The sequence below is a fragment of the Mauremys reevesii genome, linkage group 24, assembly GCF_016161935.1.
Source record: "Mauremys reevesii isolate NIE-2019 linkage group 24, ASM1616193v1, whole genome shotgun sequence".
Classification (NCBI taxonomy): Eukaryota; Metazoa; Chordata; order Testudines; family Geoemydidae; genus Mauremys; species Mauremys reevesii.
In genome coordinates, this window is record NC_052646.1 from 18,256,161 (window position 1) to 18,310,947 (window position 54,787).

Genomic DNA, 54,787 nt, shown 5'->3' on the forward strand with positions numbered 1-54,787 from the left:
GGGGACAGGCTTTGGGACCCAGGTGCAGGGGACTCTGGGATACCTCCCCTCAATGCAGCGCTCCAGCATTTCCAAGGCCTAGTTGATTCCGCCCTGAGTCCAGGCCAGAGCAGGGATTTGCACCCAGGTTTCCCGCGTCGCGGGTCCGGCCCTGGGCCGACCCCTTCCCCCTTCCCTCCACACTGTGATCCCCCTGCACTGGATGGGCTGGAGACGCCCAGCCTGAGCCCATGGCGCGAGGGGGCTATTTGCGCCAGACCTCGCAATATTCCGTGCCTGGGGCCTCTGAAGGCTCCCCCCCTTTGCGCTGCAGCTTGGAGAATTCGACGGAGGCGTAGTGCAGCTCTTCCGGCTTCCCGGGGCCTAGTGGGGCCTGTGCTGCTGCAGTCCCGTCCTGGATGCCTTTGGTCCGGCGGGCGGCTGGAGTCTTGTGATGCTGAATGAGAAGCAAGGCAGAGACACCAGGCAGAGACTTGCATCCACCCTGATTGCATGGGCTTCCCCAGGCATCGTTTCCCCTACCCTCAGTGCAAATGTTTTTCCGGCATTGGGCGTGCACTAGCAAGAGGCGTGGGATTGGTGTGTTTCACACTCTGCACGCATAAGCCAATCCCATACCAGAACCAGCTCGGTTAATGCATTCACTGCCTCACCTGCACAGGCCACACATTAGCAACATGTGTGTGGGTATGTTCATTTCATGCACTAAGAATGCAGGATTTCATCGCCTGCATCTCATCGCAGAACAGGTTCAGGAAAGGTATTTTCTGCATTTCATGCACCGAGCACTTGGGGCAGCACTGGTTAAGTTAATGCATTATCTGCATTGCCTGCACTGGCCATACATTAGCAATATGCAAGGGGTTGTGTACATTGTATGCACTGTGAATGCATGATTTGATCCCATGCATGTTGTAGTTCCATAGACGATGCTGATGCGTTCATTGCATTTTCTGCAGGGTGCATATATTTGGAACAGACAAGGTGCACCCTGCATGCATTATCTGAGCATATGTCCCTAATACCATAGCAAGCAGCAGCAGAAATGTATTTCTTGCCCAGCTGGTGCATTTGGGAGATGCCACTGGGATTGGCAGCATTGCAGCCCCAATCTAGTCCCGTGCACTTTGTGAGTGCACATGAATGCATTCGCTGCACATCCTCTCCTCTGAGCAAGACCCGAGGGATGAGGTGCATTTTCTGCCTGCAGGAGCCGATCCCACACAGTTCAGGGAGCCCAAGCTGGTGGCAGGGGTGCATTTATTGCACCGGGCACACGTGGGGGGTCATGTGCCCTGGTGAATGCCTGGCTTATATTCATGCATTGGTTATAGGGGTGGGAAGGAGAAGAAGTGGAGGGGGCAGAGACGGGTCGGGTTGGAAGGGCAGGTGGGCTTGGTCCCCCATTCCCCCCAGGTACATACCATGGGGATGCTGGTGACGGTACTGTAGATCACGCTGGCCTCGTTGGCTGTCTCCCCGACCTCGGGGCTGGGGGACGCCGGCGCCCGGCCCCGCAGTCTGCAGGGAAACGTATCAGGACAGATGCATGAGCCTGGGAGGAGGGGCGTAGACTAGCCCATGGGGAGGGAGAAAGGGGGGACACCGGTGTGGGAGGCTAGAGTGCAGGGGACTGGGATAGGTCAGGAGGGAGATCTTACTGGGGGCGGGAGGGGCAGTTGGGGGTCAGTGCGGGAGGACTCAGACTTACTTGATCACATAGAGCCCAAGAAGGAGTAAGCCAATGAGGACCACCAGCCCACAGACCATCCCGATGATCACCCGCTTGACAGTCTCCTCTGAACCTGCAAAAACACAGAGCATGGGGCATGGCTGGAAGAGAACCCAGGAATCCTGGCTCCCAGCCTCACCCATTCCCTTCCCAGAGATGGGGATAGACTCTAGGAGACAAAGGTCTGCAGGGGGCAGAGTTCAAAGTGCAGGGTGGCGTAGCTCCCATGAGGGTTGGAGCCAAGGGAGAAGTTCCGGAGGCCCCTGTCCCCACTCCCAGTCCAGGTCAGGGCAGAATCACAGAATCTCAGGGTTGGAAGGGACCTCAAGAGGTATCTAGTCCAACCCCATGCTCAAAGCAGGACCAATCCCCAACGAAATCATCCCAGCCAGGGCTTTGTCAAGCCTGACCTTAAAAACCTCTAAGAAAGGAGATTCCACCACCTCCCTAGGGAACCCATTCCAGTGCTTCATCACCCTCCTAGTGAAAAACCTAAGCCTCCCCCACTGCAACTTGAGACCATTACTCCTTGTTCTGTCATCTGGTACCATTGAGAACAGTCTAGATCCATCCTCTTTGGAACCCCCTTTCAGGTAGTTGAAAGCAGCTATCAAATCAGCCCTTACTCTTCTCTTCTGCAGGGTAAACAATCTCAGTTCCCTAAGCCTCTCTTCCTAAGTCATGTGCTCCAGCCCCCTAATCATTTTTGTTCCCCTCCCCTGAGCTCTTTCCAATTTTCCACATCCTTCTTGTAGTATGGAGCCCAAAACTGGATACAGGACTCCAGATAAGGCCTCACCAACATCGAATAGAGGGGAACGATCACATCTTTCAATTTACTTATACAACCCAAAATGCCGTTAGCCTTCCTGGCAACAAGGAAACACTGTTGACTCATATCCAGCTTCTCATCCACTGTAACCCCTAGGTCCTTTTCTGCAGAACTGCTGCCTAGCCATTTAGTCCCTAGTCTATAGCAGTGAATGGGATTCTTCAATTGTCCTTGTTGAACCTCATCAGGTTTCTTTTCGCCAAATCCTCTAATTTTTCTAGGTCCCTCTGTATCCTATCCCTACCCTCCAGCATATCTACCACACCTCCTAGTTTAGTGTCATCTGCAAACTTGCTGAGGGTGCAGTCCACACCATCCTCCAGACCACTAATGAAGATATTGAACAAAACCAGCCCCAGGACCAACCAGGGCTGCCGAGAGGATTCAGGGGGCCTGGGGTCTTCAGTGGCAGGGAGCCCCCCGCTGAAATGCTGCTGAAGACCCGAAACTTTGGCGGCGGGTCCCAGGGCAGAAGGACCCCCCCACCACCGAATTGCCGACGACAATCCGGAGCGGAAGATGCTTCGGGGACCCGGGTTGTGTGAGAGCTTTCTGGGGCCCCCGGAGCGAGTGAAGGACACTGCTGCAGAGCCCCCAAAAAATTCTCGTGGGGGCCCCTGTGGGGCCCGGGGCAAATTGCTCCTCTGTCCCCCCCTCCGGGCAGCTCTGGGACAGACGTTTGGGGCACTCCGCTTGATAGCGGCTGCCAACTAGACATGGAGCCGTTGATCACTACCCGTTGAGCCCGACCATCTAGCCAGCTTTCTATCCACCTTATAGTCCAATCGTCCAGCCCATACTTCTTTAACTTGCCGGCAAGAATACTGTGGGAGACCGTATCAAAAGCTTTGCTAAAGTGAAGGAATAACTCGTCCACTGCTTTCCCCTCATCCACAGACCCAGTTATCTCCTCATAGAAGGCAATTAGGTTAGTCAGGCATTACTTGCCCTTGGTGAATCCATGCTGACTGTTCCTGATCATTTTCCTCTCCTCTAAGTGCTTCAAAATTGGTTCCTTGAGGACCTGCTCCATGGTTTTTCCAGGGACTGAGGTGAGGCTGATGGGTCTGTAGTTGCCCAGATCCTCCTTCTTCCCTTTTTTACAGATGGGCACTACATTAGCCTTTTTCCAGTCATCCAGGACCTCTCCCGATGGGCATAAGTTTTCCAAGATAATGGCCAATGGCTCTGCAATCTCATCGGCCAACTCCTTTAACACCCTCAGATGCAGCGCATCTGGCCCCATGGACTTATGCTCGTTCAGCTTTTCTAAATAGTCCCAAACCACTTCTTTCTCCACAGAGGGCTGGTCACCTCCTCCCCATACTGTGCTGGCCAGTGCAGCTGTCTGGGAGTCACCCTTGTTCGTGAAGACAGAGGCAAAAGAGCATTTAGCACATGAGCTTTTTCCACATCCGCTGTCACTAGGTTGCTCCCCCATTCAGTAAGGGGCCCACACTTTCCTTGACTTTCTTCTTGTTGCTAACATAGCTGAAGAAACCCTTCTTGTTACTCTTAACATCTCTTGTAGCTTCAACTCCAAGTGTGATTTGGCCTTCCTGATTTCACTCCTGCAGCCTGAGCAATATTTTTATACTCCTCTCTGGTCATTTGTCCAATCTTCCACTTCTTGTGAGCTTCTTTTTTGCGTTTAAGATCAGCAAGGATTTCACTGTTAAGCCAAGCTGGTCGCCTGCCGTATATATTATTCTTTCTACACATCGGGATGGTTTGTTCCTGCAACCTCAATAAGGATTCTTTAAAATACAGCCAGCAATCCTGGACTCCTTTCCCCTTCGTGTTATTCTTTCAGGGGATCCTGCCAATCAGTTCCCTGAGGGAGTCAAAGTCTGCTTTTCTGAAGTCCAGGGTCCATATTCTGCTGCTATCCTTTCTTCCTTGTGTCAGGATCCTGAACCCGACCATCTCATGGTCACTGCCTCCCAGGTTCCCATCTGCTTTTGCTTCCCATACTAAGGCCAGGTCTACACTAAGACTTTAATTCGAATTTAGCAGCATTAATTCGAATTAACCGTGCACCCGTCCACACCAGGAAGCCATTTAATTCGACATAGAGGGCTCTTTAGTTCGAATTCTGTACTCCTCCCGACGAGGAGTAGCGCTAAATTCGACATGGCTATGTCGAATTAGGCTAGGTGTGGATGCAAATCGAACTTAGTAGCTCCGGGAGCTATCCCACAGTGCACCACTCTGTTGACGCTCTGGACAGCAGTCCGAGCTTCGATGTTCTGACCAGCCACACAGTAAAAGCCCCGGGAAAATTTGAATTCCTTTTCCTGTCTGGACAGTTTGAATCTCATTTCGTGGTTGGACATTGAGGCGAGCTCAGCAGCACCGGCAGCAATGCAGAGCTCTCCAGCAGAGGAGTTCATGTAATCTCTGAATAGAAAGAGGGACCCAGCATAGACTGACCGGGAAGTCTTGGATCTGATCGGTGTGTGGGGCAAGGAGTCTGTGCTTTCGGAGCTGCGCTCCAAAAAACGGAATGCAAAGACCTACGAGAAGGTCTCCAAAGCCGTGAGAGACAGAGTATACAGGCGGGATGCAACGCAGCGCCGCGTGAAAATCAAGGACCCCAGACAAGGCTACCAAAAAATCAAAGCGGCAAACGGATGCTACGGAACCTGCCACCACTGCCCCACCAGTGACTGTGGACTCTGACGATGGGACAGTGTCAACGGACAGTTCCTCGGTGATGTTCACGGACGGGGAAGATGAGGAAGGGTTTGTGGAGGACGAGGCAGGCGACAGCGCTTACAACGCTGGTTTCCCCGACAGCCAGGATCTCTTCATCACCGTCACAGAGATCCCCTACCAACCCTCCCCGGCCGTTAACCCGGACCCTGAATCAGGGGAAGGAGCAGTCGGTAAGTGCTTTAAACATGTAAACTTTTATTCTTAATATAACAGGAATCTGAAGTATGTGAAAAGGAGGTCTCTCTAGATATGGGGATAGAACAGTAATCCTCCTGGGAGATCTCCACGAAGCTCTCCTGGAGGTAATCGAAAAGCCTCTGCAGGAGGTTCCTGGGGACACTCATGGAGGGAGGGGGGTCTGAGGACGCAAGGTATCCCACAGTTCCTGCAGTCTCCGAAAAGCATTTGCATTCTTGGCTGAGCTCCCAATACCTGTATGGTCAAACACATTGTCCGTGGCGGTTCAGGGTATAGCTCGTCAATGTACAACCACCCCCCCACCCCCAGAAGGAAAAGGAAAAAAAAAGTCTCTTGACTCTTTTAAATGTCACCCTATGTGTACTGAGTGCTGCTGGTAGACGTGATGCTGCAGCACTGTACTGTAGCATCCTCCCCCCCCCCCTTATGGGTGGCTGACGGTGCAATATGACTGATATCTGTTGTCATCATCATCATCATCAGCCTTGCTGTAGATGTTGTAGTGCAATATGACTGGTACCCGTCCTCGTCATCAGCCCATAAATAGATGGCCTGCTAACCATCTTCATCATAGCAACAGGGGGCTGAGCTCCATCAGCCCCCGCCCTTCCTGTGTAAAGAAAAGATTCTGTACTGCCTGGACTGTCATAGCAGCAGGATGCTGTTTTCCTCTCCCACACACTGCTTAATGTCCTGTCTGGACAATCATAGCAGCCGGAGGCTGCCTTCCCCTTATTTCATTTCAGTAACAAGTCACTGTTTCTTATTCCTGCATTCTGTATTACTTCAGCACACAAATCAGGGGACACTGCAACGGTAGCCCGGGAAGGCTGGGGGAGGAGGGAAGCAACAGGTGGGGTTGTTGCAGGAGCACCCCCTGTGAATGCCATGCAGCTCATCATTCCTGAATAATCTGAAACGGAGCAGCTGTGCTCTCTGGTTCTCTGAAACACTGGATCTCTACTACACTAGCCCCATATTCTATGCAGGAATTATTCTATTTTTAAATACCATAAAGGAGGGATTGACTCGGGGAGTCATTCCCAGATTTGTCTTTTGCATCCCTGGCTGATGTCAGCCAGGGGCACCTATGACAGCAGCAGAAGGTATAATGCAATACGACTGGTAACCATCATCACCTTGCCAATTTACAATGGCATGGTAGATGGTACAGTATGGCTGATAACCACCTCTGCTGTCATGCAAAAGCAAATGAATGCTGCTGTGTAGTGCTGCTGAATCACCTCTGTCCGCGGCATCTAGTACACATACGGTGACAGTGACAAAAGGCAAAACATGCTCCATGGTTGCCACGCTATGGCGTCTGCCAGGGCAATCCAGGGAAAACGGGCTCGAAATGATTGTCTGGCGTTGCTTTCCCGGAGGAAGGAATGACTGACTACATTTACCCAGAACCACCCGCGACAATGAAATTTGCACCATCAGGCATGGGATCTCAACCCAGAAGTGCAAGGGTCAGGGGACACTGCGATGGGGTGGAACAGGGGCAGAGTTTATGCTTTCAGGATTGCCTGCTGCAGGAGTGTGGACGAGATAGGTGCTGTGCATGGAGTTGTTCACAGACACAGACTAGACTGTGTTCATTGTTCGCAAAAATGTATCTTTGCAAGGAATTCACTCCCTTTCTCCCATCACACAGCTTCGACTGTCTCCAGACCTGCCACAGCATCCCCCTCACAGAGGCTGGCAAAGATTAGGCGGTGAAAGAAAAAGACATGGGACGAGATGATCGCTGAAGTTATGGGGTGCTCCCGAGCCGAGGCGTCCCAGAACCTCTCTCAGTACCAGCGCTCACACAGCGAACGGGAGAAGAGGTGGCGTGAGGAAGACAAGCAGGCGACTCAAACGCTGCTTGGACTAATGAGGGAGCAAACGGACATGCTCCGGCGCCTTGTGGATGTTCTGCAGGACCGCAGCCAGGAGGACAGAGCCCCCCCACAGTGTATCTGCAACTGCCCTCTCCCGCCACAAAGTCCCATACCTCCCGTCACCCAATGTAACCAGAAGGAGTGGCGCCAGGGGCCGTGAAAACTGTCACTGCACCCCAGCAGAGTGCTCAAGTACCCAAAAGCTCTCATACCCTAATTTTTGAGAATTCCTTCCATTCCTGACTCACCCAGGCCCCAATCCTGGTTTCATCCCCTTTGCTGTTAATTACTTTGCAGTTAATTACTGTTTCCGTCATGCTTTTTTACACAACACTGTGTTTGAAGGGGTGGGTGGGTGGGTGGGGAAGGGGGTAGGGTATTGCATAGGACAGTCACCTTTAGCAGGGTACCGAGACGGGGGCAGGATCAGCAGCAGGTCACACACACAGTGCACTCAGTAGGCACCCTGGTCGGTATGGGAGGTGGTTTGCAGGTTCTGTGTGGGTGGGGGGGTACGTGACTTTGTAGCGGGCGAGGGGGGTTACAGATCTCATGCAACGGTCCCTGTCCTGGACCACAGAGCCACGCAGCAGAGGAATCTGTATCCGTCCTCCCCCGCCGCAAGGCCACATAGCCCCCGCACACAGAGTCCCAAAAAGGAGGGATGGCAGGCTCAGTTGAAACAACCAGTCCGGCACTGCGGACCGCTGTGGGAGCAGGAGCCTGTCATTCCTCGAGTTTAGAGGCGGTCTTTACATCACCGCACACCCTACCCAGCACAGTCTGCGTCCCAGTTTCTACCCTTTAACGCAAAGTCATCAATAAAGAAACCTTTGTAAAGTCACAGTGGAACATGTGTTTTATTTTTAAACGTGTGTTGGAAGTGGGGGAAGCGGGGTGGACGGGGCATGTAACTGCAGAGGATAGTCAACAGTAACTTGGTAAAGAAACAGGGGCAGGTTCAGCTTCTCTGTAAAGAAACTGAACAGTCACAGGTCACGCTGCTCGCTGGTACTTGAAGAGTTCCTTGTCACTGTGCAAGGCGCCTGCACAGAGCTTCACGAGCCAGGGCATTAGCGGGTAGGCTGGATCCCCGAGGATCACTATAGGCATCTGCACATCCCCAAGAGTTATTTTGTGGTCCGGGAAAAAACTACCTTCCTGCAGGCGTCTAAACAGACTAGAGTTCCTGAAAACACGCGCGTCATGAACCTTGTCCGGCCACCCGACGTTCATGTTGGTAAAACGTCCCCCATGGTCCACCAGTGCTCGCAGCACCATTGAAAAGTAGCCCGATTTCTCAGCAGCTGACTGTGGAAGAGGTGGACGATAAAGTGCGAGGAGTTGACAACGGCCATAACTGCAGCGGGCTCCATGCTTGCAGTGCTGTGGTGCCCGCGATGTCACTGAGCAGAAAATGCACGAACAGATTGCCCGCAGGTGCTTTCGGGGAGGGCGTGATTGACGGTTCAATGATGACAGTTACCCATAACCACCCTCGACACATTTTTCCCCCAGCAGGCATTGGGGGGAAATCCCAGAATTCCAATGGGCAGCGGGGACTGCGGGAACTGTGGGATAGCTTCCCACAGTGCACCACTTTCAAAGTCGACGCTGGCCCCGTTACTGTGGACTCACACAGTCGAATTAGTGTATTTAGTGTGGATACATAAATTCGACTTCATAAGGTCAATTCCACAAATTCGACTTAAGTTGATTCAAAATAGTCTTGTAGTGTAGACATACCCTAATTCTTCCCGGTTTGTGAGCAGCAGGTCTAGAAGAGCTTTGCCCCTAGTTGGTTCCTCCAGCACTTGCACCAGGAAATTGTGCCCTACACTTTTCTGACAGTCTCATCCCCCTGGGCCCACGAGCTGAACTGCAGGGGCCCCTGTGAGCCGTTACCAGCCAGGGGCTCCCCATCCACCTGCCGCTGGAGCTGGGGGAGGGGGGGGAGTGCAGGGAGCAGCTGCAGCTGATGCTGGGCCCCTGGCATTGGCAGGACGAGTTCAGCTCTGTCCCCAGCCGGGGGCTGTCTGGGGAGAGCAGGAGACACAGTGACAATAGTCAGAGAGAGAAATCCAGTGGCAGGGAGTCCCATGGGTTAACCCCACTCACACTCAACAAGCAGCTGGAACATCCTCTGGGCAGAGCTCTCCTCTCTCTGTGCCCAGCACCCGTACAGCCCCCCGTCCTCAGGTATCACGTTGGGCAGCTCCAGCCACAGCTGATTCTCCCCCATGGGGCGGGCACCCTCGACGGCTCGGCCCCCCCATCACCCAGCTCAGCGCAGCGGGGGGCTGCTGGCAACAGAACAGAGGAATCACAGGGAGTCGCCCTCCCGGGCCGTGAGCTGTGACCTGTTTACCACCAGGGTGCTGGGATTTGGGAACAGGAATAACAGAAGCCACTCGCACACTGAGACAGCCAGTCCCTGCCCTGGGGCCAGATTGGGTACAGAACCTATTAGAGGGGAAAGTCCCCGTGTCCCACTCCCCACCCCCTAGCAGTACATCGGAATAGCTGGGGGTTGGTCCTGTTAGCTTTGGAGATGGTGATTTGCAGAGTCCTCACTGGAGCTGAAATACCCATGGAAACATATTAGCTTGGAGAGAGCCCCCCACTGACTCCCTGATCCGCAGCCCAGCACTCCCCAATGACCCCTTGCCACACTGCAGCACGGCGCCCCTAGCGTGGAATTCTTGGCCCAGCATCGATACTCCCCAGCGTCGCCTCTACTGAGATTCGGCAGCTCCAGGAGCCCGGCCCCTCCCTGGCCAGGGCTCAGGGACTCGTTCCCCTTGGCCCAGCTCAGGGTGGCCTCAGTTCTGCTCCCAGCCTCACAGCTCAGACTCAGGGAGTCGCCCTCCTGGGTCTCCAGAGACACAAGGTCACGCTCAGCCTTCAATGGGGCCAGCATTGGAGGAGATGAGCAGGCAGGTTACACCCCCTCAGAGATTCTCTGCCAAGGAACCGAGATTCAGCCACCTCTGGGGTGGGAAACGGGGGCTGTTTACACGAGGAGCCCTCGCAGTGTGGAGACGTAGCAGCTCTAGGGTCGGAGCACAATCTTGGTGACTTTCCATGGCAGCAGGTCTCCGTCACAGCGATCGCTCCCTAACCCATCTCCTCCCCGCTGCCCAGCGCCCCCTACTGCCACCCCGGGGTCTGGAGACAGAGGGAACCGAGTTCGTCCCCTCACCACCCTCCCCACAGTCCTGAGGCTGTCTCGGGCTCTCCCCTCTGGGCACGGACCAGCCTGGCACGGCTGAGCCTGGTGCCTGGCCCTGAGCGTGGGCAGAGCGTGACTAGGAGGCGCTCACTGATTCCCAGGGCTTGCAGTGCGGCCTCTCACCGGGGCGTCCGTTGCTGGTCTGGTTACATGTCGTGTTGGGGGGCCTGGTTGGGTCTGTAACACAAACCACACAGGGGAGATCAGGGGGAGCTGGACAGCACCGGGGGGGGTGTCGCTAGTGATCCCTGAGCCTAGACATGGCCCCTCGCTGTGAGCTCAGCTGGGGGACGGGAAAATCCCTCGAGTGACACAAGGCCCGTGGGTGGGGAAGGGAAGCGACAGACCCGACTGAGTCCCACCAGAAGGCGCCCGACGTAACCCAGGGGACGGGTTAGGGCCGCGCCGGGGAACCAGAACTGGGGGAAATGGAAACCCAAGGGACCAAAACTGGTTGGTCAAAAAATGGCCTAATTGGCAGAGTCACTAACAAGGGTCCGGGCTGCTTCAGCCTGGGTACTTGAGCGAGCGTCACCAGCGCCACTGTCTGCCGGGCGCCCGGGCATTCAGCGTCCTGCTCCCCAAATGTGTCCTCCCCAGGGCGGCACAGAGCCAGGGGTCTAAATAACCCCACTCCCACCCCCACCCCAGACCCTGCCACCATCAGGGACATCCTACACCCCCGTCATGGGTCCTTTGCCTTCCCCCCTCAGTTCATCTCTCCCCAGCCCTCTCCTTTTGCCCACAGGCTTGGCCGGCCAAGCCTGGATATTTTGCAGGCCGGCTGCACCCAGAGGGGCTTCTGAAATCAACACCCAGAACAGCCGGATGCTGGTACCATCTGGCCAGGCCTGGCAGGGTCCATCCACGCTGCCCTCAAAGCCCCGCGGCGCCGAGTCTCAGAGTCTGGGTCCGTTGGGTCGGGCTCGCAGGGCTCGGGGTGCAGGTCTCTGATTGCAGCGCGGACGTTTCATCCGAGGTCTGTGCAGAGGTTTGGGGTTGTGCTGGGGCCTGGGCTCAGACACAGGCAGGGTACTGGGGGCCAGATTCCTTCTAAATCTCCCTCCGGCTGAAGGGAACAAGGGCCGTCCTTACACTGATGCCTGATTTGATCCTTCACCTCGCAAAGGCGGCAGCTGATTTTCCCTCTGCCCTGGATCTGCAGCACGAGGGTCACAGGCCATTGAACGGGGGTTTGCCCTGGGGCAGGGCAGGCCGAGGTCTCTGGACATGGAGCAACAGCCCGGAGGGATCTCAGGGGGAACTGGGGTGGCTGGTATGAGGGGGGGAATCCCAGCAAGGGGGTACTAGAATGGGGTGGTAGATCCCAGCACAGGAGAATACTAGGGCCAGGGCAGATTGGGGATAGAGGGGGGAGCCATAGCAAGGGGGGCAGGAAGGGGTGAAGATCCCAAGGGAGAAGGGGCTGCACGGTGTGGAAAGCAGGGGCCGGGAGTAGAATTGGCTGAGGTTGCATAGGAGGGGGGGGAGATCCCTGCACAGGGCTGAGTTGGGGGAGGGGCGGGGGGGCAGGGCGGGGGGGCCTGGGGGGGGGGATCCCCGAGGGGGCGGGGGGCCGGCGTGGAGGGGCTGGGGGGGTCACTCACAGCCGACGTGGAGCCGGATGGTTCTGCGGGTGGAAGGTCCCTGTGGTGGCCTGTAGGTGACGCTGCAGACGAGCTCTTTGCCGTGGTCCCCCAGGCCGGGCGTGAAGCTGAGCGCGGAGCTGTGGGCCCAGGTGCCGTTCGCCAGCTGGGCTGAGACGTTCCGGGCTGTGTCGTTGAACGGCCCCATCCAGGTGACTCGGGCAGGGGGCCCGGAGCAGCGCCCAGGGGCCGTGCAGGTCACAGTCACCGGCTCCCCGGCCAGCAGCATCCCTGGCAGCCCCCGCGCTGGCGAGATCTGGATCTCTGGCTCCTCCGTCAGCCCTGAGACACGGGGAGAGGGGAGAGAATCGCTTAGGGAGATGAGATGTTTCCCCTTTAGGGGTGTGGCCCCAATCCGGCCTCACGACAGTTACCGGCTGGCTCAAGGGGGCTGATGAGCGGTGTCATAAATATAGAGGGAAGAGTAGCAACTCTCTGTGTGCAGTAGCATCAAATCCCTCATTGGCAGCTGTACTAAATCGCCTTCCCTGTAAGGGATTAATCAGCTCAAATAACCTAGTTGGCACCTGACCAGAAGGACCAATGAGGAAAGAAGAAACTTTCAAATCTGTGGATATCGGGGGAGGATTTGTTTGTTGCTCTCTTTGTTGTTCCCTGTGTGGACGGAGGGAGAGACCGAGCAGGTACAACATCTCCTGAAAATATATTTGGAAGAATAGATCTAAAACTACAGATATTGGAAGTAGGCAAGGAAAGGCGCTAGGTTATCTTGTGTTTTAGCTTGTGAGTTTTCCTGTGCTACAGATGTAGTTTGATTCCTGTTTTTTGTAACTGTGAAGCTGAGCCAGAGGGGAATCCTCTGTGTTTGAAATCTTTTATTTACCCTGTGAAGTTACCTTCCAAACTGATTTTAGCAGGTGTGATTCTTTTTTTACACATTTTAAGAGTCTGGTCTGTGCTCACATTGCTAACCAACTGGTTGATACATTATTCTCCAACCTCCACAGGAAAGGGGGTGAAGGGGCTTGGGGGATATTTTGGGAGGAGAGGGATTCCAAGTTACCTTTCCCTGCATTTTTCTATAACTCACTTGGTGGTGGCAGCAATAGCGTCCAAGAAGAGGAGAAGGGATTTGTGCCTTGGGGAAGGTTTAACCTCAGCTGGTAGAATATAAGCTTAGGGGGTCTTTCATGCAGGTCCCCATATCTGTACCCCAGAGTTCAGAGTGGGGGGGACCCTCACAAGCGGTGACTGCGGCTGCTCTTACCTGCAGGGCCGGCTCTAGGTTTTTTGCCGCCCCAAGCAAAAAAATTTTTGGCTGCCCCCCTGCCCCCAGACATGAGCCCCCCCCACCATTGCCCCCACTCACACCCCCTGTTGCCCTAGCACTGGGCTCCCCCCCCAAATGTGGGATCCGCTACCAGCACACTGCAGCCGAGCCCTGGCCCAGCTGCGACTCTGTCCCCATGCGGGTGGAGCTGCTGGGTGGCACGGAGCGGGAGTACTTCCAGGTGGCGGCGCGGCTACGGAGTGGCGCAAAGAACACGGCCCCCTCCCTGGGCTTCGCAGCGCTGCTGGTGGGCGAGGTGGATCAGTTCGTGCTCACCGCCCTCACCCCCGACATGCTGGCGGCCGAGGACCTGGAGAGCCCCCTGGACCTGCTGCTCTTCAGCCTCACGGTGCCCTAGCCCAGTCCCAGCAGGAGGGAAGGCGAGGATCTCATGCTGCGGGGCTACCTGCTCAGCACCGACGAGCCCAGCCAGCCGCTCATCTCCTCACACGCTCCGGGAGCCCCTCGCCGCCATCGCACCCCGGGCTCGGCTCCAGGGGAACCCGCTTCCCTCCCTCCCGGCTCCTCACATACACTGGGAAGGGCTGCCCAGAGGATTCAGGGGGCCTGGGGCAAAGCAATTTTGGGGGCCCCTTCCATAAAAAAAAGTTGCAATACTATAGTAACATGTATTTGGAAATGTAAAAAATAACTAGTGAAAATTAATTTGTAATAATTTGAAAATACACCAAATACATGATTTAAAAACATGAACTGCTTTACTGGTCTGTCTACATTGGCAGTTACACAATGGGCGGTTGCTGGGTGAGGGTGATGGTTGGTGCCAATGGGCTGTCACTGCCTGGAGGTGGTGCTGCTGTTGCTCAGGGCTGGGTGGGGAGCTGGGCTCTGGGGGGTGCGCGGCTCACAGGGGCTGGGCTCAGGACTGTGGGGAGATGGGGTCGGAGGTTGTCTGTCTCAGAGGGGCTGGGCTCAGAGCTGGGGGTCTGGGGTGGAGGGGGATGGGGTCGGGGGGTGCCCAGCTCAACGGGGCTGGGCTTGGAGATGAGGGTCAGGGCTGTGGGGGATGGGGTCGCGGGTGCCCAGCTCAGAGGGACTGGGCTCAGAGCTGGGGGTCTGGGCTGTGGGGGGAATGGGGTTGGGGTGCCCAGCTCAGAGGGACTGGGCTCAGTGCTGGGGGTCTGGGGTGGAGGGGATGGGGTCGGGGGTGCCCAGCTCAACGGGACTCGGCTTGAGATGAGGGTCAGGGCTGTGGGGAATGGGGTCAGGGGTGCCCAGGTCAGAGGGGCTGGGCTGCTGGGGGGTCAGGGCTGGGTGGGGAGGATGGGTTTGGGGGTGCACACCTCAGAGGGGCTGGGCTTGGAGCTGGGGGTCAGGGATGGGCCTGGGGGGTAATGGGGTCGGGGGGTGCCTGACAACCACCTCCTGAGACCCCCAATCCAACCCCCTTCCTGGCCCCTGACTGCCCCCACAGAACCTCCGCCCCCTTACAGCCCCCTGAGTGTCCCCGGGTCTCCCTGGCCCTTAGCCAACCCCCCGGCCCCGGCTGCTCACCCCCGGCTCACCGCGCACCTCGATAAGCGGCCCTGCACAGCGCTGCAGCCGCATGGCACCGGGGGGGGGGCTGAGCTCTTCCCGGCTCAGAGCCGCGTGGTCAGGGGAGGAGACGCACGGCCCGGAGCTGGCAGCCCCGCCCCCCCCCACGCGGCTCAGAGCGGGGCGGGGCTCAGCCCCCCCGGAGCCAGGCGGCTGCAGCGCTGTTTAGGACCCGGGCGCGAACAAGCGGCGGAGGAGCGGCCCGTCTTCTGCAGCCAGGCGGGGCCACGCTACCAGTCAGGGGCCATCCCTCCCCCGCAAGCGGAGTCGGGAGCGCGGCCCTGCCCCGGCTGCAGAGAACAGGCCACTCCTCGGCTCGCAGCTGGTGGGATGAGCTCGGGTCCCAGCCTTTTGCCACCCCCTACATTTTGCCGCCCTAGGCACCAGCTTGTTTAGCTGGTGCCTAGAGCCGCCCCTGCTTACCTGGCACGGAGATCGTGAGCGCAGGGTCAGAGCCATCGGAATTGGAGTGGTAAGTGTGTTCACACAGGCCTTTCTCGAAGGTAAAGAAATATCTCCCTGCATCCGTCCGTCGGGCGTCACTGATTTGCATGGAGCACTCGCCGCACGCTGGATCCCCCGTCAGCCGGAACCGGCCCTGGGTATCCTGCGACACCCCCAGGTTGGTGTCACTGCTGGCCACAGGAGTATCCTTGCCCACAGTAGCAGGCTCCTTGTACCACCGTCCGTAGAGCTGGGCCGAGGGATTGTCGGTGTCGTAGGAGGCTGGGTACGTGAAGGTGCAGGGGACGAGAACGCAGAGACCCTCCTGCACCGACACCGACTGTGGCACCCTCAGGGTAAATCCAGGTGGCTGGGACAGGGACCCTGCAGGGGATGAGGAGGGATCAAAGTGGGACCCATAGAGAGCAGAGACCCCTCCAAACTCCCCCCACAGCTCTGCCGGTGCCCCTCACTCCTGACCAACAGCCCCATGCGAGCCCAGCCCTGGGTCCTCAACCAATTCTCACTCCATTTACTTTCCATCCCTCCCTACATCGAGTCCCCTGCCCCCGCTCCCTGTCACTCAGCGCCCCCTAGCACCACACTGGGTCACTGCGCTCCCCTCCCCCTCTGGCCAGTCTCCCTTCCAAGTTCTGGGACAGACCTGTCCCCGCTTAGCACAGGTTCTGCCCTTCCCCCTGCCCTGGGGCTGCAGGTGCTGCTTACTTACCCCTCCAGAGCAGGGCGAGGATCAGGACCCTCAGCGTGGCAGGACCCCCTGCTCTCCATGGGGGGCCCTGAGGCGGGACCTCCCTTTCCCCAGCGTCCTGCTGTGGCATCGGGACTCTGCCCATGGCTGGTGCATCCGGCTGGTACAAACCTAGAGACAGATGTGGGGTGAGAAGTGTGAGAGCAGAGGCTGTTTGGGGGGCGCAGATCTGCCTGAGGAACCATCAGTGCTGATGGAACCTGAGGAACCATCTGCCTGAGGAACCTGCAGGGGGCTGATCTGGGGCTGCTGGCAGCGCAGGGACCTCCCACCACACAGAAAACCCCAAATCATCAGATGGTCCTGAGAGATTATGAGCTAAAAAAATCCTTAAATTGGTGAAAAAAACCTGAGATTTTCTTTAAGAATCATGAGAGCGGCCAGAAAAACCCAAGCTGGTGACAGAAGGTCGGAAGGCAGCGCTGCTCAGTGCCTGCTTTGCTTTAGTCTTCCCACAAAATACAACATGTGAGTGGAAAACCAGCGAAGTTACCACGGACAACAAAGGGGAAGGGCTGCAGATCGGGATCAGTAAAGAACACGTCAGGGATGTTCCGGCCAATTGGAATGAATTCAGATCAGTGGGGCAGGACGCTGTTTAACCCAGGGGGGCTGAAGGAATTAGTGGAAGAAATCTTGGAGCCACTGGCAATAATATTTGCAAACTCATGGATGCCAGGAGAGGTCCCAGAAGATGGGGGAAGGGCTAACAGAGGGGCCATCTTTAAAAGGGGAAAAGGGAGGAGCTGGGAAACTACAGACCAATCAGCCTGACCTCGACACCTGGAAAACTACTAGAGCAATGTATAAAACCTTCAATTTGTGAGGCCGAAGGGGTTATCACCAGCATGGATTTACAAAGAACAAATGCTGCCAAACCAGCTTGGTTTCCTTCTTTGATGAGGTAACTGAACTAAGAACTTTGCCATTACTGTATGTAATTGATTCCATTTAACCAATTCTAGCTCTCATCTCTACCTTTTTCCTTTTATGAATAAACCTTTAGGTTTTAGATTCTAAAGGATTGGCAACAGCGTGATTTGTGAGTAAGATCTGATGTGTATATTGACCTGGGGCTTGATTCTTTGGGATAGAGAGAACCTTTTTCTTTTATTGGGGAGTTGGTTTTCATAACCATTCATTCCCCAGGATGAGTGGCTCTGGTGGTGATACTGGGAGACTGGAGTGTCTAAGGAAATTGCTTGTGTTGGTCACTGGGGTAAAACCAAAGTCCTCTTTGTCTCGCTGGTTTGGTTTGCCTTAGAGATGGAAAAACCCAAGCCTTGGGCTGTAACTGCCCTGTTTAAGCAATTGGTCTTGAATTGGCACTCTCAGTTGAGTCCCACCAGAACCGCATCGTCACAAGGTGATCCCAGCAGTTGAAGGCCAATAAGCCTAACTTCAGTGATGGGCAAACTGGTTGAAATTATAGTAAAGTGAAAGTATAGCAAAGAGCAGAATGATCAGATGCAGAGATTTGTTGGGGAAGACTCAATATGGTTTTTGTAAAGGGAAATCATGGGTCGCTAAACTACTAGAATTTTTTGACGGAATCAACAGAATGTGGACAAGGGTGACCCAGTCGATGTCCTTAGATTTTCAGAAATTCTTGGACAAGGTTCCTCCCCAAAATTCTCTTAAGCAAAGTGAGCTGTCATGGGATAAGTGGGAAGGGATCAGTAACTGGTTAAAAGCTAAGAAACCAAGGATGGGAATAAAAGGCTAATTTTCACAGTGGAGAGAGGTGAATAGTGGTGTTCCCCAGGGGTCTGTACTGGGACCAGGGCTGTTCAACATGTTCATAAACGATCTGGAAAAAGGGGTAAACAGGGAGGTGGCAAAATTTGCGGATGATACAAAACTATTCAAGAGAGTTAAGTTTAAAGCTGACTGCGATGAGCTACAAAGGGATCTTACAAAACTGGGTGACTGGGCAACAAAATGGCAGATGAAATTCAATGTTAATAAATGAAAAGTAATGCACATTGAGAAACATAATCCCAACTATACATACAAAGTGATGTGGTATAAATTAGCTGTTACCACTCAATTAAGAGATCTGGGAGTCACCATGGATAGTTCTCTGAAAACATCCACTCAATGTTCAGCGGCTGTCAAAAAACCTAACAGAATGTTGGGTATCGTTAAGAAAAGGATAGATAACAAGACATAAAATATCATATTGTCTCTATATAAATCCATGGTACGTGCACATCTTGAATACTGTGTGAAGTTCTGTGGCCCTATCCCAAATTGGAATTGCTAAAAAAGTTCAGAAAAGGGCAACAAAACTGATTAGGGGATGGAACAGCTTCCGTATGAGGAGAGATTACTAAGATTGGGACTGTTCAGCTTGGAAAAGAGACGACTAAGGGGGGATATGATAGGGGTCTATAAAATCATGACTGGTGTGGAGACAGTAAATAAGGGAGTGTTATTTACTCCTTCCCATAACACAAGAACTAGGAGTTCCCCAATGAAATTAATAGGTGGCAGGTTTAAAAAAAATGTAAGGAAGTATTTCTTCACACACAGTCAACCTGTGGAACTCTTTGCCAGAGGATGTTGTGAAGGCCAAAACTATAACAGGGTTCAAAAAGAACTGGATAAATTCATAGAGGGTAGGTCAATCAATGGATTATTAACCACGATCTACAGTGATAGTGTCTATAGCGTCTTTTTGCCAGAAGCTGGGAATGGGCGACAGGGGACGGGACACTTGATGATTCCCTGTTCTGTCCATCCCCCTGGGACACCTGGCACTGGCCACTGTCAGAAGACAGGATACTGAGCTAGATTGTCCTTTGGTCTGACCCAGTCTGGTCATTCTTATGGAGAAATGTGAACTTGGTGGAACTACCATTAAGTGGATACAGAACTGGTTAAACAACCACAAACAATGAGTAACTGTTAATGGAACGATGTGGGATTGGAGGGAGGTCCCAAGTGGGGCTCCACAGGGATTATTTCTAGGTCCCATGTTGTTTAACATCTTTATCAATGACGTGGATGTAGGACTAGGGAGCAGACTGATCAAATCTGCAGATGACACAAAGCTGGGAGGAGTTGCCAACACTTTGGAAGATGGAGCTAAAATTCAGAGGAATCTTGATAAATTGGAGAATTGGGCTGTAGCTGACACAATAAAATTCATCAAGGACAAACGGAAGATGCTCCACGTAGGGAACAAAAACCAAATGCACAAATACAAGATGGGGAAGAACTTGCTTGGCAGCAGCACTGCTGAGAAGGAGCTGGGAGTTGTGGCGGATCACAACTTCGACAGGGGTCAGCAATGTGATGCTGTTGCAAAAAAAAAACCCAAACAAATGCAATGTCAGGTTGCATGAACAGAGGCAGAGCATGCAAGTCAGGAGAGGTGACAGTACTGCTCTATGCCTCAGCTGGAGGACTGTGTCCAGTTTTGGTCACCAATGTATAGAAAGGATGTAGAGAAATTGGAAAGGATTCAGAGGCGAGGGATCAAAGGGCTGGAATGGAAGCCCTAGGGGCACAGCCTGGAGGAACTGGGTATGACTAGTTTGGAAAAGAGATTGGTGGGGTGAGAGGGGACATTATCACAGTTTTCAAGTAGAGGACAAGCTACCATAGAGAAGCTGGAGAAAAGTTGTTCTCTCTCACCCCAGAGAGCAGGACGAGAGCAGTTGGACAATGGAGCAGATGCCCAGGGAGGTGGTGGAAGTGCCTTCACTGGAGGGTTTCGAGAGGGGGCTGGACAGTATCTGTCTGGGATGGGTTAGACCCAACAAATCCTACATCTTGGCAGGGGTTGGACTAGGTGACCCCTGTGGTCCCTTCTCACCCTGTGGGTCTGTGATTCTAGGATTCTCTAAAAAATCCCAAGATTGAATGTGAACATGAAAACCCCAACCCCTCCCTGAAATTCACTGATAAATCCTGAGGTTTGCTTTAAAAATCCTGAGATTGGCCAAATATTGTGAGATTTGCTCACAGAATCCTGACTTTGGCTTTTAAAATCCACATATTTGTGCTTTGTCTCCCTGCACCCGGTTCTTTGCAGCCCTTTGCCTCATCCACCCCACCTGGGTGCTTGTGCAGTGTGCTCGGCGGGTGTTAGCCTGGATCCCCCACGGCCCATGCACCAGCCCAGAGCATGGTGGGACGGGTCCTGCTAACCAGGGCTGTAGGGGCAGGGGCCGGGCCCGTGATATCCAGCCTCCATCCCCATCCCTGGGTCGGGACCCTGCTCGGCCTTGAGGGGCATCGGCAGAGCTGTGGGGGCAGGGAGCCCAGGGCTGGGATAGCAAGAGGCTGCAGGTGGGGATTGAGGGGCACCCCAGTCTCCACAGACCATCCAGCTCCCTCCCCCCTATTTCCACTCACACCTAGACCTGCAGAGGGGGGCTCAGCACCTGGCTCTCCGACCCTGCAGCCTTGGTTCCTGACTCAGAGTCTGGGGAAGCGGAAAGCACAGGAATGTGAAAGCAGAAGTGGGTGTGGACGGGAGGGGTTTGGGGGGAGATGCTGTCTCAGAAACCCAGCACCAGCATCCTGCCGACTTCCCCTCCTTCTGGCTGGCCCTAACCACGGCTTCCCTGCAACAGAGGCAGGCTGCATATTGCTTGTGGGGCTGGAAATAGAACCTAGGAGTCCAGGCTCTGAGCCCTGCTAACCCTCACTCTCCTCCCAGAGTTGGGATAGAGCCCAGGAGCCCTGACTCCCTGCCTCCACCCTCCACTGTAACCCACTAGACCCTGCTCCCCTCCCAGAGCCAGGGACAGGAAAGGAGACCTGACTCTGAGACCCTCTACACCCCACTCTGGTCCCACAGTTCTGGATGGACCCAGGAGTCCTGGCTCTCAGCCCCACTGTTATGACCATTCCCCTCCCAGAGTCGGGAATAGAACCCAGGAGTCCTGGCTACCTGCCCCCCATCCCAGATCTATCCCTTTATTACTGGTTTTCCCCATCACACAATAATATTTGAAGACTAGAAGCTCACACCTCTTATCTTATTGTACATGCAGCACATGCTAATCACTCACCCCGAGCTGAGATGCGTCTGCCTCTGGGGCGAGGCGCTGGGAACAGCGCACTGGAACAGCAGATGTCTGGTTAGGACGGCTAGTGAATCCCGACTCCAATGGGAAGAACCGGGTCCGTGAGGAGACCTGCCTGGGACTGAGCAGGCGTGAGTGTCAGGGCGAGGGCTGTGGAGAGATGTGAGATTTCAAGACAGGAAAAGGAAGTCAGGGCGTGAATCTGGCCCTAGAGCGTCTTGCAGAAGCCGGTTCCAGTGGCTGCAGATCTCGGTGCCATCGACGCAAGCGGGAGATTGTCCCAGATACAAGCAGCCCCCACGGACAGCCGGCTTCTGACCCCACCGCGTGGGGGTGCGTACTGGCTGGGGGGACTGGCTGGGAGGGTAATGGGGCACAGGGCCCTTCCCCTCTATACGGCGCTGGCTCCAATCTGCCCCAGGGTGAGTTTGACACTCTGTATCTAAGGGAAACAACCTACACCCCCATTTTTATCATTAGAAAATGACTGTGTGTATCCAATGCAAAGTTTGTCATTTCGGGGTGTCTTCAGAAGGCTTGTGAGGCACTGAGCATTGCTCCCTCCAGCCAGGCCCATCTCCTTCTATAGATGGAGAGAGACTGACTGGGCTTCTGGTTTCCCTGGCCTTCTTATAAGGCCCTGGTGCTCAGTTTGGGGCGTGGCCCCAGCTGCAGCCACTTCCCCAATCAGCCCAGCCTAAAGCCCCTTCCCAGGGCTGTTTTCAACCGCTTCAGGGCAGGAGCAGGGGTCCACCCTGCTACATACCCTAAAATAATAGTCAGTGTATGTATCTATCCAGTGTATGTGTGTGCGCACTGTCTATATGTACTCTCTCTCTCTGTATATATATGTGTGTGTATATGAGTGTGTATGTGTGTGTGCGCATGTATGTACGGTACAGAGCCATTTACGCATGACCCGTTTACGCGCGAATCCACTTAACACGCGGTAGCGCCATGCCTCCCCGTGCTACCTATGTAACACGCGAGACTCATTAACACGCGGTACAGGAACTTGCTATGTAGCGCTACAGATTTGCTCACTAACTCACTGAGATAGAAATCGACAGGAAGTGCGGAGCAGAATCGTGTTGTATGTTTTTCCCCGTGTTCGTAAAGACGTATCACGCACGCTTAGTCATTGTCACGCTACAGGGCAGAGGGCAAGCGTCAGCGTTCCTACAGTGGAGAAGAAAAGCTGCTGCAATACATCAAGCAAATAGCGGAGAAACACAGGCCAAAGTTTCAAAAGACACTGGGATTGCCGAATCTGCTCTCCGAGGATGGAAAAACAATGAATATAAACTGAACGGCTTTGTACAAAATATCGATTCTGCCGCGGGGCTTAAGTGAAAACGTGTGCACTATTCAGCAAAACCCACGAGAGAGAAAACCATGCGCACGTGGTTTGCTCAGGAAAGGCTGAAAGGAATGCCCCTAAGGTGGGCCAACTCTTCAAGCCCAAGCGACCAAATTTGGAAATTTAACAGGGGATGAATCATTCCAAGCCAGCAAGGGGTTTATAAGTCGTTTTAAAAAGCGTCATGGCACAGCGCAGGTATCGATTTCTTTTGGCACGTGCCAAAAAGTGACTTTTATTCCTATTTGCAAGTTTACAGTTTCTGTGATTCTCTGACATGTCTAGAAACCAAGGTTTCTTCTGTGCTTGGACCAATCTTAGCACATAGTAGGTGCTACTGTAACACAAAGACAAACACAATCAATTCAGCATTTCTCAAAGACTAAACACTTGCTTTCACACTAAGATCTGGCTTTGTGGTAACTGCATTGGCTTGCAGGGATCAGTAACTAGCATCACCTGGTCTGCTCTGTTCTCACAGGGGGTCTCAAACTTCATCACACCATAACCCCCTTCTGACAACAAACATTACTACATGACCCCAGGAGGGGGGATCGAAGTCTGAGCCCACCGGAGCCCAGGCAGTGAGTCTCGGGCTTTGGTCCCCGGGTACAGCAAGTCTAAGCCAGCCTTGGTGACCCCATTAAAATGGGGTCGTGACCCACTTTGAGGTCCTGATCCACAGTTTGAGAGCCACTGCTCTAGAGGGTATCGTACTGCGCTCGACACCGGGGTATCTGAACGCCTTCTGGTCATCACAGAGCAAATGAAGTAATCCAGGGCTGGCCTTAGCCATGGGCGAACGGGGCTGTAACGGGTTGGGTCACAGAGACCCCCTTGGGACTGTCACCTGATGTGCTGACACTACCTCAGATCCCATTGTCCCTGCCAGCTTGGGACTGCAGAAACCTTCCTTGTTGAGCCAGACATGCCAGCCTGCTGCAACCCAGACCCAGGGTCTGAAACACACCCGCAAGCCGCAGACTTAAATGAAAATGACTTAGCACATGCTCCGGTCTCCAGCACCCAGACACCCGGCTCCCAATGGGATCCAAACCCCAAATAAATCTGTTTTACTCTGTATAAAGCTTATCAAGGGGAAACTCATGAATTGTCCACCCTCTCTAACACTGATAGAGAGAGATGCACAGCTGTTTGCTCCCCAGGTATAAATCATTAACTCTGGGTTAATTAATAAACAAAAGTGGTTTTATTAAGTATCAAAAACAGGATTTAAGTGGTTTCAAGTAATAACAGACACAACAAAGTAAGTCACCAAGCAAAATAAAACAAAACACGGAAATCTAAGCCTAATACATCAAGAAACTGAATACAGGTAAATCTCAGCCTCTGAGATGTTCCAATAAGCTTCTTTCGCAGACTAGACTCCTTCCTAGTCTGGGCCCAATTCTCTACCCTGGTTCAATTCTTGTTAGCTCCAGCTCAGTTGGTACGTAGGGATTTCTTCATGACCAGCAGCCCCCTTTGTTCTGTTCCGCCCCCTTTTATATCTTTGGCACAAGGAGGGAATCGTTGTCTCTCCTTCCTTCCCACCCCTCCTTCTAACTGGAGAGGCACCAGGTTAAAGATGGATTCCAGGTCAGGTGACATGACCACATGTCCCGTGAGCCCCCCCTCCATTCCTCCAGGACTGGCCTGCACGTATGCACTGGAGACTTGCAGGTAAACAGAGCCATCCACAGTCAATTGTCCTAGCTAATGGGAGACATTAAGATTCCAAGCCACCATTAGTGGCCCACACGTTGCATAATTACAATAGGACCTCAGAGTTATGCTCCATATTCCTAGATACAGGTACAAGAATGATACATTCATACAACTAGGAGGACCACAATCAGTAGATTATAAGCTTTGTAATGATCCCTTACAAGAGACCTTTTGCATAAAGCATATTTCAGTTACGTTATATTCACACTCATACACATCTTTTTATAAAGCATGATGGAGTGCAATGTCAAAGGGGCGCCTCCGCAGCAGGAGTGCCCCTCCCCCCGCTGGCTTCTGCAGCCCCGTGGCTCCTGCCCCCTGCCTTGGAGCCACCCTGGCCAGCTGCTCCTGGGAGCTTCCTGTCTGCTGTAAGGAGCAGGGGGAGGGGCTCTGATGTCAGCCTGTTCCCTGTCCTCCCAATGTGCCCCATCTCCGCAGAGCAGGTGGGGTGGGGGACAGGGCTCACCCAGAGTGGGACGGCGCTGCTGTGTCTCAAGGAGCTTTCCTTCAGCCTGCAAAGAGCTGCTCTCTTAAAGGGGCAGCATGCGGTCTCGCACACATTCCCCCAGCTCACACACTCCCCTAGCTCACACACACTGTCTCTTTCACACTCACTCCACCCAACACATACTTATCTTGCTGTTGTTACTTGTTACTTCCTGCAATGCACATATATGCTCTGTAATTTTATTCTTTCAAAGTGCCGTTAGTTGAGTTTTTTGACTAGTCTCTGCATTTCATAATTTTATTTCTCTCTTATGCTCACACTAAATTCTTTGAGTAGTGAGTTCTAAACTGCCTAACCTGTCCGGGCTGGAGTAATTAGCATTATTACTGTTAGTATCATATTGTGCTTTGCCATTCATTATGTAAAGTGGCACAATCAAATAATAGCATCCTCCTAGAATGGAACTGTAGCTTTTACTCACTTTAGTAATTCCAGTTTCAAAAACATTAGCTAAACACAGAACTATAGACACTGCGCAGATGAAAGTCGCTTATTTTCAAATTGTATTTTTAGTTATAGCTGTAAATTAACTTAATATTTGCATAAAAATAACTACAGTTCCAACTGTGATACCAATAGCAATGATGGAGTCAAATTTTAGTGAGTCATATACATGATTGTGGTCGGTAAACATAAATGCAAAAATAATTAGAAACATTAATTCCCTTTCTTAATAAAAGAGAAAAAAAACCTCAATCACATATGTTAAAATTATGTTTAGTGAAAAACAATTGACTAAAATAGAGGAGACAATGGCAGTAACACACTGTCTCTTAGAGAAAGTAAGACGATATTTATTTTTATTTATCTCTACTAAAGATTGTGTGTGAAGTCTCATAGGTATGTTTCTGATAGCTGCATTAAAGCTTCAGAACTGATACCTCATGGCTTGGGATTGGGAATATCTTGCTGTATTAGCTTCTGATTCTTCTAAATTTACATATAAACTTCAAACGTGTCTTTAATTGGCATTTGTACATATTTTTTCTTTCTTTATATAACAGCTAGATACAGTGCTCCTGTCAGCTAATCCCTATGTTATTATCTGCAAAGCCCCGAGAGTTTTCAGGTGCCTGAGTAGTCCCTGGAATCATGGCTAAAGTTTCCTCCCCCCACCCCAAATCTGAACTGGTGCCCGCCTGGGTGAGCCAGGAGTGGCCAGGGGCTGCAGGAGGCCGTGGGCTCTGGCGAGATGCAGCCCACGTGTGAGAGCGCGAAGCCTTGAGCCACATGCCGAGCACCAGGCACCACAAGCCCCAGCAGCAGCGCAGGAGGGTGGCAACACCCCATGTGCCAGGCCCCCCTGACTTCTGCGCTGCTGCTGGCGGTGGCGCTGCCTTCAGAGCTGGGTGCCCGGCCAGCACCCGCCAGTATCAGGCCGCCCTGCCAGGGCTTAATTTGAGCCACAGCTGAGCTCTGGCATCTCTTTCAATACAAATTAAACACCGTGGGAGGCAACAGGGCCCATCGGCCTCACCGGGGGTGGCAGTGCCCCCAGCTGAGGTCTCATTCTCCATTTCCTCAGTCTTGTGAGATTCCAGTTCCTTGTCGGCTCTTCGGTGGCTGAGGAACGGCCCGATCTACACGCCAGACTCGGGCACCATGGATTCCCTGACCCCCGGCCTGTCCTTCCTTCTGCTTCCACGAGTGCAGCAGGGTGTCCTGAGAGAGAGAGATTATGGGGTATGTAAGTGACTGGCAGTCGAGATAGAGAGATAGATGGGTGGGTGGGTGGGTGAGTAGGTAGCTAGGCCTGGTGATAGGTGGGTACATAGGTGGGTGGGTAAGTAGTTAGTTAGTTGGTGTCAAATATAAAGGGAATGGTAATAACCTTATGTATGCAGTAACATAAATCCCTCCTGGCCAGAGGTACAGAATCACTTACCTGTAAGGGGTTAATCAGTTCAATTAACCTAGTTGGCACCTGACCAGAAGGACCAACAGGAAAAGAAGATACTTTCAAAACTGGGAAGGGGGGAGGTTTTGTTTGTGCTTTTTCTGTTGTTCTTTCTCGGGGCAGAGAGAGGGACCAGGCAGAAAAATAAACTCTCCTAAAGCCCGACCTGGAATAAGCATCTAAAATTACAAAAATAGCAAGGAAATGCATTAGATTGTCTTTTGTTGTTAGCTTGTGAATTTTCCCAATGCCAAGAGATAATTTTTATTCCTGTTTTGTAACTGGAATGCAGAGTCAGAGCGGAATCCTCTGTGTTTTGAATCTTTTTATTTACCCTGTAAAGTTATCATCCATCCTGATTTTACAGAGGTGCTTCTTGTACTTGTTTTCTTGAGAATACAATTCTTCTTTTAAGAACCTGATTTTCAGTGTCCTTAATAAACAGGGATTTGGTCTGTGCTCATTGGTTTAACCAATTGGTTGGTACATTATTCTCAAGTATCCCCAGGAAAGTGGGTGAAGAGGCTTGGGGGGATATCTTGGGGGGGGGAAAGGGCTCCAAGTGAAACCTCCCTGAATGTTTGTTTAAATCACTTGGTGGTGGCAGAAATACCGTCCAAGGACAAGGAAAGGAATTTGTGACTTGGGCAAGTTTTTAACCTAAACAGGTAGAATATAAGATTAGGGGGTCTTTCACGTGGATCACCACATCTGTACCCCAGAGTTCAGAGTGGGGAGGGAAAGCTGACAGTTGGATAGACAGATAGGAGGTAGGTGAGTGCGCAGGTGGGTAAATCAGTGGGTGGTTGGGTCAGTGCATTGGTAGCTAGTGGGGGTAGTAGGAAGGTGGATGGGTCAATGGTTACATAGGTAGAAAGGTGGGAATGTAGGGGGGTGGGATGGTAGGTGAATTGTTGAGTAAGATGGTAAGTTTGTAGGAAGGTAGCTAGGTGGGGTGGTATATGGGTAGATGGATGGGTCAGTGGTTTGGTAGCTAGGCAGGCTGGTAAGTTGGTAGATTGGTGGATCAGTGGGTTGGTAGCTAGGTGGGTACATAGGTGGGTAGATCAGTAAGTGGGTCAGTAGCTGAGTTACCGTCTTTAATAGAGCAGGGTGAGGTAATAGGCCAGGAAGAATCCAGTCGCCACGAAGACGAGTTTGCAGCTGATTTCGATAAATGCCCGAGTGAGGCCACCTGTGGGAGCTGGAAGAAGCCGAGAGTCTGGGATAGATCCCTGCAACCCCTGCCCCGAGCCAGCCAGCCCCCGCCCTGGGGCCGGATACAAGCCAGCGCCCCCTAGAGGGGAAATTCCCAGCCCCCTGAGACAGCCAGTCCCTCCTCTGGAGCTGGTCCCTGCTGCTTGAGGAAGCCAATCCCCCACCCTCGGGCCAAGTCAGAGCCGGCGCCCCCTGGAGGGGAAGGTCTCTCACCTGTTTCCGGTGGGTTCAGCAGTAAAATATGAAACCCGTGGGGGTTGGAGCCAAGGCAAAAGATCTGGTGGCCTCCGTTCCCACTCCCCATCCAGCTCAGGGTGCTGATGGCCTCGTCCCCCTGGGCCCAGGAGCTGACCTGCAGGCCCCCCCGTGAGCTGTTCCCAGCCAGGGGCTCCCCGTCCACCTGCCACTGGAGCTGGGGTGGGGGCTGAGAGCGCAGGGAGCAGCTGCAGCTGATGTTGGGCCCCTGGCGCTGGCAGGACGAGTTCAGCCCGGTCCCCGGCCGGGGGCTTTCTGGGGAGAGCAGGAGACACAGCAACAACAGTCAGAGAGAGAAACCCAGGGAGTCCTCTGGGTTAACCCCACTCAAACCCACTGGCAGGGAGTCCTGTGGGTTAACCTCACTCAGACTTGACAAGCAGCTGGAACGTCCCCTGGGCAGAGCTCTCCTCTCTCTGGGCCCAGCACCTGTACAGACCCCCATCCTCGGCCGTCACATTGGGCAGCTCCAGCTGCAGATGATTCTCCCCCACGGGACGGGTACCCTCGACGGCTCGGCTCCCCCTCACCCAGCCCAGCACAGCAGTGGGGCTGCTGGTGATGGAGAAGAGGAACCACAGGGAGTCGCCCTCCCTGGCCATGAGCTGTGAACCTCTCCTCACTCCCCCCAGCACAGCACCCCCCCAACTCTCCACCCCACACCCTGCAGCCCAGCACCCCTACTGACCCACCAAATTGATCCCTGCAGCATAGCACCACCTAGAACCTTACGCTGCACGTGCACACGCAGGACCCAGCTGGCCGACCCGTAGGAATTCTTCGCCCAGCACCGATACTCCCCAGCGTCCCCTCTGCTGAGATTTGGCAGCTCCAGGTGCCCAGCCCCTCCCTGGCCAGAGCTCAGGGACTCGTTCCCCTTGGCCCAGCTCAGGGTGGCCTCGGCTCTGCTCCCAGCCTCACAGCTCAGGCTCAGGGAGTCTCCCTCCTGGGTCTCCAGAGACACAACGTCGCCCTCAGCTCCCCACGCATCCGGCACTGGAAGAGAAGAATGGGCAGGTTAGGCCCCCGCAGAGATTCCTGCCCCCACAACAAGGCACCGAGATCCAGCCACCTCTTGGGTGGGGTATGGGGGATGGCTATACAGGCACGACTCACCCAATAGCCAGCTCTGGGGTGGGTGCACAATCTTGGTGCCTTTCCATGGCAGCAGGTCTCTTTCGCACAGATTGGGCCCTAACCTATCTCCTCCCCACTGCCCAGCCCCCCCTAGTGCCACCCCGCAGGCTGGAGACAGAGGGCACCGGGCCCGCTCCCCCCACCACCCTCCTCACTGCCCTGCGGCTTCCTCGGACTCTCCCCTCCGGGCACAGAGCAGACTGGCCATGGGCAACATATGAACCACCAGCTCAGGGAGGCTGGCCCCAGGCCCCACCCCTTCTGCCCAAGGCCCCACCCCACTGGAGCCCACAACCCCACCCCACCATGGCTGCTGATCCCCCTGACCCAGGCCAGGGCCACCAGAGCACCCCAGCCCCAGAGCACTGGGCAAGAAGGGGGTGCGGCACTCACCTCCTGGAGTCCCAGGCCACAGGCCGGTCCCCTGTACCTCTAGCCCCAGCCCCAGCGCTGCCATGGCGGAACAGCAGGGGCAGTGAGCAGGAGAGGACCTGGGGGCAGAGCATGGGTGGGGCCATGTAGGGCTATTTGGGGCAGCTCAGCCTCCCCTGGCCTGCGATACCCGTTGCCCATGAGCCTGGCCCGGCTGAGCCTGGGGCCTGGCCCTGAGCGTGGGCAGAGCGTGACTAGGAGGCGCTCGCTGATTCCCGGGGCTCGCAGCGCGGCCTCTCACCGGGGCGTCCGTTCCTGGTCAGGGTCCCGGTGATTCTGGGGGGCCCGGGCGGGTCTGTAACACAAACCAGACAGGGGGAATCAGGGGGGCTGGACAGCAACCGGGGGAGGGGGGCGCTAGTGATCCCTGAGCCTAGACATGGCCCCTCGCTGTGAGCTCAGCTGGGGGATGGGAAAGTCCCTGAAGTGACACAAGACCCGTGGGGGGGAAGGGAAGCGACAGACCCGACTGAGCCCCACCCAAGGGGTGCCCAATGGAACCCAGGGGCCGGGTTAGGGCCGAGCCGGGGAACCAGAACTGTGGGAAATGGAAACCCAAGGGACCAAAACCAGGGGGGTCAAAACTCAGCCTAATTGGGGCAGGCACTAACAAGGGGCCGGCCCACATCAGACTGGGTACTTGAGCAAGTGTGACCAGCACCACTGTCTGCCGGGCGCCTGGGCATTCAGCATCCTGCTCCCCAAACGTGTCCAGCCCAGGGCGGGACAGAGCCAGGGGTCTAAATAACCCCACTCCCACCCCACCCCAGACCCAGCCACCACCAGGGACATCAGACACCCCCGTCATGGGTCCTTTGCCTTCCCCCCTCAGTTCATCTCTCCCCAGCCCTCTCCTTTTGCCCCTGGGGCTTGGCTTGTCAGGCCTGGGTATTTTGCAGGCCGGCTGCACCCAGAGGGGCGGCTGAAAGCAACACCCAGAACAGCCGGACGCTGATACCGTCTGGCCAGGCCTGGCAGGGTCCGTCCATGCTGCCCTCAAAGCCCCGCGGCGCCGAAGCTCAGAGCCTGGGTCCATTGGGTCGGGCTAGCAGGGCTCAGGCTGCGGGTCTCTGATTGCAGCGCGGACGTTTCCTCCGAGGTCTGTGTAGACGTTCGGGGTCGGGCTGGGGCCTGGGCTCAGACACGGGCAGGGGACTGTGGGGCGGGTTCCTTCTCAATCTCCCACCAACTGAGGGAAGAAGAGCCGTCCTTACACTGATGCCTGATTTGATCCTTCACCTCGCAAAGGCGGCTGCTGATTTCCCCTCTGCCCTGGATCTGCAGCGCGAGGGTCACAGGCCATTTAATGGGGGTTTGCCCTGGGGCAGGGTGGGCCGAGGTCTCTGGGCACCGAGCCTGGAGCGTGGTTAGTGCCGGACAGTGACTGGGTCCCGTTAACCCTCTGCCCCATATAGAGCATCCACCGATCCCAGCAGAAAGAGGAGGGGGTGGAGGAGACACAGTGGGACAGATTGGGGGAATCTCAGGGGGAACTGGGGTTGCTGGTGTGAAAGGGGGAATCCCAGCAAGGGGGGATACGAATGTGGGGGTGGATCCCAGCATAGGTCGATTCTGAGGGCGGATCCCAGCATAGGTCGATTCTGGGGGCAGGGCAGATTGGGGGTAGAGAGGATCCCAGAAGAGAAGGGCTTGGGGATCTGGGGGTGAGGATGCGGGGAGCCATAGCCAAGGGGGCAGGAAGGGGTGAAGATCCCAAGGGAGAAGGGCTGCACGGTGTGGAGGGAAGGGGCCTGGAGTAGAATTGGCTGAGGGTGCCTGGTGGGGGGTGGGGATCCCAGCACAGGGCTGATTGGGGGAGGGGCTGGAGGGCAGGGCTGGGAGCCCAGGGGGGGGGATCCCAGAGGGGGCTGGGGGCTAGCATGGAGGAGCTGGGGTGGGTCACTCACTGGTGACGTGGAGCCGGACGGTTCTGCGGGTGGAAGGTCCCCGTGGTGGCCTGTAGGTGACGCTGCAGACGAGCTCTTTGCCGTGGTCCCCCGGGCCGGGCGTGAAGCTCAGCGTGGAGCTGTGGGCCCAGGTGCCGTTCGCCAGCTGGGCTGAGACGTTCCGGGCTGTGTCGTTGTAGGGCCCCGTCCAGGTGACACGGGGAGGGGGCCCGGAGCAGCGCCCAGGGGCCGTGCAGGTCACAGTCACCGGCTCCCCAGCCAGCAGCATCCCTGGCAGCCCCCGAGCTGGCGAGATCTGGATCTCTGGCTCCTCTGTCAGCCCTGAGACACGGGGAGAGGGGAGAGAATCGTTCAGGGAGATGAGACGTTTGCCCTTTAGCAGTGCGACCCCGATCCGGCCCCAGGGCGGGGACTGGCTGTCTCAGGGGGGCTGCTGAGTTGTGTCATAAATATAGAGGGAAGAGTAACAACTCTCTGTGTGCAGTAGCATCAAATCCCTTGTTGGCAGCTGTACTAAATCACCTTCCCTGTAAGGGATTAATCAGCTCAGATAACCTAGTTGGCACCTGACCAGAAGGACCAACGAGGAAAGAAGAAACTTTCAAATATGGGGGAAGGGGGGAGGATTTGTTTGTGACTCTCTTTGTTTTTCCCTCTCTGGATGGAGGGAAGAGACCAAGAAGGTAGAACATCTCCTGGAAGTATACCTGGAAGAATAGATCTAAAACCTCAGACATTGGAAGTAGGCGAGGAAAGGTGCTAGGTTATCTTCTGTTTTAGCTTGTGAATTTTCCTAGGCTACAGATGTAGTTTGATTCCTGTTTTTGTAACTGTGAAGCTGAGCCAGAGGGGAATCCTCTGTGTTTGAAATCTTTTATTTACCCTGTGAAGTTACCTTCCACACTGATTTTGCAGGTGTGATTTTATTTCTCTCTCTCTATATATAAAATTCTTCTTTTAAGAACATGATTGATTTTCAGTGTCCTGAAGACAGGTCTGTGCTCACATTGCTAACCAATTTTTTGGTACATTATTCTCAAGCCTCCACAGGAAAGGGGGTGAAGAGGCTTGGGGGGATATTTTGGGGGGACAGGGATTCCAAGTGACCCTTCCCTGCATTTTTCTATAAATCACGTGTTGGTGGCAGCAATAGCGTCCAAGGACAAGGGAAGGAATTTGTGCCTTGGGGAAGGTTTAACCGAAGCTGGTAGAATATAAGCTTAAGGGGTCTTTCAGGCAGGTCCCCACATCTGTACCCCAGAGTTCAGCGTGGGGGGAACCCTCACCAGCGGTGACTGCGGCTGCTCTTACCTGGCACGGAGATCGTGAGCGCAGGGTCAGTGCCATCGAAATTGGAGCGGTAAGTGTGTTCAAACAGGCCTTTCGCGATATAAAAGAAATATCTCCCCACATCCGTCCGTCGGGCATCACTGATTTGCAGGGAGCAGTCGCCGCGCGCTGGATCCCCCGTCAGCCGGAACCGGCCCTGGGTCTCCTGGGACAACCTCACGGCGGGGACATTGCTGGCCACGGGAGGATCCTGGCCCACAGTAGCAGGCTCCTTGTACCACAATCCGTAGAGCTGGGCTGAGGGATTGTCGGTGTCGTACGGGGCTGGGTACGTGAAGTTGCAGGGGATGAGAATGCAGAGACCCTCCTGCACCGACACCGACTGCGGCACCGTCAGGGTAAATCCGGGCGGTTGGGACAGGGACCCTGCAGGGGACGGGGAGGGATCGAAGTGGGGCCCATAGAGAGCAGAGACCCCCCCCGAGCTCCCCCCAGACAGGGCCGGCTCCAGGCACCAGCCTGCCAAGCCCGGGAGGGGGCGGCACTCGGGGTTCGTTTCGATTTGGCCAGGCAGCGCTGGGGGCAGGCGGGAATAAGGAGGCGGGGTGCCCTGCTGGGGGGCGGGGCTTGGGCGACGTGAACTCCGGGGGGGGGGGGACTTGGGCGGGGTGGCGCTCACGGGGGCGGGAACTTGGGCGGGGCGACGCGACGCTCAGGGGGCGGGGGCTTGGGCGGGGCGACGCTCAGGGGCGGGGCTTGTGTGACGCTCGGGGGCGGGGCCTTGGGTGTCATGACGCTCGGAGGGGGGCGGCGCTCCTTGGTTTTGCTTGGGGCGCCAAATATGTTAGAGCCGCCCCTGCCCCCACAGCTCTGCCGGTGCCCCTCACTCCCGACCTGCAGCCCCCTGCGAGCCCAGCCCTGGGTCCCTGACCAAATCTCACTCCATTTAGTTTCCATCCCTCCCTACATCGACCCCCCCTGCCCCCACTCCCTGTCACTCAGCGCCCCCGAGCACCACACGGGGGCACTGGGCTCCCCTCCCCCTCTTGTCCAAGTCCTTGGACAGACCTGGCCCTGCTTAGCGCCGGTTCTGCCCTTCCCCCTAATCTGGGAGCTCCCGTTCCCCGGCATCCTCCTGAGGCATCAGGGCTCTGCCCATGGCTGGGGCGTTGGGCTGGGACAGACCTAGAGACAAACGGGGATGAGAAGTGTGAGAGCAGAGGCTGTTTGGGGGGCGCAGATCTGCCTGGGGAACCATCAGTGCTGCTGGGCCCTGCAGGGGGCTGATCTGGGGCTGCTGGAAGCGCAGCGACCTCCCACCCACACAGCAAACCCCAAATCACTGGACGGTCCTGAGAGTCCAGTAAGCCCTAACTTCAGCTCAACTCCCCCTCGAGATCTATCAATGCCCCTCACTCCCGACCTGCAGCCCCATCTGAGCCCAGCCCTGGGTCCTTGACCAATTCTTACTCTGTTTACTTTCCATCCCTCCCTACATCGAGCCCCCTGCCCACACTACCTGTCACTCGGCGCCCCCTAGCACCACACTGGGGCACTGGGCTCCTCTCCCCCTCTGGCCAGTCTCCCTTTCATGTTCTCGGACAGACCTGGCCCTGCTTAGCACAGGTTCTGCCCTTCCCCCTGCCCTGGGGCTGCAGGTGCTGCTTACTTACCCCTCCAGAGCAGGGCGAGGATCAGGACCCTCAGCGTGGCAGGACCCCCTGCTCTCCAGCGGGAGCCCTGAGGCGGGAGCTCCCTTTCCCCAGCGTCCTGCTGTGGCATCGGGACTCTGCCCATGGCTGGGGCATCCGGCTGGGACAGACCTAGAGACAGACGGGGGGTGAGAAGTGTGAGAGCAGAGGCTGTTTGGGGGGTGCAGATCTGCCTGGGGAACCATCAGTGCTGCTGGGCTCTGCAGGGGGCTGATCTGGGGCTGCTGGAAGCGCAGCGACCTCCCACCCACACAGAAATCCCCAAATCACCAGATGGTCCTGAGAGATCATGAGCTAAAAAAATCCTTAAATTGGTGAAAAAAACCTGAGATTTTCTTTAAGAATCATGAGAGCGGCCAGAAAAACCCAAGCTGGTGACAGAAGGTCGGAAGGCAGCGCTGCTCAGTGCCTGCTTTGCTTCAGTCTTCCCACACAAAACAACATGTGAGCGGGAAACCAGCGAAGTTACCACGGACAACAAAGAGGAAGGGTTGCAGATCGGGATCAGTAAAGAACACGTCAGAAATGTTCTGGCCAATTTGAATGAATTCAGATCAGTGGGGCGGGAAGCTGTTCAACCCAGGGGGGCTGAAGGAATTAGTGGAAGAAATCTTGGAGCCACTGGCAATAATATTTGCAAACTCCTGGATGCCAGGAGAGGTCCCAGAAGATGGGGGAAGGGCTAACAGAGGAGCCATCTTAAAAAGGGGAAACGGGAGGAGCTGGGAAACTACAGAACAATCAGCCTGACCTCGACACCTGGAAAGCTACTAGAGCAATGTATAAAACCTTCAATTTGTGAGGCCGAAGGGGTGATCACCAGCATGGATTTACCAAGAACAAATGCTGCCAAACCAGCTTGGTTTCCTTCTTTGATGAGGTAACTGAACTAAGAACTTTGCCATTACTGTATGTAATTAATTCCATTTAACCAATTCTAGCTCTCATCTCTACCTTTTTCCTTTTATGAATAAACCTTTAGGTTTTAGATTCTAAAGGATTGGCAATAGCGTGATTTGTGGGTAAGATCTGATGTGTATATTGACCTGGGGCTTGATTCTTTGGGATTGAGAGAACCTTTTTCTTTTATTGGGGTGTTGGTTTTCATAACCATTCATTCCCCAGGATGAGTGGCTCTGGTGGTGATACTGGGAGACTGGAGTGTCTAAGGAAATTGCTTGTGTTGGTCACTGGGGTAAAACCAAAGTCCTCTTTGTCTCGCTGGTTTGGTTTGCCTTAGAGATGGAAAAACCCCAGCCTTGGGCTGTAACTGCCGTGTTTAAGCAATTGGTCTTGAATTGGCACTCTCAGTTGGGTCCCATTAGAACCGCATCGTCACAAGGTGATCCCAGCAGTTGAAGGCCAATAAGCCTAACTTCAGTGACGGGCAAACTGGTTGAAATTATAGTAAAGTGAAAGTATAGCAAAGAGCAGAATGATCAGATGCAGAGATTTGTTGGGGAAGACTCAATATGGTTTTTCTAAAGGGAAATCTTGGGTCGCCAAACTACTAGAATTTTTGACGGAATCAACAGCATGTGGACAAGGGTGACCCAGTCGATGTCCTTAGATTTTCAGAAAGTCTTGGACAAGGTTCCTCCCCAAAATACTCTGAAGCCAAGTGAGCTGTCATGGGATAAATGGGAAGGGATCAGTAACTGGTTAAAAGCTAAGAAACCAAGGATGGGAATAAAAGGCTAATTTTCACAGTGGAGAGAGGTGAATAGTGGTGTCCCCAGGGGTCTGTACTGGGACCAGGGCTGTTCAACATGTTCATAAACGATCTGGAAAAAGGGGTAAACAAGGAGGTGGAAAAATTTGCGGATGATACAAAACTACTCAAGATCGTTAAGTTCAAAGCTGACTGCGATGAGCTACAAAGGGATGTTACAAAACTGGGTGACTAGGCAACAAAATGGCAGATGAAATTCAATGTTAATAAATGAAAAGTAATGCACATTGAGAAACATACTCCCAACTATACATATAAAGTGATGGGGTATAAATTAGCTGTTACCATTCAAGGAAGAGATCTGGGAGTCACCATGGATAGTTCTCTGAAAACATCCACTCAATGTTCAGCGGCCATCAAAAACAGAACGTTGGGAATCATTAAGAAAAGGAAAGATAATAAGACATAAAATATCATATTGCCTCTATATAAATCCATGGTACGTGCACATCTTGAATACTCTGTGCAGTTCTGTGGCCCTATCCCAAATTGGAATTGCTAAAAAAGTTCAGTAAAGGGCAACAAAACTGATTAGGGGATGGAACAGCTTCCGTATGAGGAGAGATTACTAAGATTGGGACTGTTCAGCTTGGAAAAGAGACGACTAAGGGGGGATATGATAGGGGTCTATAAAATCATGACTGGTGTGGAGACAGTAAATAAGGGAGTGTTATTTACTCCTTCCCATAACACAAGAACTAGGAGTTCCCCAATGAAATTAATAGGTGGCAGGTTTAAAAAAAATGTAAGGAAGTATTTCTTCACACACAGTCAACCTGTGGAACTCTTTGCCAGAGGATGTTGTGAAGGCCAAAACTATAACAGGGTTCAAAAAGAACTGGATAAATTCATAGAGGGTAGGTCAATCAATGGATTATTAACCACGATCTACAGTGATAGTGTCTATAGCGTCTTTTTGCCAGAAGCTGGGAATGGGCGACAGGGGACGGGACACTTGATGATTCCCTGTTCTGTCCATCCCCCTGGGACACCTGGCAGTGGCCACTGTCAGAAGACAGGATACTGAGCTAGATTGTCCTTTGGTCTGACCCAGTCTGGCTGTTCATATGGAGAAATGTGGACTTGGTGGAACTACCATTGAGTGGATACAGAACTGGTTAAACAACCGCAAACAATGAGTAACTGTTAATGGAACGATGTGGGATTGGAGGGAGGTCCAAAGTGGGGCTCCACAGGGATTTGTTCTAGGTCCCATGTTGTTTAACATCTTTATCAATGACATGGATGTAGGACTAGGGAGCAGACTGATCAAATCTGCAGATGTCACAAAGCTGGGAGGAGTTGCCAACACTTTGGAAGATGGAGCTAAAATTCAGAGGAATCTTGATAAATTGGAGAATTGGGCTGTAGCTGACACAGTGAAATTCATCAAGGACAAACGGAAGATGCTCCACGTAGGGAACAAAAACCAAATGCACAAATACAAGATGGGGAAGAACTGGCTTGGCAGCAGCACTGCTGAGAAGGAGCTGGGAGTTGTGGCGGATCACAACCTCGACAGGAGTCAGCAATGTGATGCTGTTGCAAAAAAACCCCCAAACAAATGCAATGTCAGGTTGCATGAACAGAGGCAGAGCATGCAAGTCAGGAGAGGTGACAGTACCGCTCTATGCCTCAGCTGGAGGACTGTGTCCAGTTTTGGTCACCAATGTATAGAAAGGATGTAGAGAAACTGGAAAGGATTCAGAGGCGAGGTATCAAAGGGATGGAATGGAAGCCCAAGGGGCACAGCCTGAAGGAACTGGGTATGACTAGTTTGGAAAAGAGATTGGTGGGGTGAGAGGGGACATTATCACAGTTTTCAAGTACAGGACAAGCTACCATAGAGAAGCTGGAGAAAAGTTGTTCTCTCTCACCCCAGAGAGCAGGATGAGAGCAGTTGGACAATGGAGCAGATGCCCAGGTAGGTGGTGGAAGTGCCTTCACTGGAGGGTTTCGAGAGGGGGCTGGACAGTATCTGTCTGAGATGGGTTAGACCCAACAAATCCTACATCTTGGCAGGGGTTGGACTAGGTGACCCCTGTGGTCCCTTCTCACCCTGTGGGTCTGTGATTCTAGGATTCGCTAAAAAATCCCAAGATTGAATGTGAACATGACAACCCCAACCCCTCCCTGAAATTCACTGAGAAATCCTCAGGTTTGCTTTAAAAATCCTGAGATTGGCCAAATATTGTGAGATTTGCTCTCAGAATCCTGACTTTGGCTTTTAAAATCCACATATTTGTGTTTTGTCTCCCTCCACCTGGTTCTTTGCAGCCCTTTGCCTCATCCACCCCACCTGGGTGCTGGTGCAGTGAGCTCGGCGGGTGTCAGCCTGGATCCACCATGGCCCATGCACCAGCCCAGAGCATGGTGGGACGGGCCCTGCTAACCAGGGCTGTAGGGGCAGGGGCCGGGCCCGTGAGATCCAGCCTCCATCCCCATCCCTGGTTCGGGACCCTGCTCGGCCTTGAGGGGCATCGGCAGAGCTATGGGGGCAGGGAGCCCAGGGCTGGGATAGCAAGAGGCTGAAGGTGGGGATTGAGGAGCACCCCAGTCTCCACAGACCATCCAGCTCCCTCCCGCCTAGTTCCACTCCCCTCTAGACCTGCAGAGGGGGGCTCAGCACCTGGCTCTCTGACCCTGCAGCCTGGGTTCCTGAGTCAGAGTCTGGGGAAGTGGCAAGCACAGGAATGTGAAAGCAGAAGTGGGTGCGGACGGGAGGGGGTTGGGGGGAGATGCTGTCTCAGAAACCCAGCACCAGCATCCTGCCAACTTCCCCTCCTTCTGGCTGGCCCTAACCACGGCTTCCCTGCAACAGAGGCAGGCTCCATATTGCTTGTGGGGCTGGAAATAGAACCCAGGAGTCCGGGCTCTGAGCCCTGCTAACCCTCACTCTCCTCCCAGAGTTGGGATAGAGCCCAGGAGTCCTGACTCCCTGCCTCCACCCTCCACTGTAACCCACTAGACCCTGCTCCCCTCCCAGAGCCAGGGACAGGAAAGGAGACCTGACTCTGAGACCCTCTACACCCCACTCCGGTCCCAGAGCACTGGATAGACCCAGTAGTCCTGGATCCCAGCCCCACTGTTATGACCATTCCCCTCCCAGAGTCGGGAATAGAACCCAGGAGTCCTGGCTACCTGCCCCCCATCCCAGATCTATCCCTTTATTACTGGTTTTCCCCATCACACAATAATATTTGAAGACTAGCAGCTCACACCTCGTATCGTATTGTACATGCATTAAATGCTAATCACTCACCCCGAGCTGAGATGCAGCCGCCTCTGGGGCGGGGCGGCTGGGAACAGCCACACAGCGACACTGCCCAGGGGTTGCTCACCCGGAGCTGAGATGCGTCTGCCTCTGGGGCGAGGCGCTGGGAACAGCGCACTGGAACAGCAGATGTCTGGTTAGGATGGCTAGTGAATCCCGACTCCAATGGGAAGAACCGTGTGCGTGAGGAGACCTGCCTGGGACTGAGCAGGCGTGAGTGTCAGGGCGAGGGCTGTGGAGAGATGTGAGATTTCAAGACAGGAAAGGGAAGTCAGGGCGTGAATCTGGCCCTAGAGCGTCTTGCAGAAGCCGGTTCCAGTGGCTGCAGATCTCGGTGCCATCGACGCAAGCGGGAGATTTTCCCAGATACAAGCAGCTCCCACGGACAGCCGGCTTCTGACTCCACCGCGTGGGGGTGCGTACTGGCTGGAGGGACTGGCTGGGAGGGTAATGGGGCACAGGGCCCTTCCCCTCTATAGGGCGCTGGCTCCAATCTGCCCCAGGGTGAGTTTGACACTCTGTATCTCAGGGAAACAACCTACACCCCCATTTTTATCGTTAGAAAATGACTGTGTGTATCCAATGCAAAGTTTGTCATTTCGGGTGTCTTCAGAAGGCTTCTGAGGCACTGAGCATTGCTCCTTCCAGCCAGGCCCATCTCCTTCTATAGATGGAGAGAGACTGACTGGGCTTCTGGCTTCCCTGGCCTTCTTATAAGGCCCTGGTGCTCAGTTTGGGGCATGGCCCCAGCTGCAGCCACTTCCCCAATCAGCCCAGCCTAAAGCCCCTTCCCAGGGCTGTTTTCAACCCCTTCAGGGCAGGAGCAGGGGTCCACCCTGCTACATATCCTAAAATAATAGTCAGTGTATGTATCTATCCAGTGTATGTGTGTGCGCACTGTCTATATGTACTCTCTCTCTCTCTCTGTATATATATGTGTGTGTATATGAGTGTGTATGTGTGTGTGCGCATGTATGTACGGTACAGAGCCATTTACGCACGACCCGTTTACACGCGAATCCACTTAACACGCGGTAGCGCCATGCCTCCCCGTGATGCCTATTTAACACGTGAGACTCGTTAACACGCGGTACAGGAACTTGCTATATAGCGCTACAGATTTGCTCACTAACTCACTGAGATAGAAATTGACAGGAAGTGCGGAGCAGAATCATGTTGTATATTTTTCCCCATGTTCTTAAAGACGTATCAAGCACGCTTAGTCATTGTCACGCTACAGGGCAGAGGGCAAGCGTCAGCGTTCCTAAAGTGGAGAAGAAAAGCTGCTGCAATACATCGAGCAAATAGCGGAGAAACCCAGGCCAAAATTTCAAAAGACACTGGGATTGCCGAATCTGCTCTCCGAGGATGGAAAAACAATGAATATAAACTGAACGGCTTTGTACAAAATATCGATTCTGCCACGGGGCTTAAGTGAAAACGTGTACACTATTCAGCAAAACCCACGAGAGAGAAAACCATGCGCACATGGTTTGCTCAGGAAAGGCTGAAAGGAACGCCGCTAAGGGGGCCAATTCTTCAAGACCAAGCGACCAAATTTGGAAATTTAACAGGGGATGAATCATTCCAAGCCAGCAAGGGGTTTATAAGTCGTTTTAAAAAGCGTCATGGCACAGTGCAGGTATCGATTTCTTTTGGCACATGCCAAGAAGTGAGTTTTATTCCTATTTGCAAGTTTACAGTTTCTGTGATTCTCTGACATGTCTAGAAACCAAGGATTCTTCTGTGCTTGGACCAATCTTAGCACATAGTAGGTGCTACTGTAACACAAAGACAAACACAATAGATTCAGCATTTCTCAAAGGCTGAACATTTGCTTTCACGCTAAGATCTGGCTTTGTGGTAACTGCATTGGCTTGCAGGGATCAGTAACTAGCATCACCTGGTCTGCTCTGTTCTCCCAGGCAGGGGGTCTCAAACTTCATTGCACCATAACCCCCTTCTGACAACAAACATTATGACACGACCCCAGGACGGGGGATTGAAGTCTGAGCCCACCGGATCCCAGACAGTGAGTCTCAGGCTTTCATCCCGGTATACAGCAAGTCTAAGCCAGCCTTGGTGACCCCATTAAAATGGGGTCGTGACCCACTTTGAGGTCCTGATCCACAGTTTGAGAGCCACTGCTCTAGACGGTATCGCACTGCGCTCGTCACCGGGGTATCTGGACGCCTTGCAGTCATCACAGAGCAAACAAAAAGTAATCCAGGGCCGGCCTTAGCCACGGGCAAACGGGGCTGTAACAGGTTCGGTCACAGAGTCCCCCTTGGGACTGTCACCTGATGTGCTGACACTACCTCAGAGCCCATTTTCCCTGCCAGCTTGGGACTAGCAGAAACCTGCTTTGTTGAGCCAGATATGCCAGCCTTCTGCAACCCAGACCCAGGGTCTGAACCACGCGCCCAAAGCCGCAGACTTAAATGAAAATGGCTTAGCACGTGCTCCTGTCTCCAGCACCCAGACACCCGGCTCCCAATGGGATCCAAACCCCAAATAAATCCATTTTACTCTGTGTAAAGCTTATCAAGGGGAAACTCATCAATTGTCCACCCTCTCTAACACTGATAGAGAGAGATGCACAGCTGTTTGCTCCCCAGTATTGATCAGTAAGTATTGATCACTTACTCTGGGTTAAATAATAAACAAAAGTGATTTTATTAAGTATAAAAAACAGGATTTAAGTGGTTTCAAGAAATAACAGACAGAACAAATTAAGTTACCAAACAAAATAAAACAAAACATGCACATCTCAACTGAGTACAGCAAGAAACTGAATACAGGTAAATCTCACCCTCAGAGATGTTCCAATAAGCTTCTTTCATAGACTAGACTCCTTCCTAGTCTGGGCCCAATCCTTTCCCCTGGTACAGTCCTTGTTAGCTCCAGCTCAGGTGGTAAGTAGGAGATTTCTTCATGACCGGCAGCCCCCTTTGTTCTGGTCCACCCACTTTTATATCTATGGCAGAAGGCGGGAATCTTTTGTCTCCTTGGGTCCCCACCCCTCCTTCTAACTGGAGAAGCACCAGGTTAAAGATGGATTCCAGTTCAAGTGACCTGATCACATGTCCCATGAGCCCCCCTCCATTCCTGCAGGACAGGCCCGCAGGTATGCACTGGAGACTTGCAGTTAAACAGAGCCATCTACCGTCAATTGTCATAGTCAATGGGAGCAATCAAGATTCCAAACCACCATTAATGGCCCACACTTTGCATATTTACAATAGGACCTCAGAGTTATGCTCCATAGTCCTAGTTTCAGGTACAAGAATGATGCATTCATACAAATAGGAGGACCACACTTAGTAGATTATAAGCTTTGTAATTATCCCTTACAAGAGACCTTTTGCATAAAGCATATTCCAGGTACGTTATATTCACACTTATACACATATTTTTATAAAGCATGATGGAGTGCAACGTCACAGGGGCGCCTCCGGAGTAGGGGTGCTCCCCCCCGGCCTCTACAGCCCCACGGCTCCTGCCCCCTGCCTTGGAGCCACCCTGGCCAGCTGCTCCTGGGAGCTTCCTCTGCTGTAAGGAGCAGGGGGAGGGGCTCTGATGTCAGCCTGTTCCCTGTCCTGCCAATGTGCCCCATCTCCACAGAGCAGGTGGGGTGGGGGGCAGGGCTCAGACAGAGTGGGACAGCGCTGCTGTGTCTCAAGGAGCTTTCCTTCAGCCTGCAAAGAGCTGCTCTCTTAAAGGGGCAGCATGCGGTCTCGCACACACTCCCCCAGCTCACACACACCCAGCTCACACACACTGTCTCTTTCACACTCACCCCACCCAACACATACTTATATTGATGTTACTTGTTGTTACTTCCTGCAATGCACATACATGCTCTGTAATTTTATTCTTTCAAAGTGCCGTTAGTTGAGTTTTTTGACTGGTCTCTGCATTTCATAATTTTATTTCTCTCTTATGCTCACACTGAATTGTTTGAGTAGTGAGTTCTAAACTGCCTAACCTGTCCTGGCTGGAGTAATTAGCATTATTATTGTTGTTATCATATTGTGCTTTATCATTCATTGTGTAAAGTGGAACAATCAAATAATAGCATCCTCCAAGTATGGAACTGTAGCTTGTACTCACTTTAGTAATTCCAGTTTCAAAAACATTAGCTAAACACAGAACTTTAGACACTGCGCAGATGAAAGTCGCTTATTTTCAAATTGTATTTTTAGTTATATCTGTAAATTAACTTAACATTTGCATGAAAATAACTGCAGTTCCAACTGTGATACCAATAGCAATGATGGAATCAAATGTTAGTGAGTCACATACATGATTGTGGTTGGTAAACATAAATGCCAAAAGAATTAGAAACATTAATTCCCTTTCTTAATAAAAGAGAAAAAAAACCTCAATCTCATATGTTAAAATTATGTTTTTAGTGAAAAACAATTGACTAAAATAGAGGAGACAATGGCAGTAACACACTGTCTCTTAGAGAAAGTAAGACAATATTTATTTTTATTTATCTCTACTAAAGATTGTGTGCGAAGTCTCATACATGTGTTTCTGATAGCTGTGTTAAAGCTTCAGAACTGATACCTCAAGGTTTGGGATTGGGAATATCTTGCTGTATTATCTCCTGATTCTTCTAAATGTACATATAAGATTTAAACGTGGCTTTAATTGACATTTGTATATATATTTTCTTTCTTTATATAACAATTAGATACAGTGCTCCTGTCAGCGAATCGCTAAGTTATTATCTGCAAAGCCCCGAGAGTTTTCAGGTGCCTAAGGAGTCCCTGGAATCATGGCTAAAGTTTCCTCCCCCCGCCCCAAATCTGAACTGGTGCCCCCACCCCCGGGTGAGCCAGGAGTGGCCAGGGGGCTGCGGGAGGCCGTGGGCTCTGGCGAGATGCAGCCCACGTGTGGCAGTGCAAAGCCTTGAGCCACATGCTGAGCACCAGGCACCACAAGCCCCAGCAGCAGCGCAGGAGGGTGGCAACACCCCATGTGCCAGGCCCCCCTGACTTCTGTGCTGCTGCTGGCGGTGGCGCTGCCTTCAGAGCTGGGTGCCCGGCCAGCCCCCGGCAGTATCAGGCCGACCTGCCAGGGCTTAATTTGAGCCACAGCTGAGCTCTGGCAACTCTTTCAATACAAATTAAACACTGTGGGAGGCAACAGGGCCCATTGGCCTCACCCGGGGTGGCAGTGCCCCCAGCTGAGGTCTCATTCTCTCTTTCCTCAGTCCTTTGAGTTTCTAATTCCTTGTTGGCTCTTCGGTGGTTGAGGATCGTCCCGATCTACACGCTGGACTCGGGCGCCGTGGATTCCCTGTCCCCCGGCCTGTCCTTCCTTCTGCTTCCACGAGAGCAGTAGGGTGTCCTGAGAGAGAGAGAGAGAGAGAGAGATTCTGGGATATGTAAGTGGCTGACACTAGAGATAGAGAGATAGATAGATGGGTGGGTGAGTAGGTAGCTAGGCCTGGTGATAGGTGGGTACATAGGTGGGTGGGTAAGTAGTTAGTTAATTGGTGTCAAATATAAAGGGAATGGTAATAACCTTATGTATGCAGTAACATAAATCCCTCCTGGCCAGAGGTACAGAATCACTTACCTGTAAGGGGTTAATCAGTTCAATTAACCTAGTTGGCACCTGACCAGAAGGACCAACAGGAAAAGAAGATACTTTCAAAACTGGGAAGGGGGGAGGTTTTGTTTGTGCTTTTTCTGTTGTTCTCTCTCGGGGCAGAGAGAGGGACCAGGCAGAAAAAACAACAACAACAACAACAAAAAACGATCATCTCCTAAAGCCCGACCTATAATAAGCATCTAAAATTACAAAAATAGCAAGTATCAGAGGGGTAGCCGTGTTAGTCTGGTTCTGTAGAAGCAGCAAAGAATCCTGTGGCACCTTATAGACTAACAGATGTTTTGCAGCATGAGCTTTCGTGGGTGAATACCCACTTCTTCGGATGCAAGCAGACTGCTTGCATCCGAAGAAGTGGGTATTCACCCACGAAAGCTCATGCTGCAAAAATAGCAAGGAAATACATTAGATTATCTTTTGTTTTAGCTTGTGAATTTTCCCAACGCTAAGAGGTAATTTTATTTCTGTTTTGTAACTGGAATGCAGAGTCAGTGCGGAATCCTCTGTGTTTTGAATCTTTTTATTTACCCTGTAAAGTTATCGTCCATCCTGATTTTACAGAGCTGCTTCTTTTACTATTTTTCTTGAGAATACAATTCTTCTTTTAAGAACCTAATTGATTTTCAATGTCCTTAAAAACCAGGGATTTGGTCTGTGCTCATTGGTTTAATCTATTGGTTGGTACATTATTCTCAAGTCTCCCCAGGAAAGCAGGTGACGAGGCTTGGGGGGATATTTGGGGAGGGGGGGGATAGGGCTCCAAGTGACGCCTCCCTGAATGTTTGTTTAAATCACTTGGTGGTGGCAGCAATACCACCCAAGGACAAGGAAAGGAATTTATGACTCGGGGAAGTTTTAAACCTAAGCTGGTGGAATATAAACATAGGGGTCCTTCATGTGGGTCCTCACATCTGTACCCCAGAGTTCAGAGTGGGGAGGGAAAGCTGACAGCTGGGTAAGTGCATAGATAGATAGGAGGTAGGTGGGTGCGTAGGTCAGTGGGTGGTTGGGTCAGTGCATGGGTAGCTAGGTGGGGTAGTAGGAAGCTGGGTGGGTCAGTAATTACATAGGTGGGAAGGTGGGAATGTAGGGGGGTGGGATGGTAGGAGGGTGGGTGAGTGAGTAGGATGGTAAATTCGTAGGTAGGTAGGTGGGGTGGTAGGGGAGTAGATGGGTGGGTCAGTGGGTTGGTAGCTAGGTGGGTACATAGGTGGGTAGGTATATAGATAGGGGGGTAGATGGGTGCCTGGGTAGGTTGTGGGTGGGTTGGTAGCTGAGTTACCGTCTGTAATAGAGCAGGGTGAGGTAATAGGCCAGGAAGAATCCAGTCACCACGAAGATGAGTTTGCAGCTGATTTCGATCAATGCCCGAGTGAGGCCACCTGTGGGAGCCAAAACAACCCGAGAGTCAGGGACAGATCCCTGCAAGCCCTGCCCCGAGCCAGACCAACCCCCACCCTGGGGCCGGATACAAGCCAGCACCCCCTAGAGGGGAAATTCCCAGCCCCCTGAGACAGTAAGTCCCTACTCTGGGGCTGGGTCAGAGCCAGCGCCCCCTAGAGGGGAAAAGCCCCGTACCCCATTCCCTGCCCCCAGAAGAAGCCAATCCCTCACTCTTGGACCAAGTCAGAGCTGGCGCCCCCTAGAGGGGAAGGTCTCTCACCTGTCTCCGGTGGGCTCAGCAGTAAAATATAGAACCCGTGGAGGTTGGAACCGAGGCAAAAGATCTGATGGCCTCCATCAGCGCTCCCCGTCCAGCTCAGGGTACTGATGGCCTCGTCCCCCTGGACCCAGGAGCTGACCTGCAGGCCCCCTCGTGAGCCATTCCGAGCCAGGGGCTCCCCGTCCACCTGCCACTGGAGCTGGGGTGGGGGGTGGGAGTGCAGGGAGCAGCTGCAGTTGATGCTGGGCCCCTGGCACTGGCAGGACGAGTTCAGCCCGGTCCCCGGACGGGGGCTGTCTGGGAAGAGCAGGAGACACAGCGACAGGAGTCAGATTGAGAAAACCAGGGGCAGGGGCAGGGAGTCCTCTGGGTTAACCCCACTCACACTCGCTGGCAGGGAGTCCTGTGGGTTAACCTCACTCAGACTCGACGAGCAGCTGGAACTCGTGCCCCTTGGCCTCGGCTCTGCTCCCAACCTCACTCCCCAGACTCAGGGAGTCGCCCTCCCGGGTCTCCAGAGACACAATGTTGCGCTCAGCTCCGAATGGGGCCAGCACTGGAGGAGAGGAGCAGGCAGGTTTTGCCCGTCCCCCCCCCCCCCGCAGGGATCCTCTGCCAAGGAACCGAGATTCAGCCACCTCTGGGGTGGGAAATGGGGGCTGTTTACACGAGGAGCCCTCCCAGTGTGGAGATGTAGCAGCTCTGGGGTCGGAGCACAATCCTGGTGACTTTCCATGGCAGCCGGTCTCTGTCTCAGTGACTGGTCCAGGACTGATCTCATCCCCACTGGCCAGCGTCCCCTAGTGCTGCCCCAGGGTCTGGAGGCAGAGGGAACTGGGCCTGCTCCCCCACCACCCTCCCCACAGTCCTCGGGCTCTCCCCTCTGGTCACGCACCAGCCTGGCCCGGCTGAGCCTGGACCCTGACCCTGAGCGTGGGCAGAGCGTGACTAGGAGGCTCTCGCTGATTCCTGGGGCTCGCAGCGCGGCCTCTCACCGGGGCGTCCATTCCTGGTCAGGGTCCCAGTGATATTGGGGGGCCCGGTCGGGTCTCTAACACAAACCAGACAGGGGAGATCAGGGGGACTGGACAGCACCAAGGGGGGGGAGGTCACTAGTGATCACTGAGCCTAGACACGGCCCCTCGCTGTGAGCTCAGCTGGGGGACGGGAAAGTCCCTGAAGTGACAAGACCCATGGGCGGGGAAGGGAAGTGACAGACCCGACTGAGACACACCCAAGAGGCGCCCGACGGAACCCAGGGGCCGGGTTAGCTCCACGCCGGGGAACCAGAACCGTGGGAAATGGAAACCCAAGGGACCAAAACTGGTTGGTCAAAATTGGGCCTAATTGGCAGAGTCACTAACGAGGGGCCGGGCTGCTCCAGGGTACCTGAGCAAGCATCCACAGCCCCACTGTCTGCCGAGTGCCAAGATGTTCAGTGTCCGGCTCCTCAAACGTGTCCTCCCCAGGGTGGTCCAGAGCCTGGGGTCTAAATAACCCTGATCCCGCCCCCACCCCCAACCCAGCCACCACCAGGGATATCAGACCCCTCCTGCCATGGGTCCTTTGCCTTCCCCCCTCAGTTCATCTCTCCCCAGCCCTCTCCTTTTACCCTCTGGCTTAGCTGGCCAGGCCTGGGTATTTTGCAGCTCGTCTGCGCCCAGAGAGGTGACGAAAAGCGACACCCGGAACTGCCGGACGCTGATACCGGCTGGCCAGGCCTGGCAGGGTCCATCCCCACTGCCCTCAAAGCCCCACGGCACCAAGGCTCAGAGCCTAGGTCCGTTGGGTCGGGCTCGTGGGGCTCGGGCTGCGGGTCTCTGATTGCAGCGCGGACGTTTACACTGAGGTCTGTGTAGACATTCGGGGTCGGGCTGGGGCCTGGGCTCAGACACGGGGGCGGGGGACTGGAGGGCAGGTTCCTGCTAAATCCCCCTCCGGCTGAAGGGAACAAGGGCCGTCCTTACACTGAGGCCTGGTTTGATCCTTCACCTCGCAAAGGCGGTTGCTGATTTCCCCTCTGCCCTGGATCTGCAGCACGAGGGTCACAGGCCATTTAACGGGGGTTTGCGCTGGGGCAGGGCAGGCCAAGGTCTGTGGACACAGAGCGACAGCCCAGAGGGATCTCAGGGGGAACTGGGGTGGCTGGTGTGAGGGGGGGAATCCCAGCAAGGGGGGACTGGAATGGGGTGATAGATCCAGCACAGGAGGTTTCTGGGGGCAGGGCAGGTTGGGGATAGAGAGGGAAGCTATAGCTAAGGGGGGCAGGAAGGGAGTTGGGGGAGGGGCTGCAGGGCAGGGCTGGAGATCCCAGCAGAGGGGGCTGGGGCTGTGGATGGGAGGGCAGAGCCATAGCCAAGGGGGGCAGGAAGGGGTGAAGATCCCAAGGGACAAGGGGCTGCACGGTGTGGAGTGAAGGGGCCTGGAGTAGAATTGGCTGATGGTGCCTGGTGGGGGGTGGGGATCCCAGCACAGGGCAGAGTTGGGGGAGGGGCAGGAGGGCAGAGCTGGGGATCCCAGGGGTGGGGATCCCAGCAGAGGGGGCTGGGGGCCGGCGTGGAGGGGCTGGAGGGTCACTCACAGATGACGTGGAGCTGGATGGTTCTGTGGGTGGAAGGTCCCCGTGGTTGCCTGTAGGTGACGGTGCAGACGAGCTCTTTGCCGTGGTCCCCCGGGCCGGGCGTGAAGCTGAGCGCGGAGCTGTGGGCCCAGGTGCCGTTCGCCAGCGGGGCTGAGACGTTCCAGGCTGTGTCGTTGAACGGCCCCGTCCACGTGACTCGGGGAGGGGGCCTGGAGCAGCGCCCAGGGGCCGTGCAGGTCACAGTCACTGGCTCCCCGGCCAGCAGCGTCCCTGGCAGCCCCCGCGCCGGCGAGATCTGGATCTCTGGCTTCTCCGTCAGCCCTGAGACACGGGGAGAGGGAGAGAATCGCTCAGGGAGATGAGATGTTTGCCCTTTAGGGGTGTGGCCCCAATCCAGCCTCACGACAGGGACTGGCTGGCTCAGGGGGGCTGTTAAGCGGTGTCATAAATATAGAGGGAAGAGTAACAACTCTCTGTGTGCAGTAGCATCAAATCCCTCTTTGGCAGCTGTACTAAATCGCCTTCCTGTAAGGGATTCATCATCTCAGATAACCTAGTTGGCACCTGACCAGAAGGACCAATGAGGAAAGAAGAAACTTTCAAATCTGTGGGGGTGGGGGAGAGGATTTGTTTGTTGCTCTCTTTGTTGTTCCCTCTGTGGACGGAGGGAGAGACCGAGCAGGTACAACATCTCCTGCAAATATACCTGGAATAATAGTTCTAAAACCACGGACATTGGAAGTAGGCAAGGAAAGGCGCTAGGTTATCTTGTGTTTTAGCTTGTGAGTTTTCCTAGGCTACAGATGTAGTTTGATTCCTGTTTTTTGTAACTGTGAAGCTGAGCCAGAGGGGAATCCTCTGTGTTTGAAAGCTTTTATTTACCCTGTGAAGTTACCTTCCAAACTGATTTTAGCAGGTGTGATTCTTTTTTTTACACATTTTAAGAACCTGATTGATTTTTAGTGTCCTGAAGACAAAGAGTCTGGTCTGTGCTCACATTGCTAACCAACTGGTTGATACATTATTCTCCAGCCTCGACAGGAAAGGGGGTGAAGGAGCTTGGGGGATATTTTGGGAGGAGAGGGATTCCAAGTTACCTTTCCCTGCATTTTTCTATAACTCACTTGGTGGTGGCAGCAATAGTGTCCAAGGACAAGGGAAGGGATTTGTGCTTTGGGGAAGGTTTAACCTCAGCTGGTAGAATATAAGCTCAAGGGGTCTTAAATGCAGGTCCCCACATCTGTACCCCAGAGTTCAGAGTGGGGGGGGACCCTCACAAGCGGTGACTGCGGCTGCTCTTACCTGCAGGGCCGGCTCTAGGTTTTTTGCCGCCCCAAGCAAAAAAATTTTAGCTGCCCCCCCCACCCCCAGACATGAGCCCCCCGGCCCACCAGTGCCCCCCACTCACACCCCCTGTTGCCCTAGCACTGGGCTCCCCCCCAAATGTGAGATCTGCTACCAGCACACTGCAGCCGAGCTCTGGCCCAGCTGCGACTCTGTCCCCATGCGGGTGGAGCTGCTGGGCGGCGCGGAGCGGGAGTACTTCCAGGTGGCGTCGCGGCTACGGGGTGGCGCAAAGAACACGGCCCCCTCCCTGGGCTTCGCAGCACTGCTGGTGGCCAAGGTGGATCAGTTTGCGCTCACCACCCTCACCCCCGACATGCTGGCGGCTGAGGACCTGGAGAGCCCCCCGGACCTGCTGCTCTTCAGCCTCACGGTGCCCTGGCCCAGCCCCGGCAGGCGGGAAGGCGAGGATCTCTGGCTGCGGGGTACCTGCTCAGCACCAAGGAGCCCAGCCGGCCGCTCACCTCCTCACACACTCCAGGAGCCCCTCCAACCGACACCGCAGCCCGGGCTCGGCTCCAGAGGAACCCGCTTCCCTCCCTCCCCGGCTCCTCACACACACTGGGCAGGGCTGCCCAGAGGATTCAGGGGGCCTGGGGCAAAGCAATTTTGGGGGCCCCTTCCATAAAAAAAAGTTGCAATACTATAGTAACATGTATTTGGAAATGTAAAAAATAACTAGTGAAAATTAATTTGTAATAATTTGAAAATACACCAAATACATGATTTAAAAACATGAACTGCTTTACTGGTCTGTCTACATTGGCAGTTACACAATGGGCGGTCGCTGGGTGAGGGTGATGGTTGGTGCCAATGGACTGTCACTGCCTGGAGGTGGTGCTGCTGTTGCCCAGGGCTCGGTGGGGAGCTGGGCTCTGGGGGGTGCGCGGCTCACAGGGGCTGGGCACAGGACTGTGGGGAGATGGGGTCGGAGGTTGTCTGGCTCAGAGGGGCTGGGCTCAGAGCTGGGGGTCTGGTGTGGTGGGGGATGGGGTTGGGGTGCCCAGCTCAGCAGGGCTGGGCTTAGAGATGAGGGTCAGGGCTGTGGGGATGGGGTCAGGGGTGCCCACCTTAGAGCAGCTGGGCTCAGAGCTGGGGGTCAGGGCTGTGGGGATGGGGTCAGGAGTGCCCAGCTCAGAGGGGCTGGGCTCAGAGCTGGGGTCAGGGCCGTGGGGAATGGGGTCAGGGGTGTCTGGACCAGAGGGGCTGGGCTCGGAGCTGGGGTCAGGGCTGTGGGGAATGGGGTCAGGGGTGTCCGGCTCAGAGGGGCTGGGCTCGGAGCTGGGGGTCAGGGGTGTGGGGAATGGGGTCAGGGGTGTCCGGCTCAGAGGGGCTGGGCTCGGAGCTGGGGTCAGGGTTGTGGGGAATGGGGTCAGGGGTGCCCGGCTCAGAGCGGCTGGGCTCAGAGCTGGGGTCAGGGCTGTGGGAATGGGGTCAGGGGTGTCCGGATCAGAGGGGCTGCGCTCAGAGCTGGGAATCAGGGCTGTGGGGATGGGGTCAGGGTGCCCAGCTCAGAGGGGCTGGGCTCAGAGCTGGGGTCAGGGCTGTGGGGAATGGGGTCAGGGGTGCCCAGCTCAGAGGGGCTGGGCTCAGCTGGGGGTCAGGGCTGTGGGGGAATGGGATCAGGGGTGCCCAGCTCAGAGGGGCTGGGCTCGGACCTGGTGGTCAGGGCTATGGGGGAATGGGGTCAGGGGTGTCCGGATCAGAGGGCTGCGCTCGAGCTGGGGTCCGGGCGGGGCCGGGGGGGTAAGGGGGCCGGGGGGGGCCTCACAACCACCTCCCTGAGACCCCCCCAATCCGACCCCTGCTTCTCTGGCCCCTGACCGCCCCCCCCACAGAACCTCTGCCCCCTCCCTGCCCCCTGAGTGTCCCGGGACTCCCTGCCCCTTAGCCACCCCACAGTCCCGGCTGCTCACCCCCGGCTCCCGCGCGCCTCGAGGCGGCCGCCCAGCGCTGCAGCCACGTGGCTCCGGGGGCTGAGCTCTTCCCGCTCAGAGCCGCGTAGTCAGGGGAGGAGCCGCCCGGCCCACAGCTCGCAGCCCCGCCCCCTGACCATGCGGCTCGGAGCGGGGCGGGGCTCAGCCCCCACCCCCCGGAGCCCGGCGGCTGCCGCGCTGTGTAGGACCCGGGCGCGGAGGAGCGGCCCGTCCCCTGCAGCCAGGAGGGGCCGCGCTACCGGTCAGGGGCCGCCCCTCTCCCCCAAGCGGAGCCGGTAGCGCGGCCCTGCCCCGGCTGCAGGGGACGGGCCGCTCCTCGGCTCACAGCAGTGGGATGAGCTGGGGCCCCAGCCTTATGCCGCCCCCTGTATTTTGCCACCCTAGGCACCTGCTTGCCTAGAGCTGCCCCTGCTTACCTGGCACGGAGATCATGAGCGTAGGGTCAGTGCAATTGGAATTGGAGCGGTAAGTGTGTTCAAACAGGCCTTTCTGGATGTTAAGGAAATATCTCCCCACATCCGTCCGTCGGGCATCGCTGATTTGCAGGGAGCAGTCGCCGCGCGCTGGATCCCCCGTCAGCCGGAACCGGCCCAGCGTCTCCTGCGACACCCTCAGGCCGGTGACACTGCTGGCAATGGGACGATCCTGGCCCACGGTAGCAGGCTCCTTGTACCACATTCCGTAGAGCTGGGCCGAGGGATTGTCGGTGTCGTACGAGGCTGGGTACGTGAAGGTGCAGGGGACAAGAATACAGAGACCCTCCTGCACCAACACCGACTGCAGCACCGTCAGGGTAAATCCGGGCAGCTGGGACAGTGACCCTGCAGGGGATGAGGAGGGATCGAAGTGGGACCCATAGAGAGCGGAGCCCCCCCCCAAACTCCCCCCACAGCTCTGCCGGTGCCCCTCACTCCTGACCAACAGCCCCGTGCGAGCCCAGCCCTGGGTCCTCAACCAATTCTCACTCCATTTACTTTCCATCCCTCCCTACATCGAGACCCCTGCCCCCGCTGCCTGTCACTCAGCGCGCCCTAGCACCACACAGGGGCATTGCGCTCCCCTCCCCCTCTGGCCAGGCTCCCTTCCAAGTTCTGAGACAGACCTGGCCCCGCTTAGCGCAGGTTCTGCCCTTCCCCCTGCCCTGGGGCTGCAGGTGCTGCTTACTTACCCCTCCAGAGCAGGGCAAGGATCAGGACCCTCAGCATGGCAGGACCCCCTGCTCTCCAGTGGGGGCCCTGAGGCCGGAGCTCCCTTTCCCCAGCGTCCTGCTGTGGCATCGGGACTCTGCCCATGGCTGGGGCATCCGGCTGGTACAAACCTAGAGACAGACGGGCGGTGAGAAGTGTGAGAGCAGAGGCTGTTTGGGGGGCGCAGATCTAACTGGGGAACCATCAGTGCTGCTGGGCTCTGCAGGGGGCTGATCTGGGGCTGCTGGCAGCGCAGGGACCTTCCACCCACACAGAAAACCCCAAATCACCAGATGGTCCTGAGAGATCATGAGCTAAAAAAATCCTTAAATTGGTGAAAAAAACCTGAGATTTTCTTTAAGAATCATGAGAGTGGCCAGAAAAACCCAAGCTGGCGACAGAAGGTCAGAAGGCAGCGCTGCTCAGTGCGTGCTTTGCTTCAGTCTTCCCACAAAAAACAACTTGTGAGTGGGAAACCAGCGAAGTTACCACGGACAACAAAGGGGAAGGGCTGCAGATCGGGATCAGTAAAGAACACATCAGGGATGTTCTGGCCAATTTGAATGAATTCAGATCAGTGGGAAGCTGTTCAACCCAGGGGGGCTGAAGGAATTAGTGGAAGAAATCTTGGAGCCACTGGCAATAATATT

At 54.5% G+C, this 54,787-nt stretch overlaps 2 protein-coding genes across 2 annotated transcripts; both read right to left on the minus strand.

The window, feature by feature from the left end:
- Positions 1 to 244: 244 nt before the first annotated feature.
- LOC120390579 (myeloid cell surface antigen CD33-like) lies at positions 245 to 15,648 on the minus strand. Its single transcript, XM_039513313.1, has 6 exons — positions 15,519 to 15,648; positions 12,209 to 12,529; positions 10,725 to 10,778; positions 1,712 to 1,805; positions 1,425 to 1,521; positions 245 to 436 (listed from the first exon to the last, which is right to left on the minus strand). The coding sequence occupies exons 1-6, from the start codon at positions 15,646 to 15,648 to the stop codon at positions 245 to 247; spliced, it is 888 nt and encodes a 295-aa protein (XP_039369247.1).
- A 10,124-nt stretch (positions 15,649 to 25,772) lies between these two features.
- Positions 25,773 to 32,149, minus strand: LOC120390227 (sialic acid-binding Ig-like lectin 5). Its single transcript, XM_039512688.1, has 6 exons — positions 31,793 to 32,149; positions 30,127 to 30,180; positions 29,049 to 29,312; positions 28,275 to 28,571; positions 27,939 to 28,047; positions 25,773 to 26,608 (listed from the first exon to the last, which is right to left on the minus strand). Exons 1-5 carry the CDS (start codon positions 32,058 to 32,060, stop codon positions 27,944 to 27,946), a joined length of 987 nt encoding a protein of 328 aa, XP_039368622.1. The 5' UTR covers positions 32,061 to 32,149; the 3' UTR covers positions 25,773 to 26,608; positions 27,939 to 27,943.
- Positions 32,150 to 54,787: the final 22,638 nt, after the last annotated feature.

Coding starts and splice junctions, on each gene's coding strand:
- LOC120390579 (XM_039513313.1), bottom strand. CDS start 15,648: ATGCAAATCAGTGACGCCCGACGGACGGATGCAGGGAGATATTTCTTT. Junction 12,530..15,518: donor GCTCACGATCTCCGTGCCAG/GTAAGCAGGGGC, acceptor CCCGTGTCTCAG/GGCTGACGGAGGAGCCAGAG. Junction 437..1,424: donor CCGTCACCAGCATCCCCATG/GTATGTACCTGG, acceptor CTTCTCATTCAG/CATCACAAGACTCCAGCCGC.
- LOC120390227 (XM_039512688.1), bottom strand. CDS start 32,060: ATGCTGCTGGCTGGGGAGCCGGTGACTGTGACCTGCACGGCCCCTGGG. Junction 29,313..30,126: donor GACCAGGAACGGACGCCCCG/GTGAGAGGCCGC, acceptor CTTCTCTTCCAG/TGCCGGATGCGTGGGGAGCT. Junction 28,048..28,274: donor GCTGAACCCACCGGAAACAG/GTGAGAGACCTT, acceptor GGCTTCTTCCAG/CTCCCACAGGTGGCCTCACT.